General features: G+C 36.4%; 3 protein-coding genes, 1 non-coding gene and 2 pseudogenes across 4 annotated transcripts; 3 read left to right on the forward strand and 3 right to left on the reverse strand.

The window, feature by feature from the left end:
• Nucleotides 1–4,997: 4,997 nt before the first annotated feature.
• On the forward strand, nucleotides 4,998–5,456 carry LOC143598604 (ethylene-responsive transcription factor ERF098 pseudogene; annotated as a pseudogene).
• Nucleotides 5,457–18,506: 13,050 nt separating this feature from the next.
• LOC143598599 (hyoscyamine 6-dioxygenase-like) lies at nucleotides 18,507–20,697 on the reverse strand. The gene is made up of 4 exons (XM_077076778.1): nucleotides 20,477–20,697; nucleotides 20,158–20,408; nucleotides 18,914–19,232; nucleotides 18,507–18,839 (listed from the first exon to the last, which is right to left on the reverse strand). The coding sequence occupies exons 1-4, from the start codon at nucleotides 20,678–20,680 to the stop codon at nucleotides 18,603–18,605; spliced, it is 1,011 nt and encodes a 336-aa protein (XP_076932893.1). The 5' UTR covers nucleotides 20,681–20,697; the 3' UTR covers nucleotides 18,507–18,602.
• A 3,135-nt stretch (nucleotides 20,698–23,832) lies between these two features.
• LOC143598600 (uncharacterized) lies at nucleotides 23,833–31,322 on the forward strand. Its single transcript, XM_077076779.1, has 8 exons — nucleotides 23,833–23,911; nucleotides 25,033–25,317; nucleotides 26,181–26,380; nucleotides 27,485–27,835; nucleotides 28,293–28,493; nucleotides 29,152–29,222; nucleotides 29,345–29,484; nucleotides 30,793–31,322. Exons 1-8 carry the CDS (start codon nucleotides 23,869–23,871, stop codon nucleotides 31,128–31,130), a joined length of 1,629 nt encoding a protein of 542 aa, XP_076932894.1. The 5' UTR covers nucleotides 23,833–23,868; the 3' UTR covers nucleotides 31,131–31,322.
• Nucleotides 31,323–43,955: 12,633 nt separating this feature from the next.
• LOC143598601 (LOB domain-containing protein 16-like) lies at nucleotides 43,956–45,418 on the reverse strand. Its single transcript, XM_077076780.1, has 2 exons — nucleotides 44,916–45,418; nucleotides 43,956–44,403 (listed from the first exon to the last, which is right to left on the reverse strand). Exons 1-2 carry the CDS (start codon nucleotides 45,201–45,203, stop codon nucleotides 44,110–44,112), a joined length of 582 nt encoding a protein of 193 aa, XP_076932895.1. The 5' UTR covers nucleotides 45,204–45,418; the 3' UTR covers nucleotides 43,956–44,109.
• Nucleotides 45,419–50,705: 5,287 nt separating this feature from the next.
• Nucleotides 50,706–50,776, reverse strand: TRNAG-GCC (transfer RNA glycine (anticodon GCC)). The gene has a single exon. It is a non-coding gene; the product is annotated as a tRNA-Gly (tRNA).
• Nucleotides 50,777–54,169: 3,393 nt separating this feature from the next.
• Nucleotides 54,170–60,727, forward strand: LOC143598602 (myosin-11-like; annotated as a pseudogene).
• Nucleotides 60,728–61,154: the final 427 nt, after the last annotated feature.

Consider the following 61,154-nt stretch of genomic DNA (forward strand, 5'->3'; position numbering starts at 1 on the left):
ATTATATTACTATTGTAGCCTCTACACCATTACACCCCAAAAACAAATTCTCAACCCTTGCTGGCTGGACGCCACACGGCGCAAAACGACCCAATTTGTAGCACCTCCATTACGCATAGCCTAAGTGGAACACATGATGTCGCTTTATTAATATTGACATTCAACTATGTTTCTTTACGAGCCTAGTTAATCTGATCAAGGCGATCTTGAGTTTGACTAGGATTTTTAACCTAGCTGAAAACTTGAGCTTGAGCCTGGATTGGTTAAAAATCGAGCTAGCTCAACTCGGTTCGTCTAATTTTTTTTTAGCTTAGATTGGTTCGCCTAGATAAGATTATTGGCAACTAGGAAGAAAATAAAAGATCTTGATTTGCGTTCGACCTAATAATGATGAAGAGTTGTCCTTATAGATTGAAAGCCTAGAATTTTTCTTGCGCTATAACGTGTTAAAAGTTAGATAACACTAAGTGAGAGAACAAGCGAGCCAATGAGCAAGCTAGTCTTGTTTTGAGCTCGACTCGTTTACAAAACCAAGCCAATTTGAAATGAAATTTTTACAAAGTTTTTTTTGAAACAAGCAACTACTAGCTATGGATACATCATTTTCATATTACTAATCATTTATATTTAAATATTTTAAAGTCTTGTATTTTGGAAAATAAAAATGGAAAATGGTGTAGGTGCATGCATCAGTTGATTTTTATAGTGTTTAGTGACATGCTCATATTGACGACTTTCAAATTTGTGAAGACTTTTCGGGAAAAGCCACCAATCCTACTTCGACACGCAAGTTTCTATATTCGTGATTTTAACGCAACATTTTTCACTCATCAAAGTTACTTGTTCAACATTATACTATATTTATGGATGACAATCTTAACCCAAACAATTAAAAATTAATTAATTTGAATTGTTATTGAAATCACATGAATTAGTCATAGATTTTAACTAAATGAGTCACTTAAAACTCTACCATCTTATTTTCAGGTCAAAACAGGTCAACAAATTTAAATAAATGGGTCGATGTGGGTTAGTGTCTTAAAGAAAAGTTAAAGGTTCGGGTTGAAACGGGTTTTTGGATTGGAACGAGTTCGGTTTAGGTTTTGGCTCGAATCAGGTTTCGATCCGACACAAGTTTTCGCACTGGAGGGTTGGGTTTCGGTTTTTTTGATCGATTTTTTTGGTTTCGATATATTAGGTTCAGTTTTGGGGTTTTTGATCTTAATAAAAATATATTCAAAAAATTTATAAATAAATCATAACTCAAAATATAAATTAAAAAAAAAAACTAAAGCGTTTCCTTCGTTGCCCATCGTTCAAAAATAAAAAAAAATAAAAAAATAAACAGACCCGAAACCCGTTGACCCGTTTCGACCTTGACCCATTCTAACTCGGACCCGTTCCGACCTGAACCTGTTGACACTAACATGTTCCGACCCGAACCAAAACAACCATTTTTTAATTGACTAATTCCGACCCTGACCTGTTTCGGCACAACCCATTTACCACCTCTAGTAACAACTCTAAACTATGAATCAAAATTATCCTTTAATTAAATAATACTAGCTAATATAATAATATGTGTGTGTGTATATATATATATATATATTGTGCGTGTGTGTTGTTTGTATCATTGTATGTATATAGTATTGAGAATTAACAATCAAACTTTGTGGGCTAAGTGTAGTCGGCCTCAGGCCCAACCTGAATTATTTTTGGTGTTGTCTAAACAAATGGCCCGTTACACTACTTTGGATTTGGCCCAATTACCTTAAATTTTAAATAGACCCTTCTATTTCTATTCCACTTAACATTTGCAACACTTGGCCCAACCGAATGAACTGTAGGCCAACCGGATAGAGAGACTTACGACCGAATTCGTTAAGTGTGTACGATTCATAAAAATGTTATTAAGACATTTTACTTAAATTAATTTAATTAGTGGGTATAGTTTTTATAAAATCATATCTAATATATTTATATGAAAAGTTGACCTGATCTGTTTATGTTGAAGGTTTTATAAATGTAAATCAATGAAACAGAAAGGGCATACAAAATATTTGAGATGCATGAATGTGTGACTCTTTATGACATCACTTTTTTCTAGAAGTAGGAAAGACCAAAGTCTAACCATCTGTTTACTAATAAGGATTAGCAATAGGATTAAGAGTATACTTTTACAAGCAAAGTGCAATGCATCTATGACCTTGGTACAAATTATTTGTTTTATTACAAGTGATTTGATCATTATCTCTACCTTCCTTTGATTTGACATTGTTAACACATTCAAATGGTATATTTTACTTTACATTAGACAAGTTGGAATTGAAATGGGAGTGTTATAAATTAGGTCGGTGAAATAAGAATTTGTCGGATATGAGTATAGTATTGTATAACTTAGTTTGTATGATAATTGATAATGTTGTCAAAAATGGGAGTGCTATAGATTTTATAAATGGTTGTAAATAGTGATTTCAAGATATTGTGAGAGAGAGAAAAAACTATTTAAATCAGACTATATATGTATTATATTTAAAATATTACATATAAATGTTTATATGAACCGTAGGTCTCTTCACAAAATTAGTTAGTATGACAATGTTATGTACTTTTGATAAACAATGTGTCAATGTATCTTACAAGCTGAATCATTTTCTATTAATTTAAAAAGCATTTATTTCTTATTACACATGAGTATCACTGATTCACTGGTTTAACTACTTTCATTCAAAATAACTATGTGCTTATTCAAAGTTATTTTTATAATGTAGAAATATTCAGAAACCGAACCTTTCCAAATAGAATTAGCGAACAAATATCTTTTACTATATTACTTGAATACTTTTCTTTAATCCCTTTATTATATTTTATTAAAAAAAAAAATAATTTTACCGTTTGTCTTTTAGTACTGTAAAATTTGTACCCCACCCTTTAATAATATATTAATTCGTCTTGCTAGCTTGTTTAACTGTTTTACAACTTTACTAAAACCCATTTACGCCTTTTCAATTTGTTTAATTCGTTTACAACTCGTTACAATTCGTTTGCAACCCAGAAACATGCTTTGTATGGTTTAAGCCCGATTCAGTTTGTTTCGATAAAATGGTTTACAAAGGTCATATTCAGGTTATATGCATGATTAGAAGTCTTATGTTTGATTAATATACAACGTATGTTTGGTTAATTACTAATTGCCTGCTCGTTAAAATGCGAACCCACTAACCGGACACAATTTCGCCTCCTAAACCTACCTCACACCCTTGTTTTGAACATCGTCTTCCCATAACACCAGCTAAAGGCAAATATCAAACTAACATTGAAACAAAGTTGAAAACAAATCCTAATATGCTGAAACTCACTTTCAAAATTAGAAAGCTTAAGTTCCGTCTTGATTTGAATCCGTTGAATAGATGGGGGCTTTGTTTGAACGTCTACTCCTTTGAATTGATGACACTCAACCCGTGTAAGCTTCATCCTATGATGAATACTTAATTCTTGGTGACATGTGTAAAATATATATTATTTCTTTTAAAAAAAATTAAAAACTCGATCTCGTACACGAGCATGCAAGTGTATCTATTGACTAGTAGCTAGTATAGCTTTGATTATAAATTTGTAATTATTTAAACCCGATTGTCGAGGATGAGTTGATCAAAACTTAAATAAATGATAAACATAGAAAAATTAAACCACAAAAAGACCAAGAATAATCAAACAAGGAAGTATCCACTTAGATTCAATTCCACTAAGGAGACAGGACAACATATATGTTTTTTTTGTGTGATAACTTTTACTCGTGAAACAGAAGTAGTCATATAATTATATAGAAATTAAAATGAGAATAAAATATTATTCAATTAAACTTATAATATGAAAAATTATCGTTAAAGATTTTTGTTTTTGTTACAAAGCGTCATGAAACAATCCTCTCACACTCCGTATGGTGTCTAAAGGCCATCCAAACTGTTCGTTTATGATCATGGTATATTGGTTTTGTCATGCCTTGGACTCATCAAGCAAGGCAAAAGCTCACTTCCAGCTATGCGTTCGTCGTGCAAGCACAACTAGACATATACGTCTCCTTTCTCGCTGAGGCCGTGCCTGATAAAGTTCGAGACGAGCCCAACAAGCCCAAGCGTTAAAGCACAATTAAGCAATTCAATCTTCAAGTATTTAGTCCGTAACAAAAGGCTTTGACATGTGTTTATTGAACGCCTTAGATTAATGTTTTCATTTAACAAGTTTTACCGAAATTGTATCGAATAAAAGGAGTTTGGATCGAGGGCAAATGCTTAATATAATATTTTTTTTAGAATTTGATGTTTTAATTATATACTCTCTCAGTCCCATTATAAGTGTCTACATTTCCTTTTTTATTTGTCTTATTACAAGTGTCCACTTTCAAAATTTATTAGTCATTTTTCAAGTTTAACCTTAAACACACACAACTAACATTAATAAACAATATTGATTGACCCACTTTTCAAGGGTATTATTGTCATTTGGTAAGAAAAAAAAAGTAATCATGCAATCCACCTTAAACTTTGTGTTTTTCAAATATGGACACTTATAATAGGACGGAAGAAGTATTTTTAACCCAACGAATCATTTAAAACTGGCTAAATTCACAGCATCGGGATACACTCGTCTTTCGATCCGGGAAAGCCCTCACCTAAGGCAACACCCGTGAATACTCGCCTGAAGGCACGATAGTGTGGTGAGATAAAACTCATTCATTTCAAGAATTCGACTAAAGAAATTCAACCACACTTTCAAATATCCGCATATGCACGTGCAACTTGACATGCATTATCCAGCGCATCATGAAGGTTCAAGAAATAGCGGCTGGTCCGTCAAACGTTTGAATCAATGTATACTAATTCAACCCACCCACCACATACGACCCAAACTTTGTCACACCAATTCTGGTTGGATAACCTATTAATATTAATGCCAACAAATATCAACACAAAGATCAATATCCACAGTTGACACCCATGGATGCAAATGATCACGAACCCGCAAGAAGTGATGAACGAGAAAGGAGAGAAAACAAGTTCCGAGGAATCCGAAGGCGGCCATATGGGCGGTACGCGGCCGAGATACGTGATCCTACAAGGAACGGTGCGCGTTCATGGCTTGGAACTTTTGACTCGGCGGAAGAAGCTGCTAGGGCTTATGATCGAGCCGCGTATGCATTAAGAGGTCATCAAGCTATTCTTAACTTCCCTAACGATGGTCATTACCGTTACCGAAATGTTAACTCTTCCACGTCGCATTCGATGGCACCATTAGGGGTAAACTCGACGTCATCGGTGTCGTGTTCATCGGTGTCGTCTTCTAAGGACAACAATGGCGGATTGGAGAAAGAGGGGGTGGTTGAATTTGAGTATTTAGATGATAAGCTTTTGGAAGATCTTCTAGGCAAGAATTCGCCAAATAAATGGAACCAATGATTAAAAATGTCGATGCCGTAAAGAGTGAAATTGCCAAGCTAAAGGATATTTGTTTACGGAATTATTGAATTATTATGTAACAAACAAATTAAAGTGTATTGGTGTAAATGCATGTTTTAAGCTCTATTTGGATGTGTGTTTTTACAAAATTTTAGGGTTACGATGAATAAGTGTCACAACAAAAATCCTATATTTTTTTAAAAGATGTCCGTTGTAGTGACAATGGTGTCTGTCTCAAAAGGTCATAATACTTGCCATACCCCGGTAGTTCGAATCTCACTAGGGGTGTTTATCGGATCGGATAACGGGTTATTCGGTTCGGGTTATTCGGATTTAAAAATTTTTGGACCCTATCCGAAATCCGATCCGATCCGAATCTATCCGAATTCAATTCGGATCGGATTCGGATAATATCCGAATAATCCGAAATAAACCTAAATTTTTTTCCTATTTTTTTGTGCCTAACATTTAATAGTTTAGAATAACAATAAGCATACTAACCGAAAAATACGAATTACTCTTAACACAAATTTAAAATTTAAACTTCAAATAATAGTCTAATAAATATACCAAACTAGAAAATACTACTAAAATCATGTTTTTTATTCGGATTAAACGGATATCCGAATATCCGAACAATCCGAATTTTTTAAAATTCCATATCCGAATCCGATCCGAATCCGAATTAGTTATTCGGATATTCGGATTAATCCAAACCGAATATCCGAATAAGAATTCGGATAGGTTTTTTTGGGTTTCGATTTCGGTTCGGATTTCGGTTTTTTTCGGATTTCGGATTTCTTGAACACCCCTAAATCTCACTGTCGACCATGTTTCAAGGCGCACACATGAGCCATGATTCAAACCTGATACCCCCAGAAGGAAACCATAAGAAAAACTATCAAAATTGGTGATTGAAGAGGTAGGTCCCCGCAAAGCCCAGTTGGACCCGCAAGACACACCTTGAAGAGGTACGTCTGCGCAAAGACTAACTGGCCCCGCAGAACCCACCATGCTCAGAGAGATGAAGACCTTACACGCAGTAAGCCAGCTGTTCCCGCAGGAAAGCCTCCCTTGGTATAGTACCCTGCCTGTTCCCGCAGCTATGGGTACAAGCCAAGAAGGAAGGCTACCAGCACTAACGGTAAGGCTACACGCATAAGACACTAACTCTTATACTTCAGCAATGTCACCTGAAGGAATGAGCAAGGCGGGAATATTCCCGCCCAAAAGAGCCAGTCCGTACGCTTCTGGAAGATCTTTTGTACTATACCTGCCAAGGTATGGACAAAGTAGACAAGATCTGACCAAAGCAGCCCATGAACCAATCACAAGGTGACAGCTCACCGACAATAGTACGAGGAGGAGCACGCTCTAGTACAAAACGTCACTATCAGCCGCTGCCTACCCACCAACTCCCATCGTGGCACGTACATAGCTCGTAGTTGGTGGAAAAGGAATAATATACAGCCGGCCATGCCACTATCAGCCGCTGCCTACTCACCAACTCCCATCGTGGCACGTACATAGCCCGTAGTTGGTGGAAAAGGAATATTATACAGCTGGCCGTACCTGCTTGGAAACCTACCTTCGGCTATAAATACTCCAACACCTTGGAACGGTATCATTATCTTATCTTCTCTAGCTATTTCTCTTAATATACACTTATATTCAGAGCAACCTAGTCTGATTCTCACGCCGGAGGGTGGTAACAAGGAGGAACCCCCCCTTCTCAGTGACGAGCTCACGGTGTCTGTTTTGCAGGTTAAGAATAACCATCTTTGCCGGACCTAACCCTCGTGGGAAACATCTACTTAAACCCTAAGATTGTCCGTAATCTGCCGGTCCCATAGTATTTCTTCATTGGCGCCATCCGTGCATAAAAGCTAGAACTAATTCTTTTTCTCAGTTTTTTCAAAACCTCTGGAAAGATGGTTAAGGTTACTCCGATGCCAAGGCCAACGAGTGACCAAGAAACTCCGGTAACCACAACCCCAGCTACTGGGGGGAACACCGGTGAGTACACAATTTTTACGAACACTACCCCGGTTACCCAAGCCGGGGCAAGTGCAGTAAACAATCCTCCCCTAGGATTCATTGATACCCAGTTGGAGAAACAACAGACGAGGCTCCCCCGCCAAACACTTGATCAAGTTAAAGCGTGGGCAGAAGCACGTCAGAAAGAATTCCAAGCTGAGTTGGATGAACGTTTACGTTCACTCCAACAGGCTAATGACGAATTCGGAAGCACTCGACAACAGCTAAACATGAGCAACGATTGCGAGTACTTAGACGATGATTGGGAGGAGTCCGACAGCGACGCAAACCCTCGTCATAGGGCGAAAGAGAAGCGAAAAGAAACGGACTTCCAGCCGAGAAGAAATTTTGGTGAAACCTTTAAACCAAGGAACGCGGGGGGAAACCCACGTGACTTCTCCAAAACCTTCAGGCCAACTGTTGCGAATGCGGGAACGTCCAAGTTTGCAAGGGACATTGCGAAAGCAATCGCCCTGAAAAGTGCCAAACAGATGTCCAACATCGGCAATTATGACGGCATATCCGACCCAGACGATCACTTGAACAGATTCATAGCGGGGGCAACCGTCAGCAACTAGACGGAACCCACGTGGTGTTATATGTTCCAGATGACGCTGGTCGGAGCGGCCAGGGCGTGGTTTGATCGTCTGCCGGTCCACCACATCTACGATTGGGCGGACTTCCAGCACAAGTTCAGCCAACACTTCAGTCAACATAGAAAATATACTGAAGAGCAGTGGACGATCCTCAACTGCGTTAGAGAGGAGGATGAATCTTTGCTAGACTTCATCACTCACTTCAACTCAAAGAAGCTGAGTCTGGGCACCATAAGTGAAGATCTTGTTCGCGCCGCTTTCATCCAGGGCGCCGAATACCCAGAGCTTATCCGCACGCTGACGGGTAAAGACGGCATGCCATCCACATGGGATGCCATCATGACGGCAGCCAAGCGCTTTGCCGAAACGGAAAAGCAACTGGGTAGGAATCTTCCCCAGAGTACAAACCTCTACACGCAGAGGACCAGAGAAAACAACGTCCGTACCGCCCGGCAAAATAAAAAGAGGAAGCTTGGTATTTGGCAGTCAAGGGTAAACTTTGACACCTCATCCAGCTCTCGCCCTCTATTAGGCGGAAGGGATAACACGAACTCATCAAACCGAAACCCTAGATGGACGCCACTCACCAAAAGCATCACAGAGATATTTGCCACCGAGAAACTCCCATGGCCAAAAGCTCCAATGATCCGACAGCGCCATAACGCTGATCAGAGCAAATCCTGTGACTTCCACGGGACAAAGGGCCACACCACTGAGGAGTGTACATCTTTGAAGGATATTGTCGAAACATTCGTCAAAGATGGAAAAGTTACACACCTTGTGGCATCAATCAAGAATGGAGGGAGAAATGATAATCGGTACAAGGGCAACGGACGAAAGCCCGTCGACATCAGCATCCACATGGTTCATGGTAACGTCAGAGGAAGAAAACGACGAACGACAGAACTATGTGCGTGGAAGGAAGTTGAAGTGCGCTTCCCGCGAGTGCCAGGAGGGCCCAACAAAGAAGGCCCTATAGTCATCAAAAGCCAGCTGGGGCACTACATCACTTCCCGCACTCTTGCTGATAACGGCGCTTCGTCAACGGTCATGTACAGGCAGTTCTTCGACAAGCTAGACGACGAAGAAAAAGAACGCCTGGAAACGGTCTACGCCTCGATGGAAGGGTTCGATGGCAGCACAAACACCCCCCTGGGTATCCTATCTTTCCCCGTCACTCTCACGGACGGGAAACACTCCCGCACAGAAGACGTGGACTTCGTCGTAATGAGGAAGCCACACCACACATATGACATTCTCTTCGGGAGAGACGGGTTGGCAAGATTCAATGCCGTGGTATCTTCAGTCCACGGCATGATGGGGTGGCCAACAGCTGAGGGTGTAGCGATGATCACCGGTATTCCCCAGGTATGCATCGCATCTGTCTCATCTAAACCCAAACCAAATATGGCTAAACCAACCATTACCGAACCAGAAGAATGGGCCTTCAATGGCAAATACCCTGACCAGGCTGTTACCATTGGCCCAACAATCACCGACCCCACACGCACCTTACTCAAACGCTTACTGCAGAAAAACGCTGACATCTTCGCGTGGACACCAGCTGACATGACTGGTGTACCTCGAAGTAAGGCAGAGCATAAGCTCAAGTGTGACCCGACTTTTACGCCGGTCATACAAAAGCGTCGAGTAATGGGGGCGGAACAGGCTAACGCGTGTAGAACCCAAGTCAAGGAACATCTAGACGCGGGCATCGTACGCGTTAGTAGATATCAAACATGGGTTGCAAATCCCGTCATGGTACCAAAATCCAACAAACAATGGCGCATGTGCATAGATTTCAAAGACCTAAACAAAGCATGCCCCAAAGATTGTTACCCGTTACCCGAAATTGACCTTAAGGTAGATTCGTTAGCACCGTTTCGCCTTAAATGCTTCCTTGATGCGTATAAGGGATACCATCAAATCCACATGGCCGTTGACGATCAGGACAAAACCGCATTTCGGACGCCCGATGGCACGTTTTGTTATCAAATGATGCCATTCGGACTTAAGAATGCTGGGTCCACATACCAACGCCTGATGGACAAAGAGTTTCATGCCCAAATTGGGAGGAACTTGGAAGTTTACATGGATGACTTGGTCATCAAAAGCCCTGAGCCAGAAGCGATGTTGAAAGACATCGAGGAAACTTTCAACACGCTCAGAAAGATAAACATGAAGCTCAACCCGAGCAAGTGTTCCTTTGGAATGGAAGAAGGGAAGTTCTTAGGAGTCATCGTTACCAAAGATGGCTTCAGAGCGAACCCTGAAAAGGTCGAAGCCATTATGAAAATGGAATCACCTACTACCATCAAACAAGCTCAGACACTGAATGGACGACTAGTTGCACTTAACTGCTTTTTGGCGAATCATGCGGATAGGTCGTTTCCATTCGTGTCAACATTGAGAAATTGTTTAAAGAAAACGCACTTCCGCTGGACACCAGAAGCGAAAGCAGCTTTTCAAGAGATTCGGTCACGCCTGATCGAACTCCCAACGCTCACAGCACCAGGAGCGGGGGAGGAGTTAATCTTATACCTCTCCGCCACAGATAGAGCAACCGGGGCAGTCCTACTAGTAGAACGGAAAGGCATCCAGATGCCAATCTACTATGTTAGCCGCGTCTTAACAGACGTAGAAACCCGGTACTCTACTCTGGAAAAAATAGTCTTAGCGCTTGTACAAGCTTCACGCAGGCTAAGACGATATTTCCAAGGTCACCCAATCACCATTCTCACCAATTTCAAACTTGCAAACGTTCTAGGCAAACCCGAATTGTCAGGACGCTTAGCCAAATGGGCAATAGAATTGGGAGAATACGCAATAAAGTACAAGCCAAGACCAGCCATAAAAGGCCAGGTCTTGGCCGACTTTATTGCAGAAGTCCCCGCTTCGCGGGAAAAAGAGTGCCAGGAAGAGGCTCAACCCTCTCCAGCACAAGACATTGATGATTTCTGGCGACTCTATACTGATGGAGCAGCCAACAACGAGGGTTCAGGCGCAGGGTTGAAACTAACTAACCCAGCAGGCCAAGAGTACACTTACGCTATTCGACTGGATTTTCCAAGTACGAATAACAAAGCGGAGTACGAAGCATTCTTGGCCGGATTGAGAATTGCGCGTAAGATGGGAGTGAAAAACTTGGAAGCCCACGTGGATTCCATGTTAGTAGCCAACCAAATAAACGGGACGTACACGGCTGTGAACGACACAATGGCCCTGTACCTCGCACAAGCAAAAACCCTTATGCGCGATTTCAACGATTGTAAAGTCATACACGTCAAGCAAAGCGAAAACAAATATGCGGATGCGTTAAGCAAGCTTGCATCATTAGCCTTCACCCACTTGGGAAATTTGTGTCATCCAAACCGGCACGGAAACGTGGATGACACCAATCATAAATTACCTTGCGGTGGGTATACTACCAGAGTCAAAACACAGGCAAGAAAGATACGCTGTAAAGCACTGAACTATCAACTCGTTGATGACATACTTTACAGGCGTAATTTTCTTGGCCCACTCCTAAGATGCGTGGACGACAAAGATGCTGATTACCTCCTAAGGGAAGTACACGAATGCATCTGTGGAGTACACGCAGGCCCATGCGCTGTTGTAGCTAAGCTAAACAACGCGGGATACTTTTGGCCGGGGATGCATACGGATGCGCTGGCATACATCAGAAAATGCATGTCCTGCCAACTCTACGCACCCAACACGCATCGCCCGAAAAATGAACTTGTTCCAGTCACTTCTTCATGGCCATTTCAGAAGTGGGCCATCGATGTGACGGGCCCATTTCCCACAGCAGCAGGGAACGTTCAGTTCCTAGTGGTAGCTATCGATTACTTCACCAAGTGGATAGAAGCAAAACCCTTAGCCCAAATAACCGCAAAACATATCAAAAAAATTATTTGAAAATTTATTATTTGTCGTTTTGGACTTCCACAGAATTTGGTTAACGATAACGGCACCAACTTCGCTGACAAGAAGCTACAAATGTGGCTGGAAGATCTTCAAATCACCCACACCTTTACCTCAGTGGCTCACCCGCAGGGTAATGGTGAGGTGGAAAGATCAAATAAGAGCATCGTCGACGGCATAAAGAAAAGACTCTTGGAACATAGATCCGGCTGGGTGGACGAAGTTCCACACGTCTTTTGGGCAAACAGAACGCTGAAAAAGGCAAGTACGGGAGAAACCCCGTTTAGCCTCACCTACGGCACTGAAGCCATGGTCCCGGTCGAAATTGGTCTATCCTCACCAAGGGTATTGACTCAACCAGAAGACAATGATGCGGAAAGACGGTTAGACCTTATGCTAACCGAAGAACGCAGAGACTTAGCCGCAGCGCGTGAAGAGAACTACAAGCGACAAATGTAAAAGTACTACAACACGCGGGTAAAACTCTGCAACTTCAATGTCGGAGACTACATACTGCGTAACAACGAGGCTTCGAACCAAGAACGCCCAGGAAAGCTGGCCCCTGTCTGGGAAGGGCCATATATTATCAAAGGAGTTTTGGGAAAGGGCGCATACCGGCTCGAAAGGCTCGATGGCACCCCATCCCAAGAACATGGAATGGAGCTCAATTACGCAAATGTTACATGTAGATCAATTCCAAACTTGTAAAGAAAAGGCCTAGAGCCACTTCTAATGGAAATGATTCTCCTTTATCACATTGTGTTGATAGCCTTACCTTTATACTTATGAACTTTCCAGACTGATATGCCGGTATTCACCGCATAAATAAGTGTGGAAAGAAGTAAGTCGTTGCGTGTGGAAGGCGGCAAAACCCGCATAAACATAAAAACGGTAAAAATTTCTAAGGAAAAGATGAGGAAAACCTTCACGCAGGTCAGATATAGGTAAAGTTTGGCCATTCTACTAAGTGAAAGTGACGGTCTTACCCGCACAATCATGATAGAGGAAGCAAAACTTGAACTTATTATCTACCACGTTGACAGGTTAACTTATCCTAAACACTTAGAAAATTGCTAAGTTAAACTAAAATATGTATGAGCACAACATATAAGGTTGCATTAACAAAACATTTATATTCCATAAAAATTCAAACATTACAAGAATGGCTGGGTATCTACCCGCCTACAAATATATAAATCTATCCTAATGATGGGAAGGGATCTCAAGGTTCAAACTTCAGGACCACTCCCTCCAAACCCACTTGAACCCGCACCATCAGTTGGCTGTGGCGGTTCAAGGAAAGCCTTGAGAATAGTTAGCCCATCATCAGCAGCAGCAATCTCGTTCACCTTCTCCACCACCGGATGCGGGAAGGCAGCATACTGGTTCACTGCTTGGTCGTAAGCAGCTTCAGTGTCCACGTCATAAAGAGGGAAGTTGGAAGGCGGGATGCCCTTCTCAACAAACCCCAGACCAAGCAGGAAACCATCCTTTTCCCCATCCTCATGAGAAGCGTTGAGGGCTGCGCTCATAGCATCGTCATATGATGTGTTCGTGAAAATCCGATGCACAACCTACAAAATAAAAATATATATATCAAAAACTTTTCTAAGTATGAAGAAAAGCGTAAAGAAATTACGGAATACGCATACCTGCGACAACGCTTCTCGTAGAAGCCATTCCTTGGTGATCAGAGCTTCCTGGAGGGCAGCTTGAGCTTGATCACGGGCGCGTTCGGCTTCATTTTTGTTAAGATTGGCAAGCAACACATCCTTAGCAGCAGCCTCTTCAACGCCCTTCAGTTTACGCTCAGTACGGTCAAGCATACCCTTCTGGTCCAAGAGCTCTTGGAGTTTCTTGGCATCTTCTAAGGCCAAAGCATCATGAGCCTGCTGAAGCCTCTCTAGTTTGGCTTTAAGCTCTTCATTCTCGTCGCGCAGAGGCTCAGCAATGGCTTCAGCTTTGGTGGCCCTCTAGGTCGCGTTCCGCGCAGTTTCCTTAGCCAACCTAAGCTGTTCGTTAACAGCTTGGGTAGCCTTGGAACGGCCTCATGCCTGGCCTGGACCTCGACCTCAAGGTCCTTGAAGGCCTTCTCCTTCTCCGCAGCAACCATGGCAAGTCTTTTGTTCTCCTCCCGCAATGCACGCGCCTGAGCCACTTCCAGGCTACGCGCCGTCTTTAACTTGTCGTTTTCACGACAAAGCAACTCGACGCGCGGCTGCATTCGAGCAAGGAGAATTCGAAGCTCATTGGTTAGCCTACATTCCTGGTAGCTAGCCATTGCCTCCCCCAGCGCACCGCTCGGGGCGGCGTGGCACGCCCATTTGACGCAGTCCACAGCCGTTCGAAGGGTTGTTCCCCGGCGGATGTTCCACTGTGGAACATACACCTCATTGGAATCTGAAACTGCAAAAACAAAAAACAGTTAGGAAAAAATGATTAAAAAAAAAGAGATAATAGGCCAAAATAACCCTACGCACCTGTAGGGTCGACAACAGGCCGGTAGCCGCCAAACCCATCACCCGAACCTAAGGGATATCCATCCAAGAGGTCAGGGAGATGGGAAGGAGGCAAAGATTGGCTAGAAGCCCCAACCCTGAACATACCTGATGAACCGGCCGGGGACAAGGTAGTCGCCGGTGCCGGAGGAGGCACGGTTGAAGCCGCCGCGGTAAAGACCATCGGAGGTGAACTCACTGGAGGTGAACTCCCAACCGTGGCCGCCGCTGCGGAAGAGCCCGCAGAAAAAATCACCGCCGGCTCAGTGAAGGATGCGGTGAAGATGGCACTGATAGCCGGCAGAGATGACGTCACAATTGGAACAGTTGCCTCAACGGGATGAGCAACTGAACCAACACTGCAAACAGGCGCAGCCGCCTGGGTCATCGCCTCGGGTAGGTTGACCAAACCTACCGTCGTGGGTCCAGAACCGCTCCTTCCCGCACCACTTTGGAATGCGGTTGCATCCACGCCTGCATGAAGATTAACAAAATATTAAAAACAATGGCAGAGAGGAATGCGGGAAAGATTAATAAAAAGTACACTTACGGGTTTTCTTAATCTTGAAGGTACTGACGGGCGGGGATGAACCCGATGGAACTGGCCTCTTCATGCCAATCACCGTCGTAACGCTTGGCTGCTCGGAGGTGACAGCTGTCCCAACCTCCGAGACAATTGTCTCACCACCACCAGGGTTCCCCCCCCCCCCCCGCCCCCTCGCTTTCAGTCTCGGAGTCAGACTGATCTCCTAGGTCGACGGCGGAGGTAACCTTCGCCTTGCCCTTCACGGCGGCAGCTTTCTTCTTCCTCACGAAGACAGGCCCATCTGCGAATTCCTCATCAGAAGATGACAAAATTAGAGGAACTCCAGCAGAAGTCTGAGCATGCAGAGGGCGAGGATTAAAGAATCCCTTACCTGGCTTAAAATCTAGTGGCCCAGTGGGTAGACCTCCACGAACCTATCCGCCGTCTGCTCCAAAATGGGCAACTCGTTCTCGTCGAGATCACGAGTACCCAGTCGAGCGGGACCACCAGTCTCCCGCGGTTGCAGAAGCAATTGTAAGTTGTTTCCCTCTGAAAATAAAAAGAAAAACAGTTAGAAGAAAAACCCTAAATCAGCACAAAAAACGGAGCATACCGTAGGGAGTAGAATTCAAACCGTATTCGAGGATGATAGGTACTTGCCGCGTCCCAGAACCGGCATCCTTCCATACCCGGCTCATCCCGAGCATCACCATCCCAGACTCCGCAAAGCGGTAAACCAGAGTCTGGATCTGGGAGATCTTGGTAAACCATTCCGTCTCCTGATAGTTGGAGGCGTGAAGGTTGGGGAGTGCTCTCCCGTTCTTGAACATCATCGCAATGGGGACGACGCGAGCAGAGATGTAGAAGAACTCCGGTTTCCAAGACCGAAGACTGCGCTCGGTAGCGCAGATCTTCAAACCCTTGATCCGAGTGACCAAGGTATACCAGCCCTGGATGCACCCCCAGGAGTAGAAGGTCATCAGGCGGTCTACACGGGGCTCAATGCCCAGAATGTGGCACACCCATTCAAAATGGCGGACCTTACCGATCGTCATTGGGTGTACCTCCGTCAAGTGTACACTGTGTTTCTCCAAAACACGGTATACAAACTTCGTTAATGGGAATCTGAGATTCCCATACATGAAGAATGAGGCATAAACCCCTATCTTGCCCTTGGGGGCATCATACACCGTCTGGTGAGGCTCTGGAAACTCAGGCTCGTAGGGCTCGAGCATGAACTTCTTGACAATGTAGTGATACAAACCGACAGAAAGAGCACACTGGCACTCGCCAGCAGTACTCTTGTCGTCCTTGTCTGACGTGGACATCGGGTTCTCAGGGTATACGTCGGACTCTTCGGCAGTAACCTCAGGATCATGAACGGATGACATGTTTTAAGGTAGGAAAGAGATCGATTTCAGGAGAATGCTCGACAGAGAAGTTAAGAGTATTCGCCGGAAATCGCTTAGAAGAAGAAAAGTGAAGTGAAGGTGTGAATTGAAATGCACCCCCTCCCCCCTTTATATACTCATCGCAATGAATGCGATGAATTTAATGCGGAGGAGAGAGGGAGCGCAGGTGCAATGAAATGGTGACACGTGGAAAGCGCAAACTGGCAATAGCTGTCGAAAGGACGCGTGCCGTAAAATTCGCGCTCATGCGCCCACGCGCCTGAAAAAGCGTCTGGAATGACCATATACTGTCACGTCGCCATAACTTCCTGCACGTCCTGAAACCGTCAGAAGAAACCGTCAGGAGACGCCAACGTCAATTCAACAGTTTGGACTGTTCTTATCATTTCACCAACTCTTCGAATTGCAAAACGATTCAAAAAGATTCAAAAATAAGAGGGAATATACCCCCTTACCTTGGGAAACAAAAAACCATAAGACAAATGCGGGTACAGTGTCAAGGCGAACCCTTCACATACTTAGCACTTGCAGGGAATTGAAGCCAAGAAGGACCTTATGGGCCATGCTTGCGGAAAGGGAAATAACACCTCCGCATGGCGGGAACGTTGAGAACTAGATTGTTTGAAACTTCAAGGTGGAATTGGTAGTTTAACATAACTGATCACTATGTCCAAAACTACCAAAACCTCGTGAAGAGTCTATACAAGTGAAACTCAACACTCCCGACGTGCGAAGAGGTTAAACACCTACCCGCATCATAACCAAAGATCAGCCAGAAAAGTCGAGAATTTCTGCAAGTGACATTAGGAAAACCGCGGGAAGAATCCCCACAGAAAACCTTAAAAAACAAAAACCTCTTTAAAACCCCTTGCTTAAAGTCTAAAAGTTCACCTCACTTATTAATAATTCATGAGAACAATGGACTGAGGGGACTTGAAGAGGTAGGTCCCCGCAAAGCCCAGTTGGACCCGCAAGACACACCTTGAAGAGGTACGTCTGCGCAAAGACTAACTGGCCCCGCAGGACCCACCATGCTCAGAGAGATGAAGACCTTACACGCAGTAAGCCAGCTGTTCCCGCAGGAAAGCCTCCCTTGGTACAGTACCCTGCCTGTTCCCGCAGCTATGGGTACAAGCCAAGAAGGAAGGTTACCCGCACTAACGGTAAGGCTACACGCATAAGGCACTAACTCTTATACTTCAGCAATGTCACCTGAAGGAATGAGCAAGGCGGGAATATTCCCGCCCAAAAGAGCCAGTCCGTACGCTTCTGGAAGATCTTTTGTACTATACCTGCCAAGGTATGGACAAAATAGACAAGATCTGACCAAAGCAGCCCATGAACCAATCACAGGGTGACAGCTCACCGACAATAGTACGAGGAGGAGCACGCTCTAGTACAAAACGTCACTATCAGCCGCTGCCTACCCACCAACTCCCATCGTGGCACGTACATAGCCCGTAGTTGGTGGAAAAGGAATAGTATACAGCCGGCCATGCCACTATCAGCCGCTGCCTACCCACCAACTCCCATCGTGGCACGTACATAGCCCGTAGTTGGTGGAAAAGGAATATTATACAGCTGACCGTACCTACTTGGAAACCTACCTTCGGCTATAAATACTCCAACACCTTGGAACGGTATCATTATCTTATCTTCTCTAGCTATTTCTCTTAATATACACTTATATTCAGAGCAACCTAGTCTGATTCTCACGCCGGAGGGGGGTCACAAGGAGGAAACCCCCCCCCCCCTTCTCAGTGACGAGCTCACGGTGTCTGTTTTGCAGGTTAAGAATAAACATCTTTGCCGGACCTAACCCTCGTGGGAAACATCTATTTAAACCCTAAGATTATCCGTAATCTGCCGGGGTCCCATAGTGTTTCTTCAGTGATGACACAATACCATACATAACATTTAAGGAAAAAAATATCCTAGATGATGCATTATGTATATGGCGATCTACTGATCTAACACAGAAAGTGTATTTTACAATATATCTAACACAGAAAGTGTATTTTACAATATATCCTTATTACATATATGATACATTTTATGGTAGACAACACTCCACACATACATAAGATTTAAGACTTCAAATATCACACATAATATTAGACATAGAAGCCACCATATATACAACAAGCTTATGCTCACACCTTAAAACACTCAAGAGCCACTTCAGCCTCGCATTTGTTACCCGTGAACTTACTGAAGAACTCTGTGTACGTGTAACCACGGTACATGGGCGACGAACCAACCAAGCCATCTGCAGGACGTATCAAGACGTCGTTCGAAGGAATTAGAAACACCCCTATAGTGGTCCTTGACTCCTTTGAATCCGTCACTACTCGGTGCACAGCACTTGCTAGCTTCCCATTGCTTACAACCTACTCTATTAAGACACTTTTGATCAACTTTTGGTTTAAAAATGAATAGTTTGTGAACTTAGCTTGAAATGTACCTGTAACTGGACGCCAGGAATGACCACAAATGCGCTTGGAATAGGCTCAACGCCAACCCAATGACCATCTTTGAGGGCTTGAAGTCCGCAAACATCACTTTGATGAATCATGCTAATAAGATTGGGGTCAGAGTGCGCTTGCATTCCTATTGTTAAACTAGGATCCGGGCAAGGAATGTGATGGTTCACCGATACTGATTGGTTATTGGTTATTTCACCTTCAAAATATCGTGATTCAAGTCCCATTCCTTCGCTGATTAATTCCAGCATCGACATTAAAAACTTCCTTGTTTCAATCGAGTACTCCGCCACAACTTTTCTGCATATTTCCTTGAATGTATATATTAGTAGGAACCACAAAACGAGTAACAAGAACTTTTGTCTTAGTTGATGGATTAGAAACAATACTGGTACTTCTATGGAATCACCCAAGTGAACTTGCCGTGTTCGCTTACAAAGATAGCAACAACGGTGTATCTACTCTTTGGAGTGTGGCATACCCAAGAAACTTTTTTGAATAGTATACAATATATGATTTAATCCTGATTTCCCTCATGAAATCTTTACATCGTCCCCATAGTTAGTTTAGACAGTAAATTTGGATAATTCGAGTCCCTTTTAAAACTTTTCTCTAGATTTTACCTTATTAGTTGATTATTTTCTAGATTAGTTATTAATTTTATCTTGTTTGTTATTTGTGACCTGACCCTAACAACCCCGAACCAATTCGAACTTTTTCTGAATGGTTAGCGATAGAAATCCGTCTAAAAAAATTTGCCCTCATAAAAAAATATGATCCACCACCGGGTAGCAAAATGCTTAGACAGGCTCGGCCCGTGAATCAGCGAAACCAAGCAAGGGCTTTAGCCCCACACTTAATTAAGGTCTCCAAATTAAAAAATAAAATAAAATTATATATAGATACGTCATAATAGGTAAAGTTAACTTGAAATTGTGTATTAGTCTAGTGGCAAATTTTTGTGTTGCTTAATTGTAGGTCATGAGTTCATGTCTTAGTTGTAGGTCATGAGTTCAAGACCTATTACAACTGGGTTTTTTTTTTCCATAATTGTTATGAAAGGGTCACAAAATCTTATTTCGATTTAGGCCTTCAAAGTCGTTGAGTCAGCCTTGTTCTTAAAAGTACAAGAAGTTCCAAGGCAAACATAGAACTACTTGTGTGCTTCCAAAAGAAAAAAAAACTAATAAGGGGGTTGTCATGTGAGAGATCAAGATTATGATACCGATAATGAGGAGGCTCATCGGGCCAGTGGTTGATATGATATTCAAGAGGATGACAACGGTGCGTTAAGTTATCTCTCCAATAATGAACCTCTTCTCTATCATAATCCAACGTGCTTGTGTAAAGCCTACAACTTGCGTTTAAATCATTTGAATAGAATCTTGCTTTGAACTCTGGAGGTGATGCGAAAAACTGTTTAAACAAAGCCATTGTTTGATCCATCAATTCCCTTGAAACTCCATGGTTGATCACCTGTGTACACGTTACAAAAATCGATCAAAACATGTTATTAAATCGATATAAAAGTTACCATCACTAACCTGAAAGAGCCCAAAATCTTGGCTTGCTTTGATAATTTGTTGAACTATCTGACCACGTTCGGGGCCATTGATTTTTTCAAGATTAATTATTGGGATGTCTTTGGATGCTGGAATTTTGTGGTTTCCCGGCCTTCGTTCAGGCGGGAAAACATATTTTTCTGGCACTGATTGAACGCTAGACCAGTTTGAAATTAGAATGTCCATGTTTTTTAATTTTGGTATGTATGATTCAAACATGTTATTCAACTTATTTATAATTGGGATCTTGTAAACTTCAGTTTCATAATATGTTTTTATGTTGTTATTATTTTGGTCCTGCAAAATATTGGACCACAAATAATTGCGATTAGGTATGTTAGTGGGCTTCAAAGAAATCGACATTTTGTTGTTTGATTGTTATAAAATATATAATTCAAATGCAAGGGTAAAAGGATTATGTGTTAACTTGTAATGTCTTAGGATTCGATTACTCAAATGAGTCTGGTCCTACAAAATATTGGACCATAATTAATTATGTTTTAGATATGTAGTGGGGTACAAGGAAATCGACATTTTGTTTGTTTGATTGTTAAAATTATTCAAATGCAAACACAGGCTTTTATGCTCACTTGTAATGTTTTAGTAGTGTGGGATTTAGATGAGTTGGATTGATTATCAAGGGTGGCATATGTTTGAAAAAGAAATCGAAGGGTTGATTGTGTCCAATAATATTTAATCTCTTTATATTTGAGATTTAAAAACAACTTTTCAAACTCAACTAAAACATGCCCTTAATAAACATCTGGATTTTCTCAAAAATTTCACATAACATGTGTAGAGTTCTATAAGAATCAAATCAAATACTTTCATAAAATAATAATTAGTTGATTGCGTCATGATTAAACATGAGAATTAATCAACCAAAAAAATAATAAATCATGGGAATAATCAAATTTCATTATAAAATGGAATAATACATTTTATATACATACAAGAAGCATATGATAAAAAAATATTATTTTCAATTTCCTATATAAGGTTAGATTTTGAAGGATCATAGCTACTATATAATTGGCTAGAACGGTCGAACGGAGATATCGTTAGTTGGATGTTTGGATATGTTGCATGGAATCTTAAATTTTTTTATTATTACTTTTAGTAATATTATTTATATTATTTTGACTTTAATTCAAACTTATATAAATAGTTGTTATTTATTGTAATACATCAATATAATATAACTCCTTCAATTTGAAAGTGTGTTTGGAGTTTCTGGGAAATTTGAATGCCTAAACAAAATTAAAATAGGGTCACATCGAAAATGAAATTTTGTTTGGATTACTTATTTTAGCTTTAATGATGGAAAAACAACTATAAAATAATAAAAACTAAGCTACTTCAAAATTTTAATTTTATAAAGTATCCAATTACAATAGATAGTCAGATAAACGAACAACAAATTATGCTGTAACTCTCTTTTGAATGCCAAATCTGATCCCACCTAAAACAAAGTTAAAGTTTTTCGGCATCGATATGTTATTGTGCACGACCCGATGAACTTTTTACATAAATGTATAACATCTAGGGCAAGAGACCCAAATGTATCAAAAGCAAAATGAACGAAGAATGTTGATTCTCAGCGCAAGTCTTCTCATGCTTAACAACTTTTTCGGATTCTGCCTTTAATACAATTTGCCTAACAGCAAAACTGATGTCTTGAAAATGTGTTTGGTGTATGATATATATATAATTTCTTTGAATTCTTTTTTTTTTTTGAACAACCATTGTATGATTCTTACTCCTAAACTACATCAACAAACTAATATACCATTAACTTTAGTCTTCTTACCAAAAGGTATAGTCGATTTAAACTTTAGTCTTCTTACCAAAAGGTATAGTCTTTACCCTTTACCGCCCAATAAAGGCTGAAATGACAATTTCTTCGAGTTCGATTTGAGTATCACTATTTTATCATTACTAATCTTATTTATCGTCCTTTGTAAATTGGACCACACTTGATCAAATTAGATATAATAATATTAGTGTTGCAGTCTTCACACTTGGAGTCGAAAATGAAAAGAAATGAACTTGTTAATTAGTACATAATTGTACTTATTAAGGACTTATTTTTAAAGGATAATCGTACCAAATTTGGTTAATATAGTGTTGTGTATGCTTCAAAGAAGCCAATGTTGATTTGACAATTATATTAAATATGTTTATAAAAAGTAGAACGTCATAAGCATTTGAATAAATTTGAACCAACTTTTTATGTGTTTTCTTTGTATTTATGTTTTATGTTATTTGCTTAACGAATTATCAATAAAATACACTCTAATATGATTATATGTTATGCATGATATTACTAGAGAAGGTTCAAAAATCAAAAAACGTTCCTACTTTCCTTTTTCCTCAAAACAATGAAATAGAATCTAAAAGTAAATAGCATTTTAGTTCATTTGACTCACTGAATAGCCTACAATTAACCGACCATTCAGTTTTACTTATGGTTAAGCAATCTTTCATAATCAAACTCGATGGTTATAGACTTATAGTCAAGCCTCCATAACTAAACCGACTTTGCACACCCCTAACATTTACCGGTTTGTTCTCTCCAAACGTTGGTTGCTAATCAACTCAAAGCGGAATCAACTATAACACAAAATTTGTTAAAAATTGTTCAGTTATGGTGCGTCTTATATCGCATGTCCAATATCCTAAACGATGGATTCACTATCAGTTGATCAATTAGTGTCTCCATTGAAGGCACTCCATAAAACAAAAATTTGCATGAAACACAAAATGGACAGGATGACTATTATTCATTTATATTCATTTACATAAATTTCTTTTGTAGGTACTATATTAATATTATTTTTATATATATTTATTTGTACACGTGAATTACTTTTGTGGGTATTATTATACTATTGTTAGCCTTTATATTATCATATCTTTATCACTGTTACTATTACTTTTTATTCATTTTATTATTGATATTATTATTGTTATTTTTTTATATTTTGTAAAACTCCATTTAAACTCAAATAAAATGATTCAATTACAATAGAGAATTATGTAAGCGGATAACAAGTTGTGCCACCATCCCCTTTTGAATGGCAAAACTCATCCTACTAAAAACAAAGTTATCGTTCGTCTGCATCGTTGAGTTACTGTGTACGATCCTCTGAACTCTTTTTAGAAACGTAGCAGCATCGGCCATCGGGGACAGGGGACCCAAATATATCGACTTATAGTTCTATGATTTTGGAATGAAAAGAAAGGGCTTAAAAGTTAGAATGAATGATAAGTTTGGTTAGCCCATTTACGATGGGCCAAAGTCCAGCAAAATAAGTAAAACAATTAACTAACCGGTTCATACAGTCACTCTGTACACGTCCTGAAGCTCATCAATGGCTGCTCGTAAATTCGCCAAACGCTTGTTGTACGACTTAGGTATATATCTCTCTTCTTTCACCTTTATTTTTCTGGTTCCAATTACATACACTACTACTCATAATTCAATATAACCCTAAGTATTTGTTAATTGTTTTCTTCTCTGAATCGGCATTGTATGAGCCAATTTCGTTGATGATCTTGTTTTATAGTGAAGTTTACGATCGATTAGTGCTTTATCTAGTAACTGATTGATCCAATTTCCAAGTGGAAATTAGAGTTTTGTTAAGCTTGAGGCATAGGTATATGAGGATTGGTGAAAATGTGAATAAATTGATGATTATGAGCTAAATTTTTGTAAATAGATGTTGATGTTTAATTAAATATATTATAAATTAAGTTATAATGATTAAAAGATATGAATGTGCCCTAGATAGAAGATAATAGGTTATTATTTCATTTGTACCGGGACAAACTGTATTAATTCAAGGCAAATGCGATTAAAATAATTCAAAGTTTCAAGCCGTGGCCCATTGACTGATAATATTCAATACTGACATTTTGCTCAATGACACTCTTAACTTTCACTTTCTTTGCCAATGTCACTCCTAGGGATAAGTTATTTTTCCAGAATGCTGGTACATACGGAACGGTATTCGGTAGTGGTACCCATTTTTATTGAATTAGGTATTTTTCGTTGTAGGTAATTTTTTTCAGTATATGATAGTATGATACTGATTGAAAATGTAGAGTTTTTCTTGGGTATTAGGTACCGGTATCCATACCTTTCTTGCTTTTTATAGATATTGATACGGTTTTTTGGACATTTTGTATGTTTTGTTGTTATGGTTTCTTGATTACAAATGAATTTGATCGATTCTTGGTTTCTTAATTACCCTTGGTTACGAATGTATTTGACATGACTAATGGAGATTAGGAAAGAAAATCAAAGTGGGCACCATACCGAAATACCGGTACTAAACTAATACATTTGGTATCAGTACCAGCACGGTACTAATCTCATCCCTAGTCAGTCACTCTAATTTCAATTTATGTCGTTTCAAAACAACTTACAGCATTTTGATTCAGTAAAATTTATTTAAATTGATTTTAGGCTCTTGTTTCTATATTCAAACTTTTTTGCTTTTTTTTAACAAATTCATGACATTTTGGTGCTGCAGATTTGAGTTTAAAGCTGTTAAGAAAACGGGAATCGTATCCACCGTTTATTTACAATGCACTCAGCCGATATCAATCGCACTGCTCAAAAGCAGAAAAGTTAGAAAATCCTAACATTATAGATGCAAATGATGCATCTGTTTCATCTACAATGTCAAACTCTGGGGCTAGCAAATACACGTCTGATGAAGATGCTGTAGCCATTAATAAGTGGAAGCCAGAGCTAGCTTGGCTCACCAAAACGCTTGAACCAGCTCTCCAACTGTGTAAGTGGCCTTTGCCCACAGGTATGTTTACAGTTTTTTTCCAAGCTCGTTTAAGCTTGGATCAAATCAAGTTTTTAACGAGCCGATCTTGAGTAGCTAATGAGCAGCTCGCCAAGTTTACACCCCTATATGTGTGTCTTGTGCCTTGAAGTTGGATCTATCCAACACACCGTATCTCCAACATGATGTGCATGAAACCGGGAAAACTGATCCACAACCTGAAAACTAATAATCGAACCCAAACAAAAACTAATGGGTTGGTTTTTCATAAAAACTGAATTTTCAATTTGGTTTTGCTTTGGCATGTAACTAAAACTGAAAAAATTAGACCGAACCGATACTATGGATTTTAGTTTCTTAATTTGAATTTCAAGTAATATATAAGAATTTAATAAATAATGTTACCCGAATATTTTAGCCCAAAGGTATAATAATTAATTATTGATTTTCAAAAAAAAAAGATCTAGGCCCAAGTTCATAATTTGGGTCAAGTATTTTAAAATTTTCAAGCACAAATGGTAAAACCGAAAAAACCGAAACCGAACCAAACCCAAAGCAAAAATAGAAAAAAAAACGAAACCTAATGGTTTTGAAAAACTCAAAAACTGGACTTTTTGTTTTTGGTTCGGTTCGAGTCCAAATCCGATAACATGTGCTTTGATAACTTGGTTGGTAACGGGTCAAATTGGTTCTTTAAAACATGGCGAGTTGTCTTGATCATTTAAAATATTTTGTTTTCTTGTGTCTTTATTTATTAATAAACACCTTGATTGTCATTGCAAATCACTATTATCTCATTAATTAAACGGGTTGAAATTGCACATTTACAGAAAACACTTTGCAATTTACCAAAATTTGCATTGGACTCTAATTTTATTTCACAGGAGACGCATATGGAAACAAAATTCCGCCTAGCAGTCGATCCCTTGCAGAAATCCTTGCAAGCATTCAAAGGAGTAAACTTGAAGTTCAAGATTGGAGCCTGAGTGATCTTACAATAGGTTTATACCTCGTTTACCTTCAACAAGCATCTAAATATCCATCCGAAGATGTTAAGGGCGTAAAGATTTCCTCTGACAAAGTGGTAAACACTTGAACCTAAACCTATGCCTGTAAACGAACCGAATGAACACAAATGGAACATGAGCGTATATGTTGATTTAAATTTAACCGAACAAACGATTGAACACGGACTAGGTTTTCTCGTTCGTGTTTGTTTGTTAAGATAATGAGAATGTTCGTGTTCGTTCTTTTAACTCTAACCGAACAAATTATCAAACACGAACAATTAAACTAATGGGGTTTTCTTTTCCGTGTTCGTTCGTTTTGAAAATGAGTGTGTTCGTGTTTGTTCGCTTAACTTTAATCGAGCAAACGATCGAACACAAACAATTAAACGAATGGGTTTTTTTCTTGTTCGTGTCCTTTTGTTAAAAAATGAGTAAGTTCATGCTCGTTTATGTTCATTCGTTTAACTTTAACCGAACAAATGATCGTATATGTACAATTAAACGAACGGTGATTTTTGTTCATGTTCATCCGTTAAGAAAATGAGCGTGTTTGTGCTAGTTTATGTTCGTTTGTTTTACTTGAATTGAACAAACAATCAAACAATTAAACAGATGGTGTTTTTGATGCAGTTTCGACTAGCAATCAAATGGCTCAAGACCTAACAACCATATTTATAAATAAAAATAAACAGTTGGGTTAGGCTGGGCCGACTTTATGGACCGGATGCTCCTGCATCAGTTTTCTTGTTCGTGTTCGTTTATGTTCGTTCGTACTTAATAGTATAGCCAACGATCTGCGAACATAAGTGAACACAAACGAATAGACATAACTGAACATAGATGAACGGACATAAACAGACAAAAACTAAGTGAACACCAATTAAAAGAAAACGTGGACAATTTGTTGGGCCTAAAAAACAATAAAACTATACTAAACTGTAATGGGTGATATTTTGATTCCATTAAACTAGACTAAATTGTAATGGGCCTAAAATTTTTAAATGAATATATAAATGAATGAACTTAAACAAACCTAAACATATTTAAATGAATGTGCGTCTACGAACATAAATAAACAAACGAGGCATGTTCATGTTCGTTCGTTTATAAATAAACGAATAAAAATGAAGTTTTCGCCGAACAATTCACTAAATGTTCTATTCGTTTATTTTGTTTAGGTGCAAGATCTTATATACCATGTAGAACTAGCAAAAGGGGCATATAGGGGTAGTGCTGCTGCTTTGGCCAAAAACAGCATGCTTAGAGAAAGTAATGTTGTAAAGTTCGTGAAGGACTCTAGTATGCTGCGACCTGGATACTATATTGGAATTGATACGCGAAATAAACTTGTGATATTTGGAATTCGGGGAACACATACGGTTTCTGACCTTATTACCGATATTGTTTCTTCGAGTCATGAAGAAGTCAATTTTGAAGGCTACTCAACTCATTTTGGCACTGCTGAAGCTGCTCGTTGGTTTCTAACACACGAGATAGGAACCGTTAAGAAATATCTTGATAAGCATGAGGTGGTTAATTAATAAATAACAATTAATTATTTGTTAACAACATAATTTAAGCCCAATATCCTTTTTTTATGCCAATTTTTCTTTTCGGCCTAAAAATTTTAAGCCCAAATGGTAAAACTGAAAAGGCCGAAACCGAAACAGAACAGAACCCAAACCAAAAATGAATGGTTTCAAAACTCAAAACCTGGATTTGTTGGTATGGTTTAAGCCAAAATCCAATCCATGTTTTGCGGATGGGACCCGCATATTCCACAGCCTCAATAAAGTTTTTACTTAAAAATAATAATCTGGGTTTCAATGCGTTTTTGGAGACTATCAAGTTTCGACATGTTCTTTTTTTAACCAATTTTTTTTACCTCTATCGACCCATTGAATGTCAAAACTCAAACGTAAAGTTGTAAACAAAATTGACCCATTTTTAGTCAAACAGAATATTAAGATTCTAATCCGTCTACAGGGATATAGGTTAAGGCTGGTGGGCCATTCACTTGGAGGTGCGATTGCTTCAGTGCTAGCTATAATGCTTCGCAAGAAGACACACGAAGAGTTGGGGTTTAGCCCGGAAATTGTGACAGCTGTCGGATATGGGACCCCACCTTGTGTTTCTAGAGAGTTGGCTGAAAGCTGCTCAGATTTTGTCACAACCGTTTGTATGCAGGTTGGTATATTATTTGATCATTTTCATTATAAATGTTTCATGAAGTTTGTGGATTGCTATGGGGCTAGTTGCATGTAGATCGTAGGCCTATGAACGGACCGAACGAACACGAATGGAGCGTGTTCATGCTCGTTTGTTTAACTGAACAATTAAGTGAACAGATTTTTCTTGTTCGTTTTTGTTTTCTTTTTCATTCGTTCATTAACAGTACAAACGAACGTAACTGAACATAAATGTACGGCCATGACTTAGCTATAACCAATTATATTATATTGTACATATATATTTTATCATCTTCAAATATATCGCAATATTTATTTTGTACTTAAATATTTCATTTGTATTTTATAGTTATTATATTAGTATAAATAATAGGCTTGTTTAGGCTTGCAAACATAATCAAACTCATGAAACTCGGGCAAAACGAGCTCCAGTTTAGGCTTGAACTCGGATGATTCGAGCTTTAGCCCCGAAACATTCCAATTGATCTTCTATGCCTTTAAAGGTTAAGCCTTCTCGTTACCCTCAGAATTTTAGGTCTTACACTCTCCTAGAGTACATGCTAGAACTATGTCAACTGTGAGTTCATGATCTATCTACACAAATTTGTAAGAATTTTAGATTTCTGGTTCATTGAACTTTGTTTGGTGACATACAGGATGATATAATCCCAAGGTTAAGTGTAGCCACTCTGATGAGATTGAGGCATGAAATCATTCAAACTGATTGGTAAGTAACATCCACCGAACTTTTACCTCACGTATAACAAGGGCCTAACCGCATACGGTGTATCACAAATGGTAATACAAGGCAAAACGATAATTATTATTTTGATGTTTGGGGTTTATCAGGAAAACAGTATTTGAGAAGCAGGACTGGAGAAGCGTCTTGGATTTAGTTGATAATGCAAAGCAAGTTCTATCTTCCGTACAAGACGTCGCTAAGAAGCTAGTTGATTATACCAAGTTTGGAAAAGATGCAAAATTTATCGGTAACCTCTGCTTGCATTGTTTTCTCAATATAATTTTTTTTGAGCGTTAAATACAATAACCAAAAGTTTCAACCTTAAGATGCTCATGTTTGTGTGCTAATAAACGTAAAATCTCTCATAGCTAGGGGTGTAGCCGAGCTGAGCCCGAGCTCGGGTCGTTGAGCTTACGCAAGCTTGAGCTTGAGCTCGAGCTCGGCTAGTTTATTAATTTATATATGTTATTAAATAATTTGTGTGTGTGTATATATATATTAGTTATTTTTTATATATATTTAAATTGTATTTTTTTGTATGTAACATAATATAAATTATTATAATAATTTTTTAAAGAATAATAATTATCATATAAATATAAATTAATATATTAAATAAAGATTATTTATATAATAGGTTGGTTAAGGCTCGAGAGCCTTTTTTTCTTTTGACATTTACAACATAGTAATTCAGATGACATAATATGGTAAATCAAATATATTCACTAATGTATATGAGAGTCCTTTTATTGTTATTATCATTCTACCTTCTGACTTAGTTAGGGTCATGTTTTATTTTAATCGGGCCAAATGGGGAAAATTAAACTATAACTTAAAAAAGGAATACATGTTAAATGGGTGGTAACTCACTGAAATTATATTTTAATGCACAAAACATCTTGAATCATTTTTATTCAAAACAGTTTTATAATTGTCGAAATAAAATAAATTTTCATTCACATTTCACATACCAACTTATAGAAAAAGTATTTCTTTTTGTAGAAAGGATGTTATGGGTAATGGATCAACCCAACCCGTTTTGACCCGTACCCACTTGCCACCTAAACTCTCCTATGAAAAATGTGATTTTGTATTTTTCTGATCTCCTGGAGTGTTTTGTTTACTGAATTGTTGACTACTGTCGTATTTGACCAAAATTTGACTTTTTGATCAACATTTGCAACCTAAACTCTCCTACGAAAAAATGTGATTTTGCATTTTTCTGATCTCCTGGAGTGTTTTGTTGACTGAACTGTTGACTGCCATTGGATTTGACCAAAAATTTGTCCTTTTGATCAACATTTGCAACCTAAACTCTCCTATGAAAAATGTGATTTTGCATTTTTCTGATCTCCTGGAGTGTTTTGTTGACTGAATTGTTGACTATCGTCAGATTTGACCAAAAGTTTGACTTTTTTATCAACATTTGCAACCTAAACTCTTCTATGAAAAATATGATTTTGAATTGTCCTGATCTCATGGATCGTTTAGTGACCGAGTTGTTGACTTCCATCATGTTTGACCAAAACTTTTACTTTTGGTTCAACCTTAACAGATGTTCCCGGTAGAAAAGATTCAGTTGTGGTACAAGATATCACTACTTCAACCTCCAAACCAGAAGTAACCAAATCCAACAACATTAAAAACGAAAAACCCGATTCAACATTTCCCCAAGAGGAACTATTTATTCCAGGTAGCGTTTATTTTCTAAAACAGAAGGAAGAACAACACAATGGCAATAAAGTAAGCGAGTTCACTCTTTGGAAGAGACACACAGGTGAACATTTTCAAAGAATATTATTGTCAAACAACTTGATTGCAGATCACAAATGTGATAGCCATTATTATGCTTTACGGGATGTTCTTAAAGGGATACCCGCGCCTAAAAAATAATAGGTTTGTTTTCATTAGCTCTCCATTTATCATTTTACGGGCTCTGATTATTGGGGTCCAGCATATGAGAATATTATATGTATGAAACATTGCTTCTTATAACGGTAAGGTTAGCTAAACATGCTTGTATGTATGTAGTCCCGTACCAAAAATTGAGATGTTTAGAAACTTCAGGGGTGTAATATGTAATTATAAAATCGAGTATTAAATATTAGTCCTTTGTTAACCTAGTTGTTAGTTAACAATTTGGATTACTTCTTAAGTAGGTGTTAATCTAGTAGTTAGTTTGTTCTCGACTTGGTTAATCTAGTTATAATCATTGGAGTCGGTGACAAAGTTATCTAGTTATAAGGGTACAACTCCTCAAAACTACTATTGATTTATATTACAATCGGCTTTGGGCATATTTCGTCGTTCTCTTATAACTCTTAAAATATATCGCCTTACAAAATTTTGAATGTATTGTTATGACGTGATTTTTATCCATCTTATTTTTTTTAAACTAGTATAGTTTTTAGTTTTTTTCTACAAATTAACGCTTTTTTAAATTCCAAAAATATTGTTGTGACGGGCTTATAGAACCTATGTTTTGGTACCGTTTTTGCACTTCAAGTTTCTATCAAAGACTATATTGGGATAGTCGTATAAAGTATTTGGGTCACATGATGTTCATGATATTGTTCTCGTGAATCAACAGTCCAAAAGTGTCATTGTCATCCGATTAGAGAGTATCCATTATAGTTAAACCATGTACGTTAGTCCCTATCTTGTGGTTTAGACTTTTAACAAATGCTCCCCATTCAAACTACACTTCCTATTAGAAATATGCATTAATCTTTGTACCTTTTTAACTTATAAATGGTGTTTAATTATTGTTAAGCCTACTAACCTGATGAAACGTTGTGGTTAGTTTCTTTACTTCAATTCGTCAAGATTGCTTTTGGATCCTACACGAACTGCGTATCAGTGTATGCAATACTTGTCAACGATTTGCGTATGTATTTTAAGAGGTCTAGATTTTAAAGATAAACCGGTTTTACTAGTGAATTTATGAAAACCCATTTTTTATTTGTTGACGGTGGTAATTGGTCACATACTCTAATGCGTAGCTATTAGTGGTAAATGATAACAGGTAACGTGATCTGACAAGTGTCGGGTTGAGTTGGATTACAATTCTGACTCATTCATTTCTCTTAGTATGTTTTTCTCTTTTCTGACTCACGTCCATTTGGATGTTTCCCTCCGATACGAAAGCACCACCTTTCTAGATTACGTTCAATAAAACTTGACAAGGTTTTACTATTCAATTTAAAAAAGGACTAAAAACATAACATAGTACATGAATTTGATTATAATATAGGCTTTGTAGAACAAAAGTAATGATGATACACGTATTAGCGACCCCATGTACAATGTGGGTGGTGTGGTGAGTTTGACTATTCGTTTGTATTCGAAAATTTGTAAATGCTCATTTGATCAAGTTAAATTGGGAAAGTGTCGCTAACTTAATTCACTAATCACGTTTATACATGTCACGAACAGTAGAAAAGGAAACTTTGGGAGTAGGTTGTAACCGCGGAAGCTTGGTGGAATACAGACCGCCATTACTTGGACCCGTGAGGAGGATAGTGTGTGTAGACTTGTCCTTCACAACAAAATGAGTATCGTAAAATTCAAAATAAACGTTATTATCAAGGCAAAAACGTTGGACAGAAAGGAGATTTTGTTTAATTTCTGGAACATGAAGTATGTTTTTAAGATTAAAGGTTTTTGTGGGTGAGGAAAAACGAGTCAAACCAATGTGTAAAATGGGAAGTCCCTTACCGTTGCCAACATGAAGGTTGTCACCCCCATAATAGGCTTCTGAGTTATCGAGGCTGGAGAGATTCGGTGCTACATGGTGGCTGGATCCGGTGTCGGGGAGCCAGTTGGTGAATGCCTGTTGTGAGCGGTAATCAGCAAAGTTGGCAGATGGTTGTTGTCCTGAGCGTATGGTTGGAGGATCACGGTTAGGGCATTGAGACGGTATATGACCGATGCCACACCTGTTACAAGTACCATACACGGTAATTTGATTAGAAGCCCAACTGAATTGATTTCGATTACCACCTATGTTGGAACGATTGTTTGAGTTGTTATACTTGCCACGTCCTCCACGGTTGTTTCCTTGTCTATTGTTTGGGTTGCGGTTTGTGTTGCGGGTTGTATAGTTGGCATGTGGGGACGGAGAAGAAGGCAATTGTAGTTGTAACCCTAGCTGGGCGGCCAACTGTTGAACAACCTTAGCTGCATCAGAATGGGGCAGTGAACTGGTCGGGGCAGCAGCGACCGAAGCAGCGGGTTCACGGGCTGCGTTAAAGGCTTGTGTGGGAGGCATAGCAGTTGTTGTTTTCTTTAACATGTAATCATGATCTGCAAACAGAGCATGAAGCTCGTTGAACACCAGTTGACGAGTAAGGGCTATTGTCTTCACGCCGTGGTATTCTTCACGAAGACAAGAAATCACTAGCATCACGATATCTTTTTCCTTCATCGGTTCACCAATATTTGCCAGAGCAGTCGCATAAGAGTCAGATAGGCTGAAGAGGATTCGTCAGGCTTCATCTCAATCCGTAGCAATTGAGTCTTCAAAGTGTATTCTCTAGAAGCGGTATGAGGAGCATAGGCACGTTCCAGAGACAACCAAAGATCCCTAGAAGTAAAGCCCTGCACATGCTGAAAAGAGCTTTCAAAGATTGTGGACATCAGGAGCATGCGAATATGGGCATCATTAGAGACCCATATTGCATGCTGAGGATTCGTTTGGGTTTGTTGTGGGAGAGCATCTTCCTTGTCTTTACCAGTAGAAGATGAAACAGGAATAGTAGGTGCTGGAGATGGAATTGTGTCATCTATATAACCGAGCAGGTTGTTTGTGACCAACAACGGATGAATCATAGTCTTCCAATGACCATAATTGGTGGGGGACAGGGTAAATCCAAACTTGTGAGAGTTGTGGATAGTCTTTTCTGATTGGGAGAAGGCAACAAGGGTAGTCATGGTGATTGGGTGATCGAAAAAGAGGACAGCAGAGCTATGGTAGGGCTGTGATCGGAAAAAAAAAGGAAGAAGGGATGACGGCAGAATTAGGGTTTGATCCCTGGCTGTGATACCAAAATAAACTTGGTAAAGATGTAATTGTTATTGAATTGTGATTATATTTGCTGAATATACATGGGTATATATAGAATACAATATTACACTTTAATCCCTCTAATATAACATAATATTACACTATGTCTAATATGTAACAACCACGAGCCAAGCCAAAGCTAAGATTGTACCAGCAAATGCCCAACACAAATCCCATTTCAACATGTAGGCACTACAACTCTACAAGTGCCAAGCTGGGGCTTGGTGGGGGGCGATTTGGGGGGGGGGGGGCGAGGGCGGCAAACACTGCAGTGGGGCGCGGTTGGTGTGACAACCGCCAAAAATTAGACTAATCTGGTAATTATCTTAACTATAATCGCGTATTAATTAGTAAGGTAAATATATAGGAATAATATTTTTACCTAACGTCTTTGATTTTAGTTGAGTTTTAAATATAGAAACCCAAAAAAAAAAGTTAAATTTTGTCGTGTAGCTGACACGGTACAGATTGACACCGGGTAATATCTCAAAACGGATAAATTCATAAACATGTCAAGATGACCTCGAAAAATTTAATTTTATATTAGAATATTATAGATAGTGTATAAACTTAATTTTAGAAGGTTCGAATCGCGAAAATTTGAAAATAAGTAACCAAAAGCCAGTAGAGGACACCGTAAGGACCCGACATCAAGTTTCTCAGAAAATTATGATTTTAGGCAGACATTGACTGTAATCTAATTTCGCTCAAAGTCTGATAAAAATTATTAGAAACGGATGTCGTTTGGCTAGATAAATTACGAGATACGTTAAACCTTAACACCTAGATAATACCACATGTTATTATTTAAAACCCACTTTCCCACTCCCTTACCACTCTCTCGGCCGCCAAAATCCCCCAAAACCACCCACTTGTAATATTAAATTAATATAATATATGTATGTAATGATTAGAAGGTTACTTGGAGTGTTATGGTTTACCCAACACATCACCCTAGGTTCCAACTCAAGAGTCTATACCTTCTATCTCTCTCCATATATACGTATACTCACACACCACTTCATCATTCCATCAATTCAAAAATAATACCACACACATTATTAAGTTAAGAATTTTTTATGGAAGTTTAGGCAAATAATAAGGAGTAGGAAACCAAATGAAAGGGTTATAGCTAAAGCAAGTTCATATTATCATCTTCCTTAGACACCAATCCGAAATCCAAGGTAACCCACTTCAAGATTTGTGTATATTAGTTGTTATTTAATGTTTAAAGCTTGATTTTAGTATGCTTGATAGTATGCATGCAAGTATAATATGGATGTATGCATGCATGTGTGTGACCCGTGAGTTTGCATGTGAATGTATAAGATGGATTTTTGTTGATTATAGGACTTATATTGGATGCATATTAGCTTGTATTGATTGTCCATATTGATTACTTGAGTTTGTTTAACAAATGGGTTTAAGTATTGTTTAATAATGGAAGTAAACATGTAAATGGCCAAAGATTAAAGATGGATTATGGGTAAAAACACCCATTAAATTCGTGGGTTTTAGTTTGGGTGTTGGATTGAGATTGTTAACTTGATTAAATGTTAAAATGGTTAAAAATAAATGATAAATTTTGAAACCCACATACTTGATTTATTAAAAAGTATTTGAAAAAGTTGTAAGTAATAGTAATAATGGTTTTGAAAAGGTGAATAAGATCTTGGATGAAGAGTTGACAAAAAGTGTAGAGATTTGTTTATTTGACTTTTCTAAAAAGTTTACTTACACATGCAAGTAATACAAAAAAAAAAATTGATTCTTGATCATAAAAGTTCATACTTGTCTTGTATTGATTTTTATGGATTGAAAGTGACTAACTAAGTGATTGAATGAGACATATGTAGAAGAATAAAATCTACTAGAAGTACTAGGATGCATGTAACATAATAACTTAGATAAACAAGAGTTTGTGTTAAATTTACTAATAAAAGAAACTTTGTAAATTATACAAGATGTTTTGCAAAATGATTTAGTAAATGAACATAATCTTGTGTGGATGATTAAAGACTTGTGGTTAGGATTACTTTAGTAAACTCCATTGTAAAGATTGTTGGTATAATAATAGGGTTGTTAAAAATTGCTACTTACTAGTAATAGAAACCTTGTTGTTAAAAAAATCAAGAATGTGTTTGTTAAAGGATAATAATGGGATGAAATAAGATGTTAATATGGGTTATTAAGATCTGGAAATTTTGGTACACAAACACCTTGTAGAGATTATAGAAATGACATGTTTATTGTATAGTTGAAAACTTAAGGTTTGAGTATGTGTAATTAGAAATTTGTTTTGTGTGCATACTTGGTGCTAGATGATCAAACATGTATATGATGATATATTATTTGTTATTATATGTACATTTGCTGTACCAAATGGTTGGGTTTTTGACATTGTGACTTAAATAGCTTGTCGGTGACTTTAACGGTCAGAAAGTTCGACTTTTAAGGTGAACCGACATGAGTTTTTGGAACTGAATTAAAACAGCTCCTAAAGTCATATTATTCTTATATTTAACATAAGTTAAAGTATAAGAAAAGTCAAGAATAACAAAACTTAAACCAACACGGTTCGTGTCGCGAAAACCGACACGAAAATGTTAAAAATTGGCATTTTTAAGAAATTGGCAACAAAATAAAAACCAAAACATTTTTATTGAAAAACCAATAAAACTTGACTAAAAACTATATAAAAAGTGTTTTAGATAATTTAAAACTAAAAGTTTCATAAAATAACAACCGGTTCGTTTTTAAGCTCAAAACCAACGAAACCCGCAAAACCGACAAAACCGATTATAATAGAGTCGAAATTTTAAATAAAATAATAACTTGAATTTTTCCAAAACACTCCAGCAATTAAAGGTAATAATTTTTATAAATTTTAATAATTAAATTAAATTATTAAATAAAACAATTATTAGTTGATTATTACTTGTTTATATTTTTAAGTATGTATTTATAGAATTATAAGTAGTAAACTTTATGTGTTGTGTGCTTGTGTGGATTTTTAGAATAAGAATATATATATATTTTAGTCAAACCCGAATTTAAAATTAACGAACGTGTACTAATATAGGAACGAGCGTTTATTCGAACACCGAAATCAAAGGTGAGTTCTTCCTCCGAAAAGCATATTGTATATCTATATTCGTATTTATATATATGTTTTGAAAGCGCATTATACTTTACAAATTGTCGTTATTGTGGGATGAATCAATTTGGTTAAATAACTGTTAACCGAATTGAGGGCACAGAATTTTTGGTAGATCTATCGGGGTGACGCCCCCCATTTCCATTCGCGTTGGGTTAAAAGTGGGAATATTTCGAGTATGGTACGTTTCGAGTTATCAAATTGGTAGTCATACACGCGTTGTATTCTTAGCTAGTTTACAACTAACGTTTTTTGTGCTTAAGGGTAAAATTGCGAGTTTCGTTATTGTGTTGTACCGTGTAAAGATCGGTATTGTTGGGAGTATAATGGCCGTACACTATTATATTCATGTGTTGCTTATATATGAATTGTCTATATTTATACAATAAGTTTTTTTTTTCTCGGGAATAACTCACCAACATTCGTGTTGACCCAAATATTATTTAAATATGCTTTGCAGGAAAGTGAAGATTTCGAGGTGGCATGGAAACGAGAGCGTGGGATGTTTGAACAAAAGTGAAGTGTTGTAAACCGTGCATTAGCACGTGTAATAAACTCTGATTTTGTAAAATATTTTCTTATAATAAAAGATGATGCTTTTATTATTAATTGTCTATTATTGTTGGCTATCGGCATCTGTCATAACCCGAACGACTTAAGTTAAGACTTCCGCTGTGTTAAGTTAAGATTTTCGGGGTGTGACAGAAGTTGGTATCAGAGCCAATAGTTATAGAGAATTAGAAAATATAAAGTTTTCTAAACTATAACGGTATGTTCAAACACGCGCTCCTTTCCCGCCTCTCGAAACGAAAAGGTAACAAAGATATATATATAATTTATTATTACTAACTTGAATTAATACGCTTATTCAGATGACGAACTCTGTGGCGATCGTATCCGACTCCGACTCTAGTAGCAGCGGTACTCCACTATCACCCGTGGAGTGATAGTTTACTAGTTTGAGGTCTGTGTATTACACAAGTAGTTCTTGAAAATACATTAATAAATAAATAATCAGTATAAAAGAAGCAATAACCCCGTTAAACATTATTAATACAGTCGTTGTACAATAGTTTTTAAAACAATTTTAAGGTAATAGATAATTTTGAATATCAAATGTTTGAAATAAAATAGAAAGTAAATATTAAATTAACAAATTTTGAAATATAAATTTTAAGAATGGTAACTACTATTTTAGTATTATAAATTTGTTAAAATTAAATTTGTTAAAAATTGTGATGATTAATGTAGGATTGACAAGTGACAAAACTTGTAGCATTTTATTAGAAAGTATAAATACCAAGAATTTCGATCATGGCTTCATGTCATGGAAACGACGAAAACCCTAATATACTTCATGATTGTTCCAACATAAAGCCCTCTTTTTTATCTTGATTATTTAACTGAAAACCCTAATGTTGTTCTTGATTTTTCCAACTAATAAACAGCAGAATCTTGATCTTCACAACACAACAAATTATCATGCTTATTTATATTGACTTCTTAACTTTGTGATCTGCAGGTTGTCAGTTTACAATCACAAATAGCTTCTTTAAAGGAACAAATAGGTCACAGGCAAGTAAATTATATGAATCCCACCAATGTGAGGCACCCTTTTTACCAACAAACACTAGACATCAAGAATCAGTTTCAAGAATCAGACAATTCATGGGCGAACATGCCTGGCTTTGATCCAAACTCTATGAATGAAGTCATGAACTTAAAATATATGGCCGAAAACTACCCGAATCCGGTTTTGAAAGAAGAAGATAGATCATTTTCGAGTTTTGAAGAAGGTTCAAGTTACTCCATTGATTCTTGGGACATCCAAATAAGCAGCAGCCAGCAGCTATGGGGTTTTGGAGACCATGATGAAGACCTTCAATCCGTTGCTTTTGGTTATGGTCGTAATTAGTTTCAAGATGACTCAGTTTAAGTTAAAAAGGATAAAAAAAAAAGGCAAATGCTTTACATTTTTCAAAATTGAAATGTTCATAGATATAAAAAAAAAAGTTAAAACATTTTATTATGGGTTGGGAAGCCTTTTCTTGCACCAATTCCTTTTGGCCTAATGTGGCATGATCTTTTTTCCTTGTAATGTAAGGGACATTTTTTTTTTAATTTATAGAAGTTTATATTTTGGAAAATTGAATTTTTAAATTTTAATAATCCAAATTATTAATCGGCTATTATTAACCCGAGCTAACAATCTGAATAGCAACATCCTCTACTTTTTGTTTTGTTAACAATAATAATCTCAGTCTAACAAATTGATAATTCTTTTTATTTATGATGATGTGGCGTGTGATGTGTCAGTTACGTGGTAGACTTATACGAGTTAGCAGATGAGTCAAACCAATGACCCCATGCCTCAACTTGTTTTTCGTTTGATCAAAATGTTTTTAACACAACGTAGTCGATTGCTCTTTATATTTCCCAATTAACGCACTAATATCGATATTTTACCTCAAATCCCGCACAAAGTCAACACTAATTTCTCAAATAAAGTACTTATGCATTAACCCAAATTTCCACCAAGTAACCATAGTGGGGAAGTGGAGGAGTTGTGGCAGCCACCCTGGTTTTCGGTTCATAACTAGGGTACATAACTCATATATTTGAAATCATGCTTTGTTTAATATCTTTGACCCCTCGTATTCAAAAGCTCATATTCGTTTATGTGTAAAAAACATGTTATTCTTTTTAGGGATTTATGGTCTTTATAAATATTTTATTGTGCTTACAATTTATATATTTTAATCTTATGTATTATAAGTTTTAATATACTGTTTTCATTGAAAAACTTCGAGGCAAACCAAAATTCAAGGGTTTCCCGTCCAAAAAGTCAATTGGCTTTCGCTTCTCCCGATCTTTTTTACGAGAGCTGCTTGTTTTCATTATTATTTTAACCCATTTCAAATATTCATGTTAGGGTGTCGCTAAACGTACCTTATCTCTTTTATTTTTATTAAACGTGCATCGTTTCTCAAGTTTGCATTAATAAGATTTATACGTTTTTGTCTTTCCCGTCCAAAAAGTCAATTGGCTTTCGCTTCTCCCGATCTTTTTTACGAGAGCTGCTTGTTTTCATTATTATTTTAACCCATTTCAAATATTCATGTTAGGGTGTCGCTAAACGTACCTTATCTCTTTTATTTTTATTAAACGTGCACCGTTTCTCAAGTTTGCATTAATAAGATTTATACGTTTTTGTCTTTCCTTCATCATTTTGTTATCTTTTATTATCATTATCATTATCATTATTATTATTATTATTATTATTATTATTATTATTATATAAAAAATCATTCTTTAAAGAGTTTTTCTTTTCCTTTTTTTCATATTATTTTTTTTGTTCTTTTAATGACAACAAAAAATTGTTTATTTGAAAAACATTTTTTTATCTAAAAAGAAAAAAAAAAATTAAAGTGTTTTAATACTTTAGAGTGTTCTTTTTTTAATCATTTTTAAAGATAGCTAAAGATTTTTTTAACAAATATTGCATTGTTTTTAATCTATAAAAGAGATTAAAAACATCGACTTGATCATCAACAAGTTGGTTCATTTCTAATGTGATAATAATCTTATACGCCCGAACCTAACAAACTATATTCAAAGGATAGTTATTTCCGCCGGAATACATATAATAAGATAAAAATATACAAATTGTTTTGTCGTGTTTAATCTATAAAGAGGTTATATCATTATTTCTTTAAATATATTTTATAATGATAATAAATATTACTATTATTATTATTATGATAATGAATAAAAAAACACAAAAAGAGAGAAAAAAAACCTTAACAAAAAAAATCAATATTAATATTATGATAAGCTTTACAAAAATATTAGAGGGTGATAATATGTCAAATAAAATTATTAAAGGAACTGAAAGCCTATGAGAGAGGAAATAACAACTACACGAGAGGGCACGTTTATCCTAACCCTTCATGCTAATCGTGTATTCTCAATCTAGTATCAAGAGAGGGGTATGAACTCTTTGATTCGTGAAGGTTTGATGGCGTTAGAAATAGGAATAGAGTAGATGTCATTTAATAAAAAAAGTTTAAATGCACCAATTAAGGATTTCGAGGTCAGCTTGAGATTTCATTTGCTGGGATGAATGTTTAGCTTATATACCTTTATTTATTTTTTTGATATATTACTAAGTTTTAAGCTATATATATATATATATATATATATATATATATATATATATATTAAACCTATATATATATATATATATATCGGATGGATCTTGCAAGAAGTGATATTACAGCGAGAAGTGAATGTATAACTCCATTAATCCCTAATTTCACTCTCTTTCATATGATGTTACATACATATATGTAGGTTGGTTGTATTTATGTCTTAATCACACATTCAAACCTACCTATAAACATATAAATGTACCAAACCACATTCAAACCTATGTACCTACACATATACATATGCATGCACCTACACATAAAAAAGGGAGTGAAATTAGGGATTAATTGAGTTACATCTTCACTTCTCGCACTTTTCGCTGTAAAAAAACTTCTAAATTATCCAATACCTATATATATATATATATATATATATATATATATATATTCTAGTGATTTTGGAGTGTTTGTGGGCTTGCACATAGTGTTTCTGTTTAATTAGTTGGCTCTTTGATTCGGGTATTGCTCATCATGGGTGGATTAGGCTTGAGAATGTTGAATGTTGGTTGTTGGAAAGATGGGAAACACGTTGCGTAAAAAAGGGTCATTTGGGCCCCGAATGTGGATCAAGAGGTGGGCCGGTGGGAACGGATGAACATAAGGAACGCAGGCCAACGGGGGAAAGGAATTTTTATTCAAAATGGTTTGTATTTAAAAAAAAAGGAAAACGGGGAAAGTAAAAAAAAAGGTAAATGATGTATCATTTTCTGCCACCAGAGGATTAGGAACAGTGGTCTTGAATACGGATTAGGATCCTCCATTGGCAGGTGAGGTTCAATCATTGGGACCTATTCCTTCGCTGTCAATGGAGGATTAAGAGAAGCAACTTCCAAACCCCATTTGTCCCCGTTTGTGTTCCGTTATGAAACTTAGCCGACGTCTAAACACGATAACACGCTCCCCGAACATGCTCCGCCCCCCTAGGGGGCAGCGTGGTCGACCTAGACCTTGGGCAAACGCTGTTAACGATGATGATCAGGGGGGCAGGTCCCTCCAATGTCGGAGGCCCTACTGCCGGGTATGGGGCGGGTCCCTCCAATTTTGGAGGGACTAATACCGGGTATGGGGCGGGTTCCTCCAATTTTTGAGGGACTAATACCGGGTATGGGGCGGTCCCTACAATTTTGATTGGCAAGAAGGTTATCGACTTCCTTTCAAAATGTTGGACAGAGATCATTAAGCATCAACGAAGATAACAATTGGGTATCCTCTTTGTTTGACTACACTCCTACAAGTAACATAACGGAACACAAACGGGGACAAACGGGGTTTGGAAGTTGCTCCTCTTAATCCTCCATTGGCAGCGAAGGAATAGGTCCCAATGATTGAACCTCACCTGCCAATGGAGGATCCTAATCCGTATTCAAGACCATTGTTCCTAATCCTCTGGTGGCAGGAAAGGATACATCATTTACCTTTTTTTTTGACTTTCCTCGTTTTCCTTTTTTTTTTGTAAATACATACCATTTTGAAAAAAAAATCCGGGGGAAAGAGATTTGTCTCTTTATCAACCATTTTTACCTCAAAATTTGGTCGTTTTTGCCCATTTGTGTCGTTGTTGGAGGCCAACAATGGATAGTCGGTCCGAATGGTAAAAAGGAATATGATACACCTATATGAGAATAGGCACTCAATACGCTCTCAACTACATCTCTCTCCCTCTCTAAGCATTTCCTTCGTAAACATCTTTGAATTCTCTAACTATAAGGATGCTAACGGTTGCAATGTGTGCAAATTCTCACAGCTTTGATAACCCAAGACAATTTTGCAACTGGCTACCCATCCAAAACTATTACTATGGCTAAGCTTTTAAAACTTATTTATTTGCATATTTGATTTTCAAAAGAAAATAAGCAAAAAAAACATGTTTGGGTATCACAAAAGCACCTTTCGTTTTTGCCTTTTATTATGTGTTAAAAAGCTGTTTTTCAGAAGCAACAAATCATACTTTTTATTTTGACTTTTGATTTTGAAATACTAAATTATAAATATACCCACCATTCTCTTATTCTAGAACTAGTATATATATATATATATATGAATGTCCTTATTCTACTTTTTTTTGCTTTTCCAACCACAAAATCTTAGCCAAACACCCTATATTATAGTCCAACTACATGCGTTTTGTGAAAAGTATTTGAAACATATATTTACTCAAAATGAATGTTCAAAAACAAAGTTAAAACTATTTTCTGATCAGTATCAAACTCATGATAGGAAAAATACCAATTATATTCAAGAGCACCATATAAACTAGCATTTAGTTTTGAAATTTAGGTTTTTCACCAAGAGTAATTTCAAGATGAAATCTTTAATAGCGCCTTTTTAACTCATCTCTAACTTAAAGTCTAGCTATTAACATATATGTTGGTCCCATAATTAACGCCATATATATTTGATCACAAGATCAAACTAGCTAGCTACATGCAATATTCTACATGATCAGTTCCTCATCATTCTCACTGCAAGTTCTTGAAGCTCGCCCAAATCACTCTCAGAAAGTCTCTTCTCGAATAACCCATGATCGTAGTGAATCGGCATTCCTTCATTGCTATGATCAACCGAGTCCATCGAACTTTGCGGTGATGTGTTGAAATTCATGAAATTTGCAGCATTCATGTAATTCTGATAAGACATGTTAGGAGACCATTGAGTTTCAGTATTAATTCTTGAATCCCTGCATTCTTGTGCCAGTTGAGCTCTGGCTTGAATCACTTGAGCTTGTAACCATGCAACCTAAAGTTTCATTAATTAAACAAAATGGTTCATGAATGAAATAAATGAAGAATTTGTATATATATATATATATATATATATATATATATATATATATATATATATACCCACATGACAAAGCTAGAATATATATAGATATATCCTAGTGGAGGATAGAGTTTCTTAAATGGATTACAGTTAGATAGATATTAAACTACTTTATGATATTAAAATTAGAAACTTTAAACATCTTTTTTAATTGTAGATTTGTAGATGATAAACACCTTTAAAATCCATGTTTACAACCAAGAAGGAAAACAAAAATCTAAATATACAATCATCATGTGATGGAGAGCAAGTGAACATATAATTAATGTACGTGTACATAGTGTTTTGAATATGAGACATAAGACGGTTACGAAACCGTCATAATTAATTTCTCTCATCCACTACTTTGATTATCTTTTATTCGCAATATACAATTGCAGCTTTTAATATATTATTGGTTTTGAAATGAACGTGGATATATATACCTGTTGTTGTAAGGTGAAGATATACCCAACACAACCATAAACAGGATCATTGATCCTAGCTTGAGCTTCATAGCCAATCGTAGCCACCGCCTCACTGCGGTCAGCATCCGCCACTTGGTGCAACAATTTTGAAGCATTGCTTGCACCAAACACCTTGTGAATGGCGGCGAAACGAGCGGGGCCTTGTTCGGAGCAGAAATAGGGTGCAAAGACGCAATCAGGAGTGCATTTTCTTCTGAGAAACTTGCATGCACCACAAGGTGAACCAGTTCCTACGGTGGATGCCATGGGAAAAGATTGGAAGCTTGTGATGGGTGCACACGAGGGGACTTGAAAAAAAAAGATTGACAAAAAATAATGGTTTTAAAGGCGTAAGGGGAGACAAGGAAAGTATGTTTGTAGGGTTGTAAAGAGACAAGAGAGTAATGTCATTACTATTTAATGTGTTGTTTAATATGTTATTTTGTGTTTGCAATTTCTAATGTTGGAAATTGAATTAGTTAAAAAAATTCTATTATTAGCAAAAAAATAAATATAAAAAATTTAACAAACTAATTAAGTTTTTGCATTCTACAAGGCCTGAACTCATTCTTTTATCAAAATTTGGTCTTTAAAAAGTTAAGAAAGTAATATTTGTTATCTTTTTAAAGACCAGGTTTTGATAAAAAAAAATCACAAAAAAATGAATTTGAAATCAAAGATCAGTACAGATTTAAAAAAAGTAAATTAAAATTACAGTACAATGTAAAATAATTATTTAAAATAAATTTAAAAGCATTTATGTTTCATGAGTTTTCCTCTTGTTAAACCCTCTAATCAAATTTCATTAAAGGTGATGGTTTAAAATTTGATTCAATTCGTTTTATTATAGTAATGAGTTTCTTTTTTGATGATGTTTTTAAAATAGTTAGACTTGAAGCGTTAAAATCAGTATGTACACGATTGACATCTCGTTTCATGAATACTTACTTAGATGTTGGATAGTGTTGTTTAAAAAAGAAGGTAATTATTTTTAACCATTTAGACATGCCTCCTTTTATTAAATATATTACGTCATAATTCAAAGTTTGGTATCACGTAATAAAAACTACATTTATTTAAAAAAAATATTCTTTTACAAATAAGATGCTAGCTAAAAGAATTGTTTATTTCAATTAGATGTGTGAGGGAGGGAGAGAGAGAAAGTTTTTTTTTTAAATATAAATAGTTTTTAAATCACTCAATTCGTTTGTGTTCGTATATGTTCATTTTGCGTTCGTTTACGTTACTACATTTATGTTCGTTAAAATGCACTGACGTAAACGGACGACCATTATTTGGCATAAATGAAAATATAAGCATACACATGCATTATGGACCCCTAGCATAAATAATTAAGTGCACATGACCTCTGCCAGTATTTGTTCATTTAAACGTTTATGATGTTTTAAGTCAATAAACATTGAGAAAAACGTACATATCTTTAAATTTAAAATATAAGAATATTGAAAATTTGAAATACATAAACGGTCCAAATAAAAAAATTATTCATATTAAAACACATAAAAAGTATTAAATAGGTTGAAAAAGAAACGTTCGTACGGTTTGAAAAAAAAACAACTTTTTGACGAATTAGGAGACAGAAAAACGTTTTAACGGATGCAGGGAAAAAAGGTAGGTAAATATATATAATTAAAACTTTTTGCTAGTTTTTTTTAGAATGTCAAATTGTTGCACGTCGGTTCGCGGCCGACCATGGTTTGAAACCCCAGATATGTAGATTGTTTTATTAAAGGAAAGTTTAGATATTAACAATCCAAAGCATGGCTAGGGATGGCAATGAAACCCGAACCTGATGGGCAAACCCGAAACCCGACATACATGGGACGGGTAATACTTGACCCATTAGGGTTTGGAATGAGTTTGAGATTAGTTTTGGAATTTTTCGCGGGTTTGAGATTTCTAATATACCCTATTACCCGATCCGATTACCCGATAACATGAACCCATTTACCCGATTATATACCTGATGTACCAAATATAGCTTATTATATTATATATGTATTATAATCCAAATATATTTTTTGTAAAAATTTGTTTATGTCAATTATTTGAGATATTTTATCTTTATGTTAACCATCTTTGTAATCGATTAACTATATTTTGTCAAAACCCGACGGGTGTTGAGCCGGATATACCCAACGGGTATTTATCAAAACCTGATAGGAAACCCGAAACCCGATGGAAAAACCCGAAACCCGATGGGTAATTACCCGATTAAAACCCGACAGGTATGAGACGGGTTTGGGATAGACTTTAATAACCAGTATGAGTTTGGGAATACCTGAACCTGACCCATTGCCATATCTAAGCATGACCTATATTAGTTTATCATAATTCATATCAACCTGGTAACCTAGGGAACTCTCTAAGTTTTACGTTTGTTGACAAGGGTAATATATCCATAATCCAACTCTAAACAAAAAGTAACTAGCTTTATCTTTAACTTTCGTTTGTTCACGTTTATGCACACTTACATGTATAGTTTGTGTAGTTCAATGAATCTTTTAGTTTTGATTGCATGTGTGGATTATAAAGTTGAAGATTAAAGACCGTTCGTGCGTAATTATTGAAGGTTTGGTGGGTCCGAATGTTTGGTCTCCAAAGGTAAACAAATATTTTCCCGCCGAACGCCGCACCTGCGAACTACTCTCTTTGTCGTTTTTTCACTTGCAATATTTTAGACACGTGGACATAAGTCAAGACACATGCTCTAAGTTTTTAACCAATTCTCAATCCAAAATCAAATTGGATATATATATTCATAGGTTGAATGATCTCTAAATTTTATTTATCCCCGTGTGATAGTATTGAATATTGATACACACTTTTATTTAAATTAATGTATACTTCTATGTTCTACCTACATACGATGGTTGTTACACTCTCATATTCCTACGGATTTAAAGTGAGTTACGCCGTAGTATTACAAAATTCACCGTGCGGCGTGCTTAGCTATGAGAAGTTACAATTATAGTTAGTGGTGTTTACAATTCGGTTTAAAGCCGTGAAATCATCCAAAACGGTCATCGTTTTGGTTTCACGGTCGGTTTTCAATTTAACTTTCAGTCGGACGATTATTTTCAAACCGTAGTGAATGGTTTGGTTTACGCATCATGCTAAAAGTAGACCAGAACATAAGATTTAACAGTATATTTTAAACTTTTAGATATCTTATATCATATATATATATATATTTATATATATATAATAATGTTATTTACATTAATGTTAGACTTGGTTTGTTTGGTAGAGTTATACTAACTAGAGTAAAGTGTTATTTTCGTCTCTGTGGTTTGGCAAATAATGCGAATTTAATCCAAAAAGTTTATTTTTTGCATATGGACCCTCCACGTTTCCCAGTTCTTGCCAATTACATCCAAATTACTAACCCCGTTAAATTTAATCGTTAAGTCAGGGTTAGACATGTCTTTTCACCATTTCTTTATTATAATACTTATTTTAGTGAACTGCGGTTTTCATCCTTGTAGTTTGTCTAAATATGCAGTTTTAGTCCGGTAGTTTCATATTTGCAATTTTCTTCCCCATGGTTTCGTTTCACTTAAAATTAAACTTGAATTCCCTAATATCGTTAAGTCTGGTCGTCAAACCCATTTGTGTGCCCTTCACGTGAGGGGCAGTTTTGTTCCTTATTTATTTCCCCAAATACAGCCCCTCACGTGAGGGGGCTTGCGAATTAGGACTAAAGTTTATTTAGGGAGAGAAACGACAAAACTGGTCTTCACGTGAGGGGCACACAAATGGATTAACGACCAAAATTAACGAGGTTAATAAATTCGGGTTTGATTGGAAGTGAAATGAAACTACGAGTACGAAAATTGCAAACTTGAAACTATTGGACTAAAACCGCAGATTGGACAAACCACAAGGACGAAAACTGCAGTTCACTAAAATAATTATTATAATAAATAAATAGTGAAAAGACATGTCTACCCCTGAGTTAACGAATAAATTTAACGGAGTTAGTGATTTGGATGTAATTGTCAAGAACCGAGAAACATGGAGGGTCCATATGCAAAAAATAAACCTTTTGAACTAAATTCGCATTATTTGCCAAATCATAAGGACGAAAATGACACTTTACATATTTTAACGTAAAGTGTTCACCACGTTTAATGTAAAGTACTAACTATTATCCCTTTGCATATTTTAATGTATGTTCCTAATCCTGACCACGTTTTTTTCTCATCTTGTAGTGCATGTCGAAGTGGTTAAATAGAATTTAACCATTGATTAAAGATTTAAAGTGCCAAACATATTCAAAGTGTAATGATGGTGTTCTTAATTTTAATTCATTTTCCTCTTAGAACTATTCTTTTAGTCCCAAGAGGTAACGATAATATACTAGTCTGTACCATTTGTATATTACGTGAAATTTCAAACTCATTTGAATTGCTTTGACCAAAACCATGAAATCAAACCGGAACCAAACTAATGGAACAAGGTAACCGATGTAACTTAAGCTCTTGCCTCTCGCCCCACGCCTCAACTGTTGAAACTTAACACCTCAAAACGCCTCAAGGTTTTCAATAGAAAATGTATAAAAGGTAAATCACATTGCTAGGTTGCATCACACCTCCATGTATTGAAATTTGTATAATCGGTTTTTGTCATAAAACTATACTTTTATTGAATAATCTTGATATGAAACCAATTACATATACAATCAAAACCAAATACAAACTAATAATCATCATCTCAACGATCTAGTAACAATACTCTCAAGAACGCTAAATACAGACTCAAACCCTAGCATATGATATGAATCTCAACCAAGGAAACAGTAACGACATGATGTAAGAAAGTATCTCGAATACACTCATATAAACAATCGTAACATCAATGTGATGAACGCTAAACACTCAAGTCCAAGATGGATCAGGAGAGAACAAACAAGATACAAGCAAGACGGTGAGAATAAATATGATTAAAAGATCATGTAGATCGACCCCTTTATGTTGACCGATAGAACCCTTAATTGTTATTGTTGAATGATGGAGACGATACGATGATCAGATGTAAACACCAAACTTAAGCCCACAATCTGCCACAAGCCCATATCTCTCAAAGTTCCACCAGGCCCATTAATCAGCACAAGCCCATATGCAAAACACAAACAAATATTTATAAGCCCACATATATTTTTGGATACAAATTGAAAGAACGCACTACATATTTTAACAATTTTCCTATAATTGAAATACAATCCAACAAAATATAGTCTTGCTTTGTATATTTATTATGATTGGTGATGGGAAAACAACTTTGATGTCATTTGGAGCTTATTCAATATTTGTTTCAACTAAAACTAATATCGTTTATTTTAAAAGTTCGCATGTATACATGAAAAAGTGAGGGTATCAAAACAAGTTTCAATCAAAATCCTTGGATTGTTTCTTTGTTGGATATTCAACACATTCAAAAGCATATAGAGTCTATGTTAAAGATTATTTACCAAAAATATTGACTTTCAACACTTTAAAAAATATGTTAAAGATTACCAAAAAATGTTAAAGATTATTTCCTTGGATTGTTTCTTTGTTGGATATTCAACACTTTCAACTTTTATAAATAAATATAATGACTTAATGTGTCAAAAGTGTATACTAAAATTTATGCTTCTATAATAAATAAGCGACTTGAAAAGAGGTTTTAAAACATTGTTTATATGCTTCATTTCACTCAGCAGTTCGTAATTGCTTAAAAGAATAAAATTAAGTAAAAAAAGTATGCACCAGCCGGGAATCGAACCCGGGTCTGTACCGTGGCAGGGTACTATTCTACCACTAGACCACTGGTGCTAACACGTTTGCTTTCCATTATTCTCTAATTAATATCTGTAAACAAAAAACGACATAGATTTTTTGCTTCAAGGTTTAGAAGAGCAATTAAAAGGCATGAATAAACTTTCTTAAGAGGCTATTGTTGCTCGTTGTAGACATGTCACTGGTTTTAAGAAGAATGATAATGATTCATGTGATAAGTGAATTTCTAGGGTTTGTGGTGAAATGGTTCCTTATGAAGTTTCGCAAATCAATTGATCTTGAAGTGATTGTATTGCTGGTTTTCAGCGAATATTTTCAAGTTAAGATTTCATTTTGAGATTTTTGGGTTGTTGTTATTATTATTATTTTGTGTTTATGGATATGGATTGTGATATCAAAAATTCTTTGCAAATCATTTAGAGATTTAGAGAATTTGTACATGTATGAGTTAATGTTTGGTCCGAGCTATTGACTTTTGAAAGTATGTTTTCATCGAAAAAAAGAAACATTATTTGTTCATTAACATAACTGGTGGCTAAAGCATGTTGTTTCTTTTGAATATGAGTAACAAAGTTGTGGGATTCTACATCCTCTAATTCCTATTTTTTCCAGAGGGGTTCTTAAAGAAGCCGATTACTAATGTGTGTGATTCCAATGAAAATCACAGAGATCAATGAGCAGGAGATGAACACAAGTCTGCATAGTTATATATGATGGCACTTGAATTGACTTCACGTGTTTGACACGTGAGGGGAACTTAACGTATGATTTTAACATACATCCATTTTGGGGACTGTTGGTGTTAGGGTTGAACACGGTTCGATTCGGTTATTAGACGAAACCGAAACCAACACTGACACCGAAGTCATTGGTTTTTTGAAATGTACAACCGTTAATTTTCGGTTTTGATTCAGTTATAGTCGTTTTTGTTTTCAATTATGTGTATACATTGCAAATAAAATTTTAGAAATGAAAATGATGATTTAAGCTTGTAATTAGTGTACCACATATATATATATATTGAATTCAAAAAATAAAAATAGGCGCGTGTTACGTGGAACTATACGAATACAAAGCTGCCAGAGTAATAAAGCTTAAAATTCAACAAAGTTCTTAATCAAAAAATATTGGGCGCACTCACGGAATATAATGGAATTGAAATTTGCATAGAATTTGGAATTTGAAGGAATTGGATTTGGAATCTGAACATTCCAATATAAATTGGAATTGGGGGGAATTGAAATCTAAATAAATTCTTAATGTGTTCGTTTGACAAATGAATATGAATCAAAATAAGTTTTTTTTTTACAATAATAACGGCGAAAACATTTTGTTTTTTTAGATTTTTTGTTTTTTATATATATTTTGCGTTATGATTTTTTATTATTATTTTTTTGAATTTTTTTATGGGTTTTCTATTAAGATTAAAAACCTCTTAAAAAATATTCAAAAATAATAATAAAAAATTCATAACTCAAAATATAAATTAAAAACAAAAAAGTAAAAAAAAGCTAAAATGTTTTATTCGTTGTCCTCGTTAAAAATAACTTGAGATAAGATTCCAATGAGTTTTCTTGAATTCCTTCACATTTTGGAAGGATTTGAAATCCCTGTATTTTAAGAAATTTGAAGGAATTGAATTCCAATTCCAATTATTTGAACCGAACACACCAAAATGGAATTAAGATTCCAATTCCAACGAAACAAACATGCCATGTCATTGGATTTTAATTACAATTCCTTTGATATCCCACGAATTATGTGAAACGAACACACCTTAAAAGTTTAGTTTCAATCTTCGTTCATTATCTTATTCATCTTCAAAGATTAGTTCCACTCTTCATCACCACCAATTAATTCGGTTCGATTAATTTGGTTTCGATTTGGTTAATTCGATATTCTTCTCATCCATAATTGGTGTTACCCTTTTTTAAACGGTTGGGACTATATTTGTGTACTTGTAAAGCTGGGGACTAAATTAGTAATATGATCAAACCACATAATGAACCATTTGATTCTTCGTTAGCTAAAAGGCGCGAATTCACAAACCACCACAAACGAGCTCCCAGAAATCGCTCCGAAACCCTAGCATGTTCAATCGATCATGTCTCGCAGATAATCGACCCAATCCAATCCAATCCAATCGCCAATTTCCAGCTTCACTCTCCAACTCATCACCACCGTCGTACGTACGGTTTCTACGTTCAAAGTATTCAATTTATCCAGTTTCGTATCTATTACGATCCGCATTCTCGGTAAAAACCCTAGGTTTCATCTTCTATCTATCTTTTGTTACACCAATTTGTGCTGATTGATTGAATTTATACAACAATTGAAACGGAACCGAAACCCTAGGTTGTCCAATACTCCAATTGATAATCATTTTCACATTTTTTCTTCACCGTCTGTTGTTTCACGATTCCTGGAAGATCGATTTGGTTGTTAACCGATGGAAGAATTCGAAGTGAACGAGCTTTGATTTTTGGATTCAGACAGAAATATGTAATGCGAACGTTGAGTTTATCGGTTAGGGATATTTAATGTACGGTGAATCAGTTAATGCACTTTTATTTTCATGGTGAAGAGATTCTTCTTCACAGTTCAGATTGGGGACATTCTTGATTTACGAGGCCACGGATGAGGAGTTCACTGTGACAGAGGTTTAATTTGTCATATTCAGATGGTATGTTACTGTCTTACATTGCATTACTTGTAATAAACAATGATCAAAGTCTGTTAATTACTTAACTTACATGCACTTTACATACTGTTGATTTGAGGGGTTTTAGCCATTATTTTGACTCATGAGGATAGGAGTGTCATTCAACATAGCAATTAAATTTTGTTGCTAAATCATTTACCTTGATGTGCATTCTAGATCTTCAAAGATGTATTTTCTTCGAATATGTAATATGGTTTAGTGAATTGATGTTCAAAATTCTTTAGATGATAGGCAATAGTTAGCTTCAACTAATTTTACTCGATTTTGTGGTATGTAGAGAAAGCCTGTAGATATGATTCACTTATATATAAGAGAATCTTTGATAGTAGAAAATGCAATGATTCTGTTTAATTTTGAACAAGGACAATAAGTGTGAGACTTCATTTTAGGCTTTGTAAACCATATTCAATTTTGGCCAACATTTTTGATTCTTTATCAAAGTTTTCAGCATTTGATTATGTGACAAATGCCAATAACTTTTCACTGTTTATTTCCTTCTTTTGTTTTGCATAATGACTATTATGACCTTTTATGTTAGTTTCTAGTAGCAGTGCCATTATAATGTATGCTTTATTTTCAAATCAAGGCGTTTAATTGTCATAATTAGAATGTTTATTCTTGTGTTAAATTCCTTCTTATTCCTCACCGTGTTGCATACTCAACTTTTATGCTACACTACTTCTAGTTCATTGATTCTTTGAATCAATATACAGGAGTCTGCGGAAAAAATAACCGTAGGTTCTCAAGTATGGTTGGAAAAACCATCTGTGGCTTGGATTGATGGAGAAATGTTGAAAATAGATGGAACGGATGCTGAAATCCGAACCTCTGATGGGAAGAAAGTAAGATAATTCACTTCTTATGCTCGAGTCAGATATTAACTAAATATTTTTTTGTCTTCCAACTTCACCATCTTATAAAGAAAAAATCTGGATGTCAACTTTGAGGCTAATTAAATACACGGAACCAGCATCCTATAAAGCTAACAAATAATCACCCAAAAGTTTTTAAAGAAAAGTTGTTCTGATTGGAATTTTATAGAATAAACAGTTGTTATGCATCGTTTTTAAATATTAGTTTTTTATGCAGCGTTTTAACCAGTTTCTGATTTTGACATCACTCACTTTCAGGCTTAGACCATGTGCTATGATAAGTGATAGTAAAAATGCTGCCATGTAGGCGCCACCTAGGCAGTGGGATTATTACTATCACTATCATAAACATGTGTTATGGTAAGTGATAGTGAGTGTTTTTTTTTATTATTATTTTATGCATCTTATTTATTATTTATAAACTACTTGTCATCCGAAATGTCAACCCAAGCACGTGTCAAAACCGCTTATGAGACCAATTTTTTTTTTCCAAAAATAACTCTGTATTCATTAAAATGTATATCGGAACGTTTAGCTAATAAAAATAAACAAGACTGCATATTTAGTTTTTTTTCAGTTATCAAGTACAAGTTATTTGAGAAAAATCAAATGAAGTGTATTAGAATAAAATTTTTTATAAAATAAGATGGAGAGGGGTTGTTTTGTGATTGGCTCCACCAAATCAATTTTCTCACCCTCAAAGCTCTTTCACGCCCCTCTTTACCATGTGTACACCCACAAGATGAACATCCACGACCACACCACGCACACCCATAGTAGTGTGCCGTGGTGCAGATGAGGCACTCACCCAACCACGTTCACGTGGTATAAAGCGTAGTCTTATAATGTTACAAGTTTAGGTTCATGTTTTCTTCTCCATTTGAACTCATAACTTTTACTTTGTATAGGTTGTTACAAAGCTATCAAAAGTATACCCCAAAGAAATGGAGTATCCTGATGGTGGAGTGGATGACATGACCAAACTTTCTTATTTGCATGAGCCTGGAGTTTTGCATAATCTAGCTATAAGATACGAACGAGATAAAATCTATGTAAGAGGATGTCCAACCTCACTGTTTATGTAACTAATAACGGGTCAAATTGGAACATGCCAAACAGGTTGAATGTTGTCAAAAGTCAATTGTTAATCCATACAACGTTTTAGAATTAATTACAGGGTTGGTCCTTTTGGTTTCCCGTATTAAGGTTTTGATACATTATTTTGGAAATTTACATCTTTAGTCCATTGATTTTTCAAATAGTTACACATCTAGTCCCCGCCCACAGATGGGGTTGTTTGTTTCTGTTAAATAGGCATGAAATGACTACAATACCCCTTTACTAGTAAAAACAGAAATTACAAACACACACACAATAGTAAAGGGGTATTTTGGTCAAATTTACCACAAAAATATAACACCTTTTGTGGGCTATGAGCCTATGACTAAACGTGTGCTGCTGTTTTTGAAAATAACTGGACTAAAGGTGTAGTTTCTGAAACAAAAATGTATCAAATCCGTGATATGGGTAAACTACAGGGACCAATCGTTTAATTAAATCAATTCTATATTTTAAGAATAAATAAAAACATGTATGGGAATCAATTGATAGGCCCGTAATATTATAACGTATGTTGACATTGTGGCAGACTTATACAGGCAATATCCTCATCGCCGTCAACCCATTTCAAAGTTTGCCTCACTTGTATGATACTCACATGATGGAAAAATACAACGGTGCACAATTTGGGGCTTTAAGTCCTCATGTATTTGCAATTGCAGACGTTGCTTTCAGGTAATATTTCTTTTTGTATATCATGGAAATGATTACATTGACATGCTTACATGAAATCAATCAGGGAAATGGTTAATGGAGGAAAAAGCAACTCAATTCTGGTTAGTGGTGAAAGTGGTGCGGGTAAGACTGAAACTACTAAAATGCTTATGAGATATCTTGCGTATGTTGGCGGTAATAAAGGTACTGAAGGACGAACGGTTGAACAACAAGTTTTGGAAGTAAGATTGCACAATAACTTCAAGTCTTTGTTTTGTCTAGAGTGCAAACTAGCTGAGCCGAGCCCGAGCTCGACTAGGCTCGACCTCGACTTGTTTAACTTACGATAGCTTGAGCTCAATCTTTGCTCGTTTCGAGCTTTATTTAATATATTAAATAAACTTTATATATAATACGCTCGTTTATGATAGCAAGCCAGATTGAGCTCAATAGATGAAGCTCAGGCTCGGGATCGAGGTCATTTAAGATCGGCTCAATTCGAGTTTTAGCGAGCCCTCTAGTAGCTCGCGAGCGGTTTGGCTTGCTCACACCACTTGTTTTGTCTCTATAAATGTTTCACTAAATCAAGTATAAATGCAAACTAATTTGACGAGGGTAGTATGTCAAGCTCATTATTGGAGAATCATACATTGAGTCTAATTTAAATGCAACTAGTTTGATATTCAACCGTGAATGGAATTTAAACTACTCTTTCTTTAGCACTAAAGACGTATTGATGCTTTGATAATAAGTTGTTATCTTTGCTTTCTCACGCTAACTTATCCAATTGTATTGATTAAATTTTTATAAATGCAGTCAAATCCCGTTCTGGAAGCATTTGGCAATGCAAAGACTGTTAGAAATAACAATTCCAGGTGCATTTTTTTATGTCAAAATTTTCACTTTCATCCAAAAATTGACACCAGTTTTTTATCTTGTTCTCTTTACAAAATAATTGATTTCTATGCACATTATTTTGGTTCTTTAAAATGACAGAAATTAGAATTCTCAATTCTCTACGATGTCTAGACGATAATTTTTTTTTCAGGAACAAGCAAATTAGAATTATTTTTGTCTCTATTTAGAGTTTTTCTTTTATGTCTTGGAATGGATTCATCAAAATGATTCTTAGCAACATTTTGGGGGTTTCGGTATCTTTGATTACTTTGGTGCTTACTTTTATGAACCAATGAAATACCTATGATTTGATACAAAAAAAACTGTCCATCATTTTTTACAGATAGACGGGCAGGTTCAATAATCAATATTCCCTTTTTCGTTAATTGTGTAAGATTTAAACGTCTCCTCATTATTTCCAGATTCATTTCTTTCCTTTGCATATAGGATATAGTAATATTTCTTAAATTATGAGGCTAACCAGGAGGCCGTATATCTGGATATTATTCATCATTAATAAGCTTTTAATCAACTTTTAGAGTTTACCCATTTGACCCGTTAGAAGTAAAACGTAACCATAATCCTCAGGGATAGAGGCAAGGTTTGCCTACATCCCACCCTACCACTAGCTCGCTATGGGTTGAATTTACTTTGTATGATTGTTGTTGTCTTGGTATATGGTAAAAATTGCCACCTCTTGTACTTTTTCATTATTAAATGCATTGGCCAAAACTATCCTGATTCTTCTTTGTTAACTTACTGCAGTCGTTTTGGAAAGTTTGTTGAGATTCAGTTTGATAAACATGGAAGAATATCTGGGGCAGCTATTCGGACATACCTTCTAGAAAGATCTCGTGTTTGCCAAATTTCTGATCCTGAACGCAATTATCACTGCTTCTATCTCCTTTGTGCAGCACCTCCTGAGGTAATATTAGCATCCGGTATATAATTATGTAACCAACTAACTAACTACTTAAAGAATGTTAATTAACTCTTTCTTTCCTTTCAAGGAAGTTAAGAAATATAAATTAGGAGATCCCACTTCTTTTCACTATCTCAATCAGTCAAATTGTTATGAGCTTGTTGGTGTGAATGATGCTGAGGATTATCTTGCCACTAAGAAAGCCATGGATATTATTGGAATAAGCAAAAAGGAACAGGTTGTGAAATCTTCAGACTGTTTGTTAGTTATATGTTTTTTTTTCTTTTTTTGTAATGAGCTGTGACCATAACATACCAATTTTCCAGGATGCAATTTTTAGAGTTGTGGCTTCAATTCTGCATCTAGGTAATCTTGAATTTGCCAAAGGGGAAGAGATTGATTCAGCAATTCTGAAAGACGATAAATCCAAATTTCATCTTCAGATGACAGCCGAGTTGCTAATGTATGGTTACAGCTTTTATATGCTCGTTTCTTTCGGTTTCCATTTTGTTTTGAGTACATGTCAATGCGTGTGTGCAGGTGTGATTTACATGCATTGGAAGATGCGTTATTGAAGCGTGTGATGGTTACTCCTGAAGAAGTTATCAAGAGAAGGCTTGATCCCAAGGGTGCAACTTACACCAGGGATGGTTTGGCTAAGACCTTATATTCTCGTTTGTTTGACTGGTAATTTCAACCTCTCATGGTTGCTCCGTTTTAAATATTATTATGGTGTATTATTACTAGTTTATTATTTGCATTTATTTGTCTTTAGCGCATGTGCCTGTTATAGGCTTGTCTAGGGTTTCCGGTTTGTTTCCTATATATTGAGGGTTCTGACTCTATTGTAATCACAACGTTCAGATAAATTGTTATCCTAGTCTCTTTTACATTCTGGTTTAGTAAATGAGCCGAGCTCGACTAGTTTTACTTAAAGAGTGCGAGCTGGAGCTTAGATCGTTTCCAGCTCTATTTCTAAAGCTGGAGCTCGGCTAGTGAGTAGTCTTTTAAGCTCGAGCACGGCTTGTTTATGATTTATTAATTAGTCTATAGGTATTTTTAATTGTTTTTATATATAACATAATGTATATATTATTTAGTTAGTTTTATCATAGTTTTCTGTATCGAACTAACTATTAAATAAAGTTTATATAATTAATAGGCTCGTTTAGGCTCGCGAGCATGATTTTCTTACTCACAGGTTGGTAGATAAGATTAACGTGTCAATCGGGCAAGATTCAAAATCAAATTCTCTGATTGGTGTTCTTGACATATATGGTTTTGAGAGCTTCAAAACCAATAGGTAAAGTTTATGCTCTCAGAAAATTGTTAACATGATTGATGATTAAATCATTTTTCTGTTTGTAATTTGTGCAGTTTTGAACAGTTCTGTATAAATTTTACTAACGAGAAGCTGCAACAAACACTTCAATCAGGTGTGACTCAATTCATGTTTTGACAAATTGTTAGTATTCTACTCGTGTATATGTATTGAGGGTCCCTTCAAACAGCATGTTTTCAGGATGCAACAAGAGATATACACCAAAGATGAAATTGACTGGAGCTACATAGAGTTTGTAGATAACAGAGACATCCTAGATCTTATTGAAAAGGTTCTTTTGATGCCTACAAAATTTTTATTTGAGTAAATTAGGTATAACAGCAATGGTCTTTTATGTTTTAAAAAGCTTGCAAGCTTCATCCTTGGGTGCAACGCCCGGGGATGAAAAGCGCAAGCTTATTGGAACATGAGCAATTTAAATAGAACTCGTAAAGGGTTTTAGTATGGTTGCACATTTTAGTATTAAGTGTTTTCAACATGAGCAATTTAAATAGAACTCACGGAGTTATTAAAATAAAGCTTTCCATGTCACTTTTTTTCTTATTATTCATTAAACTAATGCTTGAAATCTTTTCTCAGAAACCTGGTGGGATCATTGCTCTGCTTGATGAAGCATGGTATGCAACTTTACGTGCTTATTTATATTCTTGTTTTTGTGCATATTGATTATAAGTCTGCATGCACATCTGTGTGCTTTCATATTCATTTTCTGATATTTGATGCGCACACAAATTGATAATATCTTTTTGTTAGCTTTTGAGTAACTAATCTTTCTCCAGTATGTTTCCCAAGTCAACTCCTGAAACATTTTCACAGAAGCTTTATCAGACATTCAAAAATCACAGACGATTTATTAAACCAAAAATGGCACGCTCCGATTTCATCATTGCTCATTATGCTGGAGAGGTGATTTAAGCTTTTAAATTTTTCTAGAAAAGAATGTTACTAATATCTAGAGGCAGAAAAACAGGTTGGTCGGTTGGGTAACAGGTCGGTTCAATTGTGTTCAGTCTAGCCTGCAACAATTTACGTCCAATTTGTATTTTTTAAATTTTAATGTAATGATTAAAAACTATGTTGTTAAAATATAATATATTTTTGTAAACCAAATTTAGTCTATTGTGGATTTAGAAAACACGTTAAACAATTTTTGACCCGTTTAACCGTTCAATCTGTTTGATGCGTTTCATTTTTAGCCAATTCTTTATATTTTACGCGTTTGACCTGTTAATCAGGTTCACTATCAGTCCGATCAATTCCTAGACAAAAACAAAGATTATATTGTTCCTGAACATCAAGATTTGTTGAGCGCTTCCAAGTGCTCTTTTGTAGCTGGGCTTTTTCCTCCACCGCGCGAGGATGCAATTAAGTCATCCAAGTTCTCATCAATTGGTTCTCGCTTTAAAGTAAGTTTCCTGTTAAATACTTAGGGATTAAACTATGATTGCTCACGGCTCGCTTGAAGTTCTCTTGAAAAAGCTTGTTTGTAAACGAGCCGAGCCCGAGCCGGGGTTGGCTCGGCTCGTGGGTTGCTCGATAACTGGCTCGTTGGCTCCTTTGAATTAAGTCCCAAATGCTTGTATATAATAATAATAATAATAATAATAATAACAGCATAAAAAATTGACAAAAATAATGCATATATTATGCCTCTCGATCTTAATAAAATTGAAAAACAAGAGCAAAAAATAATACATGTAATGTTATAAGTTCTCTAGTTTGTAAAATTTATGTGTGAAAAATAAAAATATTAAAAAAATTTAACGAGCTGGCTCAGGCTTTTTACGGGACGGGCTCGACTTTTTAGCTCATTAAAATAAATGAGCCAAGCCGAGTTGGCTCGTTCAAGTTCGAGACTGAGTTCAACTTGGCAGTTGGCTCGACTC

Source organism: Bidens hawaiensis, unplaced genomic scaffold (assembly GCF_021521415.1).
Source record: "Bidens hawaiensis isolate Kalapana, Puna unplaced genomic scaffold, B.hawaiensis_p1.1 tig00050564_1, whole genome shotgun sequence".
In the NCBI taxonomy this organism is placed as follows: Eukaryota; Viridiplantae; Streptophyta; class Magnoliopsida; order Asterales; family Asteraceae; genus Bidens; species Bidens hawaiensis.

Bases quoted from the DNA above. Each gene is read 5' to 3' on its own strand.
- LOC143598600 (XM_077076779.1), top strand. From the start codon at position 23,869: ATGGCTGCTCGTAAATTCGCCAAACGCTTGTTGTACGACTTAG. The intron at 25,318-26,180 runs GTATGTTTACAG...TTTATTTCACAG, and splicing joins TAAGTGGCCTTTGCCCACAG to GAGACGCATATGGAAACAAA. The intron at 27,836-28,292 runs GTGGTTAATTAA...ATCCGTCTACAG, and splicing joins AATATCTTGATAAGCATGAG to GGATATAGGTTAAGGCTGGT.
- LOC143598599 (XM_077076778.1), bottom strand. From the start codon at position 20,680: ATGGACATTCTAATTTCAAACTGGTCTAGCGTTCAATCAGTGCCAGAA. The intron at 20,409-20,476 runs GTTAGTGATGGT...ACGTGTACACAG, and splicing joins AAGATTTTGGGCTCTTTCAG to GTGATCAACCATGGAGTTTC. The intron at 19,233-20,157 runs GTATCATAATCT...GGAAATATGCAG, and splicing joins GATGAGCCTCCTCATTATCG to AAAAGTTGTGGCGGAGTACT.
- LOC143598601 (XM_077076780.1), bottom strand. From the start codon at position 45,203: ATGGCATCCACCGTAGGAACTGGTTCACCTTGTGGTGCATGCAAGTTT. The intron at 44,404-44,915 runs GTATATATATCC...ATGAAACTTTAG, and splicing joins TCTTCACCTTACAACAACAG to GTTGCATGGTTACAAGCTCA.